Raw genomic sequence first — 72089 nt, forward strand, 5'->3', positions numbered from 1 at the left:
TTCACTCTAGAAATAGCACTTTTCATTTTCTTTGCCTGTTTGTTCTTATATTCAGTTTTGACCCTGTGGGATAGGCATGGTGCACTGAAGGAAGACCAGGCACAACCAATGATACTGAAATTAGAAGTAAGCAGTACAGTCAGCATGATAGAGGAGCTCTGCATGGCGCAGGGACATTCCCCATGCTCATGACATGACACTTACATGCCTTCCATTCGTGTTTATTGCATAAGCCTTTGGAGTATAGTCAACTAAAGGAATAAATCAAGAAGTGGGTCAGGAAGTCCCACTGAATACACATCTACAACATATCCCATATTGCTCTACTTCTCTTAGTCTTCACCAAAACCTCCTTAGTTCACTGCCATGTTCTTAATGTTTGTGTCACCCCAAAATTCACATGTTAAAATCCTAAACCCCCAGGTGATGGTATTAGGAGGTGGGGCCTTTGGGAGATGATTAGGTCGTGGAGGGCAGAGCCCTTATGAATTAAAATAGTGCCCTTATAAAAGAGGCCCCAGAGAGAGCCCAAGCCATTCCAACATTTGAAGTTAGAGTGGGAAGACAGCTGTTTATGAGGAAGGAGGCACCTAATCTGCAGGCACTGTGATCCTGGATTTCTCAGCCTCTAGAACTGTAAGAATAAATTTCTGTTGTTTGTAAGTCACTCGGTCTATGTATTTGTTATAGCAGCCTGAAAGGCTTAAGAAAGCCATAACGTGATTAATCTTCTGCATAGCTTCTAAAGTTGTCTTTCTGTTCTCTACCTCATTCAAATATTTTCTATATGGAAACTAAAGTAACCATTTAAAAAATAATTCAGGCTATGTGTCTTCCTTGCCTAAAATTTTCCGCTGTCACTAATTAACTCAGAATAACATCTGAACATTTTCCCGAGGGTACAAGGATCTATATAACTCGATTTCCATCGAACTTTTCAAGTTTATCTTGAACCCCTCTTCTCTTTGCTCATTACTCTGCAGTCATCTTGACCTTTTTCTTGTCTCCCAAGTATTCCAGTCTTCCTTACATACTGGGCCTTGAACTTGCTCTTCGTTCTGCCTGCAATATCAATGCCTAGACTGTTGCATGCCTGGCTCCCTCTCTTTTCAGGTGTCAGAACAGTTGTTCCACCCTCAGCAAGGCTTTCTCTGGAATAACTCAAACCTTAGACATTCTACCGTATCACCCTCTTCTTTTTTCCCAGAGTACTTACAAATCTCTAGTAATGATTCAATCATTTTTCATATAATTATGTCTTTATTATCCCAAGAGAGTATAAATTTCATCAGATGAGACTTTTTTTCTTTCTGACTACTAGTCAGAAAGAAATAGTAGTAGTCCTTAGCTTATTACAATGTCTATGACACAGTAGGTGGCTCAATAAATGTAGAATGAAATGTTAATGAAAACATAGAGTTATTTCTTTGTTTTGTTCTTGATTTTTTTTTTTTTTTTTTTGCCTCCATGTGGTAAGGGAACCAGTTACAAGGATCCTTTTCTTAGTGGTTTTATGCTTGTTCTTAACAATAGCTTAGCTATTTATTTGTGAATGTGGTGGTAGATTCTCCAGGAGAGACAGTGAGCTAATTCAATGACAAAAACCCAAGCATAGAAATAAGACCTACTTCCTGCCAATTTAGAAACAAAAATTGAGTCATCTGAGAAACTCAATGACACAATAGAGTATAGTGTTTAAGATAAAATAACTCCTCAGGATGTAAGAGTATATTAAATTGCTTTGTCCATGAGTTGACCAGAGATACAGATTTTAGTAAAGCAGATCATTTGGGATGTGCAGGGATTATCATCAAGGAAGGGGGAGTGATACAGGCAAGGGAAAGCAACCAATGGAGAGCAAACTTTTAAGCCAGCTAAAACAACAGGAAAACAGATTACTCTCACAGTGGACTCTGAAACTTTATGTAAAACATTTCAGAAATATCTTTCCAAGAGAGGTAAGGGAACTAGGGTATTTATTCTTATTGGCTAAAGGCTACTTCTGGGAAGTTGACTTTCAGGTATTAAAAGCTTTGCTATGTGGGAAGCACAGTTGTTTTACAGGGATCCTGGATTGGGGTGGGGGCAGAGAGAGGAGAAGACCCTAGATATAGATGCAGATAACATCCATAGTTGGAGGACACAGAAAGGTCTGAAGAATATGGGCAGAGTATGAATAGGTTTGTAAGAGGCACAAAGAACAGCATACGGAGTTAGAGCTGAGTTCACCTTGTGGTTGTTCCAAAGGCTGGCTAGGGGATAGTTCTGTTTCCAGTGACTTCATACCCCTGTGTCAATGATGAACTGGGGTGAGGATTTCTCTTCTCAGCCCTGGGGAAACCAGTCTCAGTCACCCTGAAAGGACTCCTTATGTCTTTGGAGAGTCGTAGTGCCCTAATAGGTACCATTTTTAAGAAATTACCATACCATTCACACATTTGGGAGCCAACACTTGTGACCTATGCACCCAAAGGAAATTACTAGCTTGATCGCATCAATAGTTGAAGAGACTTTGTCCAGTTTGTGACCATTTTATACCCTTCACACGGCAAGTGTGTTGTCGGTGTTGAAAATCTTACTATATATAAGCTGCTCATTTCGGTCCCATAGCAAGTAGTCAGGGGCAGTCCAAAGTAATCACCCTTTCCATTTTAGTCTATGCAAGACATTCTTATGCACAATTTCTGCAGCTCCAGCAGTTTGGTGAGTGGGAGGGAGTGGCGTCCAGCGGCTTTTTTGCTCCTGCAGTTCAGTGAGAGTGAGAAAGGATTACAGCTCTTTTACTCCCAGCCCCTGCGTCTCGGCAAGTTCTGGGTTCTTGTCCTACAACCAAGAGGAGTAAGATATTTGGACACTGGAGAGTGAGTGAGGCAGAAAAGAATTGTATTGAGCAACAGAAAAAAAGCTCTCAGCTGTAAGAGGGGACCCTGAAAGTGGGTAGCCATCTGTGAGGCTGAGTCCAGGGTTTCTACAAGCTTTGAATGGGATTGCTCCATGGGTGCTCTTGGAAAAAACACCATTCAACTGGTTAAAAAGCATCATTCTGAAGGAACCAATTGAGAAAGAAAGTGGGTAAGATGGGGATGGAAGTTCTCACTCTGGTCATGGACTCTGTCTGGAACTGGCATTTTAGTTTTCAGGCTTTAAACTGTCCTTGTCTTGAAGGTCAGCTTTCACCAGGAACCCATCTCTGTCTGCCTAGGAATTCGTCTTCTCCTGTCACTATTACAGTGATTGGGATAGATACATCGCTGTTCTAACTTCAATGTTTTCCTTTTATAACAACAGTTCCAAGTTTTTATCTAAATTGATTATTTTTTGATTACTATTTTTGTGTCATATATCTTTATTAACTTAGTTTAACATGTATTTATTGATTTATATAAAGATTTCTGTTTCATTTTCAGTGGCTTGAAACCAATAAATAGAACATTAATGAAGAATATGAGATGAAGCAAGTTCCAGCACCATCACAGGCAACCAAAATCCTCGTGTAGGAGTTTGATAGGTGGCAGATTCTGAAAGCTGAGATAATGTTTGTGCTGGAAGTATATCCCAAAGAACTGCAGAAAAGTAAAATTTATTTAAGGAAAGCCTAAAATACTACAAATTTTAGCAGTTTTGAGATAATTTGCCTATGTAAGCTGATACGAAATTAATCCATTATTCAAGGTTTGAAAGACTGCTTTTGTTTTTCCTTTTAACAACTATCACTAGATGTTTATTTGAAAGTGGAGAAACAATTCTTTCTCTTAGACTATCCTAAAAGGTTTGTAATTGTACTAGCAAATTGAATGTAAGATTATTTTTGCCAATTTGCATAGGCAGTGACATCCTTAAGGAAATCCCACTTCTTTTCACGAGTGGAAAAATGTATTTAAGTAGGTTTTTCTACTTTAGAGAATACTGCTGGTATTTTCTAAATATCTAACTAGATTAAAACAAAAACATAATTCTGTGTGATAGCAAACTTTTTGTTTGTTTAATAATTTCAGTTGTAAACAAATGAAATCACGGTCTGCTTTGGTGGGGTTTAAGGCATCATACATAAAGGAGACATATTTGGATATATATTTTGAACTGAATTGAGGAATTACTTCACACTCTGAAGAAATATTAATACTTCAAAATGTAACCTCAGCACTCCATTGAGCATTACGATTTTTCAGTCTCAGGAAAAAAATTCAACAAGGAAATTGTATATGCCTACAGCAAAATTTTGAAGTTCTCACTAGACACCTGCTTTTCAGGAAGTTTGCAGGTTGCTGAGTGGGAGGCTGAGAGATATAAATATCTTTTGGCCACTCGGATGCTCCCTTGCAGGCTCTGAACCTCTGGGATCCAACAATTGACTTACACATAGAGAAACTGAAGACTTGAGGTATAGTTATCGCCCTGGCCAGAGGCCCACCTCCCAAATCCTCCTGTTCCTCTAACCATCTCTATGATATAAAGGGACCATGTAGTGCCTCACATGCTTACTACTCTCTATAAGCACGGCAGACAAAGTACAGGAAGCTACACACATGTGCAGAAGGGGTGTAGAGTGAAGATTTAAAAAAAAAGAGGGACTGTAGAATAGTTGTTCACATTATTGTCATCCCTTGGTGATTTAGTGCGAAACTTTCTCATGTTTCAAAACATATATTAACTTCAGAAATTAACATATGGTTTTAATGAGAACCACAAGCTTGTTTTGATATTTTATACACAATTCACTTTCAGCCTTTCCCACTAATATAAGTGCTTACATATATGAAGGTAAAATCTCACATATACATGTCTCACATGTACATATATGTCTATATGAATATAGATATATAATATCTATATATTACACATAGACATGGCATTGTGAATTATTCTAATTTGGTATTTAGACAGCACACTTATAAATACATATATGAAGTGATTTTCTATATTAGTAAACTCTTATTAGTGAAAAATTACTTAACATAGGAAAGTAAATGTAAAGAACACAAAGGAAAACTGGGGAAATATCTTAAAAGCTTTCTTAGTAGATTATATATATATGTGTGTGTGTGTATATATATATGTAAACATAGGAAAGTCTCACTGAGGTATTAATTGATAGATGTAAAGTAGATGTGATTGATTCAACAAAAAATAACTTAATACTCTCTATGTTCCAGCCATCGTGTCATCATGTTGTAGTTTTAGTAGTTTGTCCTTTAATTGAAAAGGCAGATGATTAAATAATTAACTAAATTACTATAAAATTTGTACTATAGTAAATGTAGGAATTAAGTATACATATTTGAAACAACTCTATGGATGTCTTCACTGAAAAGGGGACATTTGACCATGGAGACACCTGGATATTTTCCAAACAAAACTCACAGATATCTGCATAGTCAAATTCCTGTTGTTTTCATGAAACATCAAGGAACCCTTGGGTAAAGGAGAAGGAAAGTAGTGGGAGAAGAAATAAGAGAAGGCCATGGAGTGAAGGACTCACACATATACAGACTTCTGTGCCATCAACACAACTAGGCACTTATTATACTTCCAGCATACGGGGGAGTTGAGGGCTTTTTCAGAAAAGTGGTCCGAAGTTCTCTTCTGCTAGCTTCTGTTTTCTCTGTAAAATGAAAGGAGATTTATTAGGTAAGGATGAGGATGGAGGTGCTAAAAGTTTAAGGAGAGAAGGAAAGGTATAAAGCAATTGTCTAGTAGTATGAGAAGTAAACTAGGGAAAGCTAATGGTGTTAATTGTAGCAATAAAGGGCTACCAGAAATGTTATTTAGTAATTTAAAGTAAATCCAGCCAGCGTGAATAAAGGGAAAAACCAGTCAGGTGCAGAGTAGAATGTTTAACTTAGATTGCTTTGTTTTCGGTCTTTATCGTCTCTCAGGCAAATATGATAAACCCAGAGGGGAGCAAAATATTGAGAAAGTGCAAATGGGTGACTATATTGATGGGCTGGGATCTAATCTGGTTAAGGAAGGAATGAGAACTTCAGTATTCTCTGGTTTGTATGAAAATACACTGATATTTTCTTCTAAACATAGCAACATGGAATAAATTTCCCATGCAATATATCTCACAAAGACTCAAGTATTATATAAGAATTACACTTTTGAAGAAATCCAAAAAATATTTATGTGTTTATACTTATTTTCAAGTGAAGTTATAAAACCAGCAGTTTGTTTGTCATACTGTAGAAAGCTTGTTGAGTATATCCAGTGATATAAAAGGAACTTTTATTAATCAATCTCTGAGTGAACAGATATATTTTTCTTGAGGATTCAGAGACATTTCATCAGCATGTTTCCCAACAAAAATTTGATCTGTAACACCTATATCAAAAAGTTGTTCTATCTGGTTTGACATTTCTTTTATGTTTCTGGTATTCTCCTGTATATTTATACTCTAGTTGTGTACAGAGAACCTATTTTATTAAAGTCTCTACTCAGATTCTCTCTTTGTTCCTTTCCACTATGGAGCCAAGTTAAGTTTGGAGTATCTACTGACATCGAGGCAAATAGCACTTGCCTAACTGCAAAAGCAGGCCTGAATCTGAAACAATAGGTTCTAGAATTGTGGTAAAACATAAAAAATCAGCAGAAATTTAAAAATTTTATACCAGATTTTGAGGCATTATTATCAATAGCTGAATATATGCTTTATTAAGAAGTTAGTAAAGTACCCCCAAAAGATTAGGAGCAGGAGTATTTATTATTGTTAAATATTTTGTTTCATTACTATAAGAGTTGATGGGCCCTTTTTTCCTCTTAAATTTCCTCCACTATCCTTTATTCACCATATACTTTCAAACCATATTCATATGCAGAAGGTAAAATAAGTACTTTGATATTACTCCATAATTTACCAATTGCAGGTTAACTTGGTTATCAGAAAGGTTTAACTTAGTGCTTTTACATTTACATTTTTTTCATACTGCAGATTGATCCATGGTGATTTTCTGTCTCATTTGCTTATTTCCATGTGTACTTTTTCAGTTTCAGTTTGAAACTGCATTTTGCCAACACATAAATGAGTGTATGCTTATTATATTTTTCATGGTGGCCCTTGACATTTCTTCTACCTCGCTTCCTTAGAATATTTTTGTTGTTGTCTTTCTGCTCAGAGAATCTCTATTTAAATGATGTAAAATATATTTTGGTCAATTACATACTCTCTTCTAGACTCATGACAAATCTTCCTCAAATCACAATACTCTTGGACCCTCTTTTTGTCCAAATATCCTCGCTTTCCTCTTTCCAAACTTACCAGTAGAATGACTTTTGCTTGTACATCGTATTTCCAATGATCAATTGATGGCTAGATTGTAGGCGTGGTGGGGGGAACCAAAATTATTAGTCTTCTATTTTATATAAAATATTTCAATACATAACAAATAATTGCCAATTAATTTTTCCAATTGCCAATTGTCAATACAAAACAAAGAAGTATTGCCTTAAAACTGAATTTATATTCACTAAAATAAGAAGCAAATTAAAAAGGCAAATTAAATATATTATCAGCTAGGAATTAAATATATAATCACTGCCTATTTTAACTTTAATAAATAGGCATACTTGAGTAATTTCCCTCCTTTCTTTCCTTCCTTCCTTCTCTCTACCTTTCTCCTTTCCCTCCCTCCCTCCCTCCCTCCCTCCCTTTCTTTCTTTCTTTCTTTCTTTCTTTCTTTCTTTCTTTCTCTTTCTTTCTTCTCTTTCTTTCTCCTTCCATCCTTCTCTTTCTCTCTCTCTTTCTCCCTTTCTGCCTTCCTTCTTTCCTTTTCTTTATCTTTCTCACTACCTTTCTATATCTTTTTCTCCTCAATATGTATGTATGTATGTATCTATCTATCTATTCCTATTCATAAATAATATATTTGTGTTTTGAAATATGTGAAAATATGTTATTGTTTGGCAAATCAGTTTGTGACAATTTTCTTACAAATTGTATCACTTTAACATAAATTTAGCTGATTTGAAGCCTAATTATTTTTTTCTAAATGTATGTGAGATTGTCAAATTTAATTTGCCCAGCTGAAAGAATAGAAAGATTTGTGTGTCATAATTTAAACACATAGGCTGCAATGAATAGCAAAATTGCCATAAAACTGCTTTCAATATTGTACATTTTTGCATGTCACATTGAGACCAAAAGAAAGGTTCCTTCTATCATGAACTAACCTAGGTACAAAATATGTAGTTTTACTTCCTTAAATATAAAAATCATAATAGTTATTGAGAGTATCAGGGTCATGGAAAAAAGTTATCTGTAGAAAACAAATTAAATAATTTTTAAATATTGATTGTTTAATTGCAATAGGCTAGTTGGGTGATTTATTTTCCTTCTTTGGTGTACTTTTGTTTCACTGCTCAGCCATTCAGTTAATGAGGCAATGAAGTAGTTTCAAAGTAAAGCAAACCTTGATGTGCTGCCATTAGTTTGCAGCTCTATGCAATTTCATTGGTACAATATTAAGCACTTGATTGATGTGCTCCTATGTCACTCTCTATTCCCTGTAGCTGCTTCAATCTTCCTGTCATGCTTGTCATCACTTGAGAGATGCATTTTTTGGTTCACTTTTCTGAGTGACACATGATATTAGAAGGTCCATGAGGAAAGATAATTTGTCTTTTTTGTTTACCATTGTATCCGCAGTGCCTATAGTGACTGGCATATAGTAGGTGCTCAAAAAATATTTGAGTAATTACCTGCATACTGAAAGAAACATGGCCAATTTTCAAGTCACAAAAGTTTTAAAATAGGTCATCAAAAGGATCACATCATCTTTACATTAATATTTCCAAAAAAGTTTTTGCCTTTTGGGTCATAAGTATTTAAAACCTCTTTGCAGAATAAATGTCTCCATTAATCCATGTTTTTCACGTATTTTCTATGCAATAATGATTTTTGTTAACTCAATAAATTGCATGTCAGTTCCATAATGAATTCACATTTGTAAGCTCTCAAGCTGCATAAGCCTGTATGAATTCCAAACTGCTGCCAATATGCTTTGCAAAGTCCTTTTTAGCGAGCTTTCTACTAGCTTTCTACTAGCTTTTTAGTGAGCTTTCTACTAGCAAGCTGTCTAATGCATTATTTTGTTATTTGAATTTGTGTGATCCCTAACTTTCCATAAATTTTGTACCAGTTGGCAATGAACTAAATTCCTATAAAATTATTTGTATATCAACTGGCATAATTGTATTATTATAACTTGATCCACTATTGCCATAAAATATAGTATTGGACTTGAGGCATAAGAGATATAATTATATTAAAATTAAATAAAGCATATGCACTTAAATTGTCATTAAAAAAAATAGCCATTCCCTGTGAAGCACTTTTGATTGTTAGACTGGCAAAAATAGCAATGCAGATAAAGGTATTTTAATGCAAATGAGATCTGCATATTCAAAGATTCAACTTTCTAAAGTAAAGAATTGCACAGAGTAATCTTCACAATGGAAGTGACTTTTGTATGTATAAAGGAAAAATGTCATTTTATTATAGCAAAAATTTCTTTTACTCAAACTTTTAGAAACTTAAGTTGTACATATGGTACATACATTTCTTAACATTAAATGCTTTGACAAAACTATTCAACCTTCCCATATATATTTCTTAACATTTGATTCCACATTTATAGCATGTGAAAAATGAAAGTTTTAATTTTATCACATACAGATACCACATGCCTCCTTCAACAATAAGCGGTAATTAGCACTGAAAGCACTTCCCACTCCATCCCACTAAACTATTTTATTAAATTATTGTATGGGTATGATTCAGATTTTGGGTGACATTTCCATTTAGAATTGAAAGTATCAAAAATTACTTCAATGCTTGTAGTTTTTGAAAATTTTTATGTGTTTTCTCGGCATTCTAAGCTTCTCCATATCTATTATCTCTTTTTTCCCAAACTCCATCCACACACCACATCCAGCAAATTACTTATTTTATTATTTGTTTTTGGTAAATTAAAATTCCTTATTTTCCTACCATCAAATCTAATTACACACATGGATCCGCATATACTTCTTGTTCTCCCTTCTCTTAAAATAAAGACAATTACCTTCTTCACAAAAGCCATTCACACACAGGTGATCATCATTCTAGATGTCATCCCTTCGTCTTTCCAAAGGAACTTGCTCCTCTATTAGTCCTGATATTTCCCACGTAATCAGTTCTCACAATTTATGAAGTAATTTCTTTTTTTAATTTTTTAAAATTTTATTTTTATTATATATTGACAAATGATAGTTACATATATTTATGGGGTTCAAAGTGGTGTTAAGATTTTTTAATAAAATGTGGAAAGATTAAGTTAAGCTAGTTAGCATATCCATCACCTCTATATTTAACATTTTTGTGACAAGAACATTAGAGATATACTGTTAGTGATATTGAAATATATATAACAATTTTTTTTATTATACTTTCAGTTATAGGGTACATGTGCACAACGTGCAGGTTTGTTACATATGTATGTGCCATGTTGGTGTGCTGCACCCATTAACCCGTCATTTACATTAAGTATATCTCCTAATGCTATCCCTCCCCCATCTCCCCACCCCATGAGAGGCCCCAGTGTGTGATGTTCCCCACCCTGTGTCCAAGTGTTCTCATTGTTCTATTCCCTCCTATGAGTGAGAACATGTGGTGTTTGGTTTTCTATCCTTGCGATAGTTTGCTGAGAATGATGGTTTCCAGCTTTATCCGTGTCCCTACAAAGGACATGAACTCATCCTTTTTTATGACTGTATAATATTCCATGGTGTATATGTGCTGCATTTTCTTAATCCAGTCTATCATTGATGGACATTTGGGTTGGTTCCAAGTCTTTGCTATTGTGAATAGTGCCGCAATAAACATACGTGTGCATGTGTCTTTATAGCAGCACGATTTATAATCCTTTGAGTATATACCCATTCATGGGATTGCTGGGTCAAGTGGTATTTCTCGTTCTAGATGCTTGAGGAATCACCACACTGTCTTCCACAATGGTTGAACTAGTATACAGTCCCACCAACAGTGTAAAAGTGTTCTTGATTCTCCACATCCTCTCCAGCACCTGTTTTTTCCTGACTGTTTAATGATTGCCATTCTAACTGATGTGAGATGACATCTCATTGTGGTTTTTATTTGCATTTCTCTGATGGCCAGTGATGATGAGCATTTTTTCATGTGTCTTGGCTGCATAAATGTCTTCTTTTGAGAAGTGTCTGTTCATGTACTTCGCCCACTTTTTGATGGGGTTGTTTGATTTTTTCTGGTAAATTTGTTTAAGTTCTTTGTAGATTCTGGATAATAGCACTTTGTCAGATGGGTAGATTGTAAAAATTTTCTCCCATTCTGTAGGTTGCCTGTTCACTCTGATGGTAGTTTCTTTTGCTGTGCAGAAACTCTTTAGTTTAATTAGATCCCATTTGTCAATTTTGGCTTTTGTTACCATTGCTTTTGGTGTTTTAGACATGAAGTCCTTGCACATGCCTATGTCCTGAATGGTATTGCCTAGATTTTCTTCTAGGGTTTTTGTGGTTTTAGGTCTAACATGTAAGTCTTTAATCCATCTTGAATTAATTTTTGTATAAGGTGTAAGGAAGGGATCCAGTTTCAGCTTTCTACATATGGCTAGCCAGTTTTCCCAGCATGATTTATTAAATAGGGAATCCTTTCCCCATTTCTTGTTTTTGTCTGGTTTATCAAAGATCAGATGGTTGTAGATGTGTGGTATTATTTATGAGGGCTCTGTTCTGTTCTATTGGTCTATATCTCTGTTTTGGTTCCAGTACCATGCTGTTTTGGTTACCGTAGCCTTGTAGTATAGTTTGAAGTCAGGTAGCATGATGCCTCCAGCTTTGTTCTTTTTGCTTAGGCTTGTCTTGGCATTGTGGGCTCTTTTTTGGTTCTGTGTGAACTTTAAAGCAGTTTTTTCCAGTTCTGTGACGAAAATCATTGGTAGCTTGATGAGGATGGCACTGAATCTATAAATTACCTTGGGCAGTATGGCCATTTTCACGATACTTATTCTTCCTATCCATGAGCGTGGAATGTTCTTACATTTGTTTGTGTCCTCTTTTATTTCGTTGAGCAGTGGTTTGTAGTTGTCCTTGAAAAGATCCTTCACATCCCTTGTAAGTTGGATTCCTAGGTATTTTATTCTCTTCGAAGCAATTGTGAATGGGAGTTCACTCATGATTTGGCTCTCTGTTTGCCTGTTATTGGTGTATAGGAATGCTTGTGATTTTTGCACATTGATTTTGTATCCTGAGACTTTGCTGAAGTTGCTTATCAGCTTAAGGAGATTTTGGGCTGAGATGATGGGGTTTTCTAAATATACAATCATGTCATCTGCAAACAGGGACAATTTGACTTCCTCTTTTCCTAGTTGAATACCCTTTATTTATTTCTCCTGCCTGATTGCCCTGGCTAGAACTTCCAACACTATGTTGAGTAGGAGTCATGAGAGAGGGCATCCCTGTCTTGTGCCATTTTTCAAAGAGAATTCTTCCAGTTTTTGCCCATTCAGTATGATATTGGCTGTGGGTTTGTCATAAATAGATCTTATTATTTTGAGATACATCCCATCAATACCTAGGTTATTGAAAGTTTTTAGCATGAAGAGCTGTTGAATTTTGTCAAAGGCCTTTTCTGCATCTATTGAGATAATCAGGTGCTTTTTGTCTTTGGCTCTGTTTATGTGATGGATTACGTTCATTGATTTGTATGTTGAACCAGCCTTGCATTCCTGTGATAAAGCCAACTTGATTGTGGTGTATCGGCTTTTTGATGTGCTGCTGGATTCGGTTTGCCAGTATTTTACTGAGGATTTTTGCATCGATGTTCATCAGGGATATTGGTCTAAAATTCTCTTTTTTTGTTGTATCTCTGCCAGACTTTGGTATCAGGATGATGCTGGCCACATAAAATGAGTTAGGGAGGATTCCCTCTTCTTCTATTGATTGGAATAGTTTCAGAAGGAACGATACTAGCTCCTCTTTGTACCTCTGGTAGAATTTGGCTGTGAATCCATCTGGTCCTGGACTTTTTTTGGTTGGTAGGCTATTAATTATTGCCTCAATTTCAGAGCCTGTTATTGGTCTACTCAGGGATTCAACTTCTTCCTGGTTTAGTCTTCAGAGGGTGTATGTGTCCAGGAATTTATCCATTTCTTCTAGATTTTCTAGTTTATTTGCGTAGAGGTGTTTATAGTGTTCTCTGATGGTAGTTTGTATTTCTACGGGATTGGTGGTGATATCCCCATTATTATTTTTTATTGCATCTATTTGATTCATCTCTCTTTTCTTCTTTATTAGTCTTGCTAGCAATCTATCAATTTTGTTGATCTTTTCAAAAAACCAGCTCCTGGTTTCATTGATTTTTTTGAAGGGTTTTTTGTGTCTCTATCTCCTTCAGTCCTGCTCTGATCTTAGTTATTTCTTGGCTTCTGTTAGCTTTTGAATGTGTTTGCTCTTGTTTCTCTAGTTCTTTTAATTGTGATGTTAGGGTGTCAATTTTAGATCTTTCCTGCTTTTTCTTGTGGATATTTAGTGCTGTAAATTTCCCTCTACACACTGCTTTAAATGTGTCCCTGAGATTCTGCTATGTTGTGTCTTTTTTCTTATTGGTTTCAAAGAACATCTTTATTTCTGCCTTCATTTCGTTATGTACCCAGTAGTCATTCAGGAGCAGGTTGTTTAATTTCCATGTAGTTGTGTGGTTTTGAGTGAGTTTCTTAATCCTGAGTTCTGGTTTGATTGCACTGTGGTCTGAGAGACAGTTTGTTATAATTTCTGTTCTTTTACATTTGCTAAGGAGTGCTTTACTTCCAAGTATGTGGTCAATTTTGGAATAAGTCCGATGTGGTGCTGAGAAGAATGTATATTTTGTTGATTTGGCATGTAGAGTTCTGTAGATGTCTATTAGGTCTGCTTGGTGCAGAGCTGTGTTCAATTCCTGGATATCCTTGTTAACTTTCTGTCTTATTCATCTGTCTAATGTTGACAGTGGGGTGTTAAAGTCTCCCATTAGTATGGTGTGGGAATCTAAGTCTCTTTGTAGGTCTCTAAGGACTTGCTTTATGAATCTGGGTGCTCCTGTATTGGGTGCATATATATTTAGGATAGTTAGCTCTTCTTGTTGAATTGATCCCTTTACCATTATGTAATGACCTTCTTTGTGTCTTTGATCTTTTTTGGTTTAAAGTCTGTTTTATCAGAGACTAGGATCACAACCCCTGACTTTTCTGTTTTCCATTTGCTTGGTAGATCTTCCTCCATCCCTTTATTTTGAGCCTATGTCTATCTCTGCACGTGAGATGAGTCTCCTGAATACAGCACACTAATGGGTCTTGACTCTATCCAATTTGCCAGTCTGTGCCTTTTAATTAGAGCATTAACCCATTTACATTTAAGGTTAATATTGTTATGTATGAATTTGATCCTGTCATTATGATGTTAGCTGGTTATTTTGCTCGTTAGTTGATGCAGTTTCTTCCTAGCCTCGATGGTCTTTACAACTTGGCATATTTTTGCAGTGGTTGGTACCGGTTGTTCCTTTCCATGTTTAGTGCTTCCTTCAGGAGCTCTTGTAGGGCAGGCCTGGTGGTGACAAAATCTCCTAGCATTTGCTTGTCTATAAAGGATTTTATTTCTCCTTCCCTTATGAAGCTTAGTTTGGCTGGATATGAAATTCTGGGTTGAAAATGCTTAAAGAATATTGAATATTGGCCCCCACTCTCTTCTGGGTTGTAGAGTTTCTGCTGAGAGATCCACTGTTTGTCCGATGGGCTTCCCTTTGTGGGTAACCCAACCTTTCTCTCTGGCTGCCCTTAACAATTTTTTCTTTAGAATAGCACTGAAACACTAATTTCGATTTTTTGGAAGTGATCAGAGGAAGAGCATAGATTTATTATCTACCCCTTATAACCTGAATATTGAGGAAGGTGGCCTGGGTGATAGAAATTTAGACTCAAATGGGTTCCATACCAGATGGGCAGGTGTCTGGACTATGGGACAATTTATGAGTAATAGATCTTGGGAAAGTATACACACTGGGTCAGTCCTCTAGCCCGTATAGGCTAGGGACAGTATCAAAAATCTGTACAGCTGGGAAAATACATTTTTTAAAAGGCCTTGTATATGATTATGTATATACATAGAGGTTAGTTATAGAGGTATACCCACACTTTAAATACAGGAAATGGCAATGGGAAGTTTCTTAAAAGTTAATGTAAGGTGTGAATCGGCAAGGAAGCTTAAATTAAATAAGAGCGATTAAGGCTTAGAATGTGGTAATCTATTAAAGATATATCATGTCTATTCAGAGGTGAAGAAAAACTATGGTTAAGCAGCTGTTGAAACAGGGACTCAATAGAACATATTAGCCAAATGTATAATGACAAAATATTTGTCAGTGGTTGATTGGATTGAGCTAGTAATTTTAATAATATTTCATATTGAGTTATGGAACCCTTAATGGATTCTATGAGCTACTGTGAGGCCCAATTTATTATTTATTTAATTTTAGGTTTCAGAACACAAAACATTGGGCTATCAAACAGAGAAGGTTTGGGGATAATCATTCATTTATTCATTTTAGATCTCATTAAGTTTTGATTTTTGAAGGCTTTATGTTAATTTATGTTAGGCCAAATTAACCATTTTTTTTCTTGGGGATTTATGAGATCTCATTTTGTTATGACCATTTGTAAGTGTCCAATATTTAATTTAATTTTAATTTATTATCCATTGTGTTAGTGTTTCTATGCCCAGTATAGGGTATTTTAGGGCAATGTGTACTATAGAAAATTTAGGCAGGTTATAGTTAAAGTAAGGTTTACATATTTTTCTTTATTTTATATTGAATTACTATCCCACGATTTTAGGGAGTTTAATGTTTAATTTAGTGTGATCTCAAGTATAACTATAATTAGAACCTCAGTATTGATTAAGTACCTGGTGCAATTTAGCAAATGTTAATTTGGACCTACATTATAGCACAAAAGCTAATCAGCACCTTTTTAATCTTTCCATTTATATAAATTGTTTTAACAAATTTTAGATTTCTAACTGGGCCAAATTATAAAACTTTGCTTTAATTTAAAAACAAGAATATATAAATAAGTATGTGTGCATTATTTATTTATTTACTATTTTATTTGCATCTGCATCTAGGTGTTTATAAAATTTTCTTTTTTTTTGGTCACTGGAAATATTTGGTTGAAGGCAGCATGAGTACATAGTTCTCTTCACCCTGGTCATACTTATATATGTTTTTTCTACATAGTCTTAAATCAATATTATTGGGATTAGATACTTCTCCCCTGACAATGATTGTATGCTTTAAGAACAACAGGTTTAAGTTGGATTAGAATTATCCCCTTCGCTGTGCCACAGGAAGGCTACTTGTGCATTTTCCCGTCTAACTGTGGGGTATGGCTTATGGGTTATACAGGGGCACAGAAGAAGATCATAGATCATTGGGCCCAGGAAGTTGGACATTGAACCCACTCTCTGCTACAGTCCCACCTTTCCCACCCTGAGGGCTTTCCCAACACCCACCCCACCTCCCTTTTTGGACTTCTGTCAGTCTAAAGCCACAATTTTTAATTTGTCTCCATTGCATAACTCATGCACAGTTAAAAAAGGGCATTGAACCCTTGTGGCCTGCCTTGTAAGCAGCTGTCTCCCACCCCAAGTCTTCCCAATCTACCCCTGAGAAATCAGGTTTGAACTTAGAGAGCTATAGCAGCCTTTCCTTGGGACAGTTGAGTGAGACCCCTTGTATGAACTTTCAGTTTCATAATGTATTATTATGCCGCAACACTTACTAAAGCCCAGGCACACTGGCCAGGGTTCTTGCATTATTTAAGCAATTTAGTGACTTCCATAGGCACTGGAGGAAGGGTGTGTATTCAAGGAGGAGGTATTCATTCCCTTGTCTCCTTGGGATTAAGCATTAGGATACTGGTCTTCAATGGTGCAAACCACAATTCCCAACAGAGTCTGGGAGAGAGTATTGAAGTTTGCTGGTGATCTCAGCAAGGTATTAGCAGATAGGAAGACAAGTTAAGATGTTACACCCACCTGAACAATGAGTACAAAGAGACTGGTGCTACTTTGCTACTGTGGGCGAGATAAAAAAAAAAAAAAAAAAAAAAAAAAAAGCTAAACTAAACAAACAAACAAAAAAACTCCCTCCAGAGGGATCTTTCAAAACACATGAACAAGCTAGAGTTCTCCCTCACATAATAAAAAAGAAACATCCACTCTGAAGATCTCACCTGGCCCATGGAATATGGGACCTGTCCAACACAGGCTTTGATTGGAAACACACCTGAGCGGAGTCTGGAGAAAGTGCAGCTAAAGGGGACAATCATTTGTATTGTCTTCTTCTGGGTCAATATCTAGCCACCAGAGGTTAGCTGGTTCTCATTGTTCACTTTGTGTATTCCAAAGTCAAGGATATTTGGTAAAGGAGAAATGTGGCAACCAAGGTGGACACAGCAGCAAACAGCAAGGCTTGGGCACAAGCTTACTAACAGGCACTAGTGTCTCCAGCTGCCCTCATGGTGGCCTGGACCCAATTAGTAAGCCAAGAGCAGTCCTCCACCAAGCTATACAAGAGTCAGTGGTCATGGCCAAGCTATCCTGTTCACATTGACAAATGGTTTAAAAGATTTAAAGATTCTTTTTAACGGTGGGACACAACCTATGCAATGAGATACATGAAAACTAGAACTCTTTGTTAGTTACAGCTCCTGAGGGAGAGAAGACGGCTACTCATTTACAAAGGGGGTTGCACCCTGGGGGCAGCTTATATATGGCAAGCCCAGTGGGGTTAAGTAGATTTCAAGGCCTCCCTGTGAACTGGCTAATTTGAATAATTATGATCCCCAGCATAGGGGTGATCTCTAGTTGTCAAATACCTGGCCCTGGAGCCATTAAGGCTGGTGCAGAGTGACATAGAGTATTATTATTATTTTTGTGTGTGTTTGTGAGAAAACTTAAAATCTACTTTTCTTGATTGTTAAATATGATACAATATTAATAACTATAGTAATCATATTGTACAATAATTCAGTTTGAATTTTTTTTTTCTACCTAACTGAATTTCTGTATCCTTTAACTAACATCTCTGCAATCCCCTACCTCTGACCCTGGTAAACATCTACTCTCCCAGATGTTTTATAGATTTTTTTTTTTTACTTTAATTTTGTAACTCATTACCATACCATTTTTGGTTCTCCCTAGTATAAAGAATTATTGAATAAAGAATTATTAATGGTTGATTTTATCAAGAATTTTGACATTATTTTTTTCTTTGAGACGTAGTCTCGCTCTGTTGCCCAGGCTGGAGTACAGTGGAGTCATCTCAGCTCGCTGCAACCTCTGCCTCCTGAGTTCAAGAGACTCTCCCGCCACAGCCCCCTGGAGTAGCTGGGACCACAGTCACGCTCCTCCACGCCCAACTACTTTTTTATATTTTCAGTAAAGACAGGTTTTCACCATGTTAGCCAGGCTGGTCTCAAACTCCTGACCTCAGATAAACTGCCTGCCTTGGCCTCCTAAAGTGCTGGGATTACAGGCATGAGCCACCACACCCAGGCGGCATGTTTATATGACTATGTGTATAAGTATGTTTACCATAATAGATTACTTTGTTGTTTCCAGGTACTAAGATATCTTGGACTTCTAGGATAAATACGCTTCATTCATTAAGGATCATTCTTTATATTCATTGATAGATCATATAGATTATATTTTATGTAAATGTTGTGTCAATATACATTAGTTGAATCAACCTAGTTTTTTTTTTCCTTTTATTCTCTTATACTGGTCTTGAAAATATTATTACCATGCTTACTTAAATCATGAATAGAGGAGGTTTTGATCCTTCCCTGTGATCAAGAAAAGTTTAATATTGGGACTATCTGCTTTTTATAATTAAGTGGAAACTAGAAAAATCATCTGTTCCTAGTACTAGTTTTAGTAGAAGTCTTCAATCCTTAAAAAAAAAAATAATTTTTATTGTCTTTTTTTCAAGTTCTCTCTATTGGGTATTTTTTGACAAGTTTTTATTTTTCTGGAAGATTATTATATCTAATTTTTAAAATATATTGTCCTTATATTGCTGCAGTATAGTATAATAAACAGTTTAAAACTTGTTGTATGTTTAGCTATGTCTTGTTTTCATGCCTAGATGTGCATATTTTTGTTCACTTATTCTATAAGCAGTCTCCAAAGAGATGTACCAATTTTGATGAACTTCTGAAATAATGTCTATATAAATTAACTATTGTTTTATAACATACTGTCCAAAAATTACTATCTCTCACAATCTCCTCAATTAAAACATCTGCATTTTTATTTTCTTTAATTCACAATATTAGTTTCATTGCAAATATAATTTTTTGTAATTAGTCTTTTTTTTATTTGCTCATGGTATGTCTTTTACATATAGTTTCAGGTCTAGGAAAAGTTATAGACTATGTCTGTTCTGTACATTATATACATCCAGTTTCTAGTACAGAATCAAACTATAGAAACTAATCAAACATTTGTTTAATAAATATATACATTTATATCATGTATCCATTGAGATAGCTTTTTAAAAAATCTTATATCTGAAAGTTCTCCAATCTTTGGAGATTCTTATTTGGTAAGAGAAGTTGGAATTATTTAATAATCAATTTAATGTGTTTTTAATGGTACTAATTATTTCACTTAAATATTTATTAATTCATTAATGTAAGTATGTTCATTGAATATCAATTATTTTTGTTGTAATTAGGTCAGTTCTGAGGAAACAAATAGAAACTTGTTGACCCTGTCCTCAAGAAACTTACAGAAAAAATTTTAAGAAATATTGATAGAGTTTACCTACCTAAACACTCAGAAACAAATTTGAAAAAAATAACAAGAATACATAGAATATAAACATTAGGCTTTTGCTGGTTAATAATAAAACAAACTTCTTCCTAAAGTTTAGTTAACATTAATGATCATGTTTTCTGAAAAGATAAAGTAGATAAGTTTTAAAATAATTAATAAGACACTGAAATATAATCCAGGTTATTTAAAAGTTAACATAATTAGAAAAATAATTAAGGTCAGTGATAACAGCTCCTATAATCTTTGTTTTACTCTCAAAATATAATTTTTGTTTCTTATTAAAAAAGAAATAGATGTTCATTGTCAGAAAATCAGAAAATACATAAAAATGTAAGTAAAATGTGAAAATTCTCTTTGATCCTAATATCTTAAAGATAATCATAGTTAACATTTTAGTTTAAACTTTTTATTGTTTGTGAATTCATACACAGGTAAAGGTATGTGTACATGTATGTCAGATATGTACATGTATGTTTAATACCATTATAATATAGGCTTTTACATTCAGAAGACATTTATAAATTTATTTTAATAGATTAAACAACAAATCATGACAAATACTAACATTATTTCTGCTTGTATCTTCATATTTCTAGGGAAGGATCTACAGTGATCATCACATTCTTAAAAGACATTCAAGAAAAGGCTGAGAAGGTGGCTCACGCCTGTAATCCCAGCACTTTGGGAGGCCGAGGCAGGTGGATCACGAAGGTCAGGAGATCGAGACCATCCTGGCTAACATGATGAAACCCTGTCTTTACTAAAAATACAAAAAAATTAGCCGAGCGTGGTAGCGGGCACCTGTAGTCTCAGCTACTCAGGAGGCTGAGGCAGGAGAATGGCGTGAACTCGGGAGGCGGAGCTTGCAGTGAGCTGAGATTGCGCAACTGCACTCCAGCCTGGGGGACAGAGCAAGACTCTGTCTCTAAAAAAAAAAAAAAAAAAAGCTGAGATTTTTTACTCCAAAGATTTTATTGTTTAACAATATATCATAAAAATTTATCCATGATTAAATATCACCAACAATTTTAACAATTTGTTTTATGTATTTGCTTTCTACTTATTTTTCTCTTGACAGTTATTCTCATGACCCTTAAAATATGAAAGATGTTCAGGATCACTCATAAAAGAAATTCAAATTAATATTGTAAAATAACATTTCTCACTTATAAGATTGTCACAAATCCAAAATTTAGACAACACACTCTGTTCAGGAACTTGTGCGAGTTAAAATCGTACAACTCCTTCAGAGATGAATTTGTTATCTAACAAGATTATCTTTCTATATATAACAATTTGTAATTTGACTCAGCAATCATATTTCCAGTTTGTTTTATAAAACAAAACATTGTAAACAACCTAATTGCCCACCAATAAGTGAAACGTTGAATACAATATGATATATCTACATAAGATAATATTGAAGCTATAACATATACATGACAACAAATAAAACCTATAAACCAATAGAAAGTGATTTCGAAGACGTAGTAGTAAAAAAATGGAAAAGGCACAGCTATATAGATATTTGTATTTATGTAAAATATATATTTGTTTATTTTTGCAACAAGAAACACTGTAATAATTAATGAAAAACTAATAAAAATTGTTTCTAATAAGAGCTAACTGGGTTAGGACTAAAAGGAAGAGGGAGAAATAAGAATTCCCAGAGAATACATTTTTATGGAGATTAAATTTCATAACTCATAAGTGTTTTATATATTTAATTTAGTAAAAATTTAAAATAATTAACTTTTGAATCAATTCAAAAATAGAATTGATTCTACATTTCTATTTAAATCAAACTGGAGGAAGAGAAATTTTTGGTTCAGTTAGGCAAATAGAAAAAAATATAATTATGGCTTCTCCTCCTGAGACTCCAAAAAATTATTGTAGAAGCAAAGTAAGAAAAAGTTTCTGAGAGTGCTGATGCCAACATGGAGCAAACCTGACTGTACAACTTCCAAAGTCCATTCTTTAAGAATGCATGTGTTATAGACGAAAAGAGGAACAAAGTGAAGTTGCAAATTAAGGATAAGATGAATATCTGTATTGTAGGATGGCTTGTAGCCAGATATTTAATCCCAAACCCAAAAACTAAACAATAACAACAACAAAAAATAAGATTATTGCCTTCAAAAAATGACTTAGTTATTTTAGTAGGACGATAGCAGCTCTTTTGAAACCTGTGGTACATTCCACCAGAGTGACTGAGGAAAGAGTAATGAAGGGACTATTTACAAAGGTACACACAGGATAGATGGAAATCATGTAAGGATACTGAAGTATCTGGGTCTAACAACAGTAGGGAACTATTATCACTTTGTCACTTGGGAACCTGAAGGAGTAAAGGCAGACAGGGGTATACCGGAACTTGCATGAGCTTAGGTAGAAATAGCAGCTGTAGGGTCTAGAGTTGGAAGAACAAACAAAAGATCTGGCACAGACGCCCAAAGAACAAAGTTTTGTGTTCTGCAATATATGCATCCTTCACTGTCATTGCTGGCACCTCATCTGCTCTTCTAAAGGCATAGACAGCTAGTTGACAAACTGATTATTTGTGTGTTTGTGGAAAATTTGTGGAGTTTCATTTACAAATATCTCTGGGTAAATCGGCATTACTGAACACTTGAAAAGTCTGCAATATGACAGAGAAAGATATATTTAAAAAAAGAAAGAGAAAAGAAAAATAAAACTTCAGTTTATTGTGATGATTTAGGGCATTTAGAAAATATTAACAACATGAGTAAAATAAATCAAAAGATAAATTTTAATTATTGTCCTTGAAGAGTTCTGAGTAGACTTTGAATTCAAAGAACAAGAAAACTGTGCTAGAACAGGCCAATTCAAATATTAATCAAAATTTTTAATTTTAGTAGGAAAAAAGACCAATTCCAGAAGAGAAAAAAGTAAAGGATAATAGTATTGTCAACAACAAAAATAAATCTGAAAATTTTAAATATAAAAATTAATGACAAAATAAACAACAAAAATAAAACAAATAGATTATAGATAAATGCCATAGAAAAATGATATACAAAATCCAACAATTAAATGTTAAGGGCTTCAGACAAATCGAGTGGAGAAATGGAGAGGAAGAAGCAATCAAACAAATAATAAAATAAAATGACATGTTGTTGAAATGAAGATGCCTTAAAATTGATATTTCTGAAAAATACTGTTCAGTATTAGTAAGAAAAAGCTCCAAAACATTGTGAGTCTTAAACCCCAAGACTCACAAGAAACTTGTCTTCCAGAGAAGAACCTAGCCACTTGCAAAGAAGAAAAATCGGTTTGTTATGAGACCTCTGGATGCTAAAAGAAGAGTGGATAGTACCCTTTCAGATCTTAAGAAAATAGTTTCCAACTTTGCATTCTCTATCTAGCCAACTTACCAATCAAGTATGACTACAGAAAAAAGATAGTTCAGATACAAAAAACTTCAGGAATATTATCTCTAAAGTTGGTTTTGTTGATGTTGTTTGTTTTTTATTTTTCCTTCAGGATATTCTATTAGAGATTAGGCAAGTCAAATGAAGAACAAAGCCCAAAAGGAGAAAGACATAGATCCAGGAACCAGCAGAACTATGAAGGTTCTGAGGGAACCTCACAGAGGGATGTTCCAGAGGAGCAACAGAGAATTTCTGGATAAGCAGCTAGAGGGAAATCCTAGAATATAAAAAGGTGACTTTGGACCAGAACAATGGTGACCTGAGGAAGAAGACTTCAAGGAAAAAGAAAATGTGGATATGATAAAGATGTAGGATTATGAGTTGTAAAGGTGTAGAATGAATGAAAAAGTTTCTAGAAGCTCAAAACCATGCAAAGTAAGACATGTTTCTTATATAAGCAAAAATCACAGCATGATTTTGAATGCTAGAAAATTAATTTTTAAAAGAATAAATTTCACCTTGATGTTAGCAAAACTTTCCTTTGAGCGAATTAGTGGACTGGATCAGATATAAAATGTCATAAGAAACTACCTGATGAAGCATTAAACAATATTTGCATTATCGAAATTATTTGATGCTGCTTATTGGTTTATAACTTTTGTAAATTTACAGATAAATCACAAAATACTTAAGTTTTATCATTAGTAGATGTAAATAGGTCCCCATTGACAATATAAACTTTTTTTTTCTTAACTGATAGAGGTTTAAATGTGAGAGATAAAAGAAATGGAAGGGCAGCAGTACTTTTATTTTTATTCTATAAAATGGGGAAAAATTATATGTTTCTGTTATTGACAATGTGAGTATGGAACTTTTGGTATGTGGTCTTACATTCCAGAAGTAATCATTACAAAAATAGTGATATCATAAAAATAGAAGTGACATGAAAAAAAGTCTACATCTGATAAATTTTTAAAAATGGAATTTGCATATTATTTAGAAATGATGTGACAACCAAAAGTATTAAGAATTGAAATATATAATTAAATATGATTGTTTCTGAACAATGAGACTAAAAGTAAAGATGGGTAAAGAGAGGGGACTTTTCCTAATGCATGCAGGGCTTAAAACCTGGATGACCGGTAGATAGGTGCAGCAAACCACCGTGGCAAATATATACCTATGTAATAAACCTACAGGATCTGCACATGTATCCCAGAACTTAAAATAAAAATAAAAATAGCCTGGGCAGGTGGCTCACACCTGTAATCCCATCACTTTGGGAGGCCGAGGTGGGCAAATCACGAGGTCAGGAGTTTGAGATCAGCCTGGCCAACATGGTGAAACCCCATTTCTACTAAAAATACAAAAAGTTAGCTGGATGTAGTGGCAGGTGCCTGTAATCCCAGCTACTTGGGAGGCTGAGGCAGGAGAATCACTTGAACTTGGGAGGTAGAGGTTTCAGTGAGCCAAGATCCTGCCACTGCACTCCAGCCCTGGTGACAGAGTGAGACTCCATCTCAAAATAAAATTAAATAATAAAAAATAAAATAAAATAAAAATAAGAGAGTAGACTTTTGTCTTTCTGATCTAAATGTTTAATTCTATTAGCATACTACTTTCATAATTTGTTTAAAAATGCATATAAAGAAAAATAAATAATATGAAAACCTATTTGTAATAGTCAATTTAAACAAATAAACCTTATTTTTATTACATACCAAATTTAAAATTAATTTTATTAAATATATTTCTAATTAGATTTATGGACATTTGAACATCTATGCAAATACATATACCATCACCATGTGATTTTAAAAAGAAATAATATTTTATTATTTACCACTAAGATATATTATCAAAGATTAATATCATTTAAGAAATAAATGGCAATTTCTAGCGTATCAGTGGACATTTTATTATCTTGTCTTACTATTATGTTTTATTCCATTTTAAATTCTAAGAGTGCCTGATTCTCCACATGCCTTTTCTCCACTTAGTCTTATTCTTCAGTAACATAGAAAACAAGTTGCTAGCAGGGTGCATTTGTACTTTGAGAATGTCTAAGTCTTTACTGCCCTTCTATTATTTACATTTCCTGGGATGCCGATGTATACCAATAAAGGGCGTGAGAAGATGACTTCTGCAGAGACATTTATGTTTTCAGCATTGCCTGTGTGTTAAAAACTCATGGCACTTAAAAAAAAAGAAAGTTGCTCTTTTATAGTATCAGTTCAAAAAAGAAATAATCACTTGGGAAATTTTACTCTGTATCTGCTGCAAAGAAACCCAGCAGAGAAGAAAGGCTTACAAAACCATAGAAGGCAGTAAATGTCAGAAAAGGTGGGTTATTCTTGCTTGTAACCATAAGGGCATTCCACTTATACTCAAGCTCATTGTTATGCTTAGTCAACTATAGCCTTATGTCAAGCTGATCTTTGGTCTGTGGAAGTCTAGAAGTAACTATAGGTAACAAATTTTGAAAAAATACACTCTCCCAATTTGGACTAGAATTTTGCAGGCATTTAACATTGACTAAAATTTAATTGCAGTTAACACACAACAATAAAATTACTTCTTCCAGTTCCTAAATTTCTAAGCTTCATTATGGGTGAGTTTTTCAAATGCAATTTTCACTTTTATCAATTATTTAACTACATTTTTCAAATTCAAGAATTGATACATATTCTGATGTGCTAAGAAAATCAAAGTAACTCTCTTAAATATAACATTGTTTTTGTCTGTGCACCCTCAAAGTGTTTTTAACTATCAAACAACATATAGAAAAAAATGGGAAATTGTGGACTTCCAATATGAACCAGAAAATGTATTTATTTATTTTAAAATATATGTTTGTTTGATTTTTTAGTTCCACGGAATGACTAACATTTAATAAAATCAATAGTTTAAGTGAAGTAACAAACATAGTTGAAATATGTGAACATTTTCATCTTGTTTTATCAAACTAATAATCATAAGGCAAATTGCATTCAGTTTAAATCCCCAGAATGCTCACAGAATAAAGATTCCAGGACCTCTCTAGAATGTGAAACCAAAGTAAATGTGTGTGCCCATATACATACTATTAAGAAGATCATTTTGATTTGTTTTACTTTTGAAAGTTTTTCAGAAATTAACTGTGTAGATGAAATTTTCTGCTATAAATATGGCAGCAAATGAAGTAATGATGACACTGTTGAGAAAATTTGGTTATGAAATAGTCACATGCTTGTTCTGACATTCTACAAATGTTCCATGAGGTAAAGGCATATGGATGTTTACTTTGGAATTGATGTACACAGCTATGTAATTATGGATTTAGTTTATGCTACTTATTCAATGATAAGTAAATATAATTTAAGAAAATTCAGGAATATATACTAAAGTTTCCTGTTATAATTTTCCTCATTTCTGAGTAAATCCTTTCAGCTAACATAAAACAGGGATGTTAGACTGGGCTTTTAAAAAACAAAATAAAAGCAATCATTGCACCAGGTGCAGTAGTTCATGCCTGTAATCTCAGAACTTTGGGAGACTGAGGTGGGAGGGTCACTTGAGTCCAAGAGTTCAAGACCAGCCTGGGCCACATATTGAGATCCCTGTCTCTACAAAAAAAAAAAAATTAAAACTTAGCCAAGCATGGTGGTGTGCACCTGCAGTCCCAGATACTCAGGAGGCTGAGGTAGGAGGATTTCTTGAGCCTGGGAGGTTGAGGCTGCAGTGAGCCATGAAGCTGCCACTGCCCTCTAGCCTGAGCAACAGAGTAAGACCCTGTCTCAAACAAACAAAAAAAGAAAACAAAACAAACCCAATTGTTATTAGCATAGAAGGGAGCATGGGATAACCTGCCATCACATGTGCCTTCTTTTCAATATAACAATGTCCTGAAGGCAAGCCACTAACTACTTTCATTTATTCATTACATCAAAAATATTTCTTGAATATGTACAAGGTACCACAAACTCTTCTGCAAGATAAAGTATGAAAATAAACAAAACACACATAACTCTTTGTCCTCATGAGATTTATATGTTATTTGTAGAAGGTAAAAAATAATACAAAGTCTAACTTAAAAAACAAACTTTGAAGGTCAAGGATATGGAAGGCGCAGTGAAGAGAATAAGAAGCAATTATTGAAGTAGAAAGAAAATGAGAACACTCGATTTATTTATAACTGTGATTGACTGCTGGATTTATCAACTGGTGACTTAAAATCAACTTGTAGAATTAGGTGAATCAAATGAGAATTTTCACAGGTGTAAAAAAATATTGAAAGAGAGGAAGTGGGCAGTAGCTGGATGGCGTATCTGTATACATATCCTAATACAGAAAACATTGTATCCTAGCAATATGACAAAAAAAGATAAAGCAATTGGTTTGAAATGATTCCCTTATTTATAACAGCCTCAGTTTTGGACCAAGTAAACAGAAAAAAAAAATAAAGTGGAGATTTGAGTATGAAAAAACTATTTAAGCATATAATTTAATAAAATTGGTAATCACAGCAGATTGTATACAAAATGGCATTTTTCTTAGATTAACTCTCAAACCATTAATGCATTCTGAAAGTCACAAATTTATTTCCACTAAAAATCACATGTGTGGAGGAAATATGTCTATTTTTTTCCTGTAAATTACTTTATCTTTTTCAAAAACCAGCACCTTCTTGGTGGAATCTCCAATACTATATGGTGTGGCATGTAAGCCTTTAACACTATGAGCTTTCTATGCAACAACTGAAATTCAATTTCTAGGAAAATCTTCAGTGTCCCTGATATCTGATCTCTAGCATAAAGTGCCCTTCCTTTCAAGATAGTATCTGGTTATGGGGTGAGAGTTCAGTATGTGACTTAATGTGTCTTGTGAGAATGTCCTGCTGTCTAAGAGTTACACCTCTCCTAGATGGGGTCTTTGGAATAAACAACTATATTGTCGTTGTACTATGGGAATATTACTTGTTTTACTGACAGCTGCTTAACCTATTGATGACACTGACTGAAGTTTATGGCCCGTATAAGCATTAATCCGCTCTATCTCACAATTGGGTCAGATGCTGGTAGGCACTGTGTGACTAACTTAAATTCACTAATCAAGATCTGCCTGTGGACATAGACACTTGAATTTTGCCATTCACTCTCTAAACCTTGGTTTGGGAGTTTGGAAGAGCCGTCACCAGAGTGTACTCTACTGTAAACATCCTCATTTGTAAAGCCTCTTCTCTTGCATGCATAGCATTCATTTGGAGATATTTAAATGGTAGACTGAAAATATCTGGGGTTGACTTTTCTATCACTGTTTATTCTATCTATTCTATCTATTTACCTATTTCTATCTATTTATTCTATCTATTCTATCACTGTCCTCAGGTAAGAAGGACATCAAATTCTGTACAGTCTCTCTATGCTGGTTTTTGCATACCCCTCCATATTTGCTTTTTCATTCGCATAGTGTATTATTTTATCACCTCATGCGTTATATGCCCATGTTGCACTTTCAAAGACCGGTCTCCAGTCTGTGCTGACTACCATGCTTATAATACCGGTAAAGCCGATACTTCACAGTATGACTTTTCTCATTACTGTTGTTCCTAATATTTACCTATGCGACATCTAAACCTCCACCCAAACATTTACAATTCTGGTGTCATGACTCTTATATTCTAGTAATTTTGCCAGCCATGGGAAGATGAGATAATTTCGTTATTCATAGAGAATTGGGAAGTGCTATTTAAAAAATATTTCCATGGTATTTGCCATCACCAAAATCACGTGCAGCTTGTGAAGCATTCACCTTTGAGACTCATTGTTTCCTCTTATTTTCTATGTCTGCAATTTAGGGCTAGTTTCCAGGTGGACATGTTGCTTCATATTATATAGGAAAAGTCAGAAGATTAGTCTCAGCCCCTCAAAATAATCACGTCATATAGTCTACTGGTATGAACAGTTGCTTTTTATTATGCTTCTGCACACTTGAAAAGTTAGTGTCCAAACCCTTTGTGTTTCTGGACTTAGGTTATTAGAAATTCCCAGTATGTTTTAAAAGAGAGAAGCACAAATATGTTATACTCTATCATTTCATCTCTTAAAAATTAATATTTTCTCTGAAATCATATTTTAAAGCAGTATGATTTCCTAAAATATTCTCATTGCCTTAAGGGTTTCACAGATTTTGCAAATAAAAGATTTAATCATGAGCACAGCATCCTTAACCAAGTTCCACCTTAGAGAATCAAGCAAAGCACAAAGTACCTTATTATAACTCAAAACTAATTGAATAGATACTTAAATGACAATTTAAGTAATTTGAGCAAAGGAAAAAAGACCTAATCATTCTTCAAACTCCTGTTTTTAATGGTTAAGGCACAAATTCATTAAAAAAAAAGTACATTTTATTTTTACAGAACAGGTAGACATGTAAAAGGCAAAAACATAGTAAACTCACCTTGTATCTTCTGATATTTAAATGTCAAAAAACTTCTTAACATTATATATAAAAATCCAGTTTATTTTCTATTTCATTACTTTTGCTTTTTTCATAAAATTCCAAACACTTTATATACTTGTTGAATATATTGATTTTGAAATACTTGTAAGATTTTTTTTAACTTTCTAAGTACTTATTTTTGAAAAACTGAACTTACGAAGTAATAGTCTGGCAATGTTTTAATCTTATTTTATGAACATTACATGAAGACTGACTTTTTTCTAATTTATATTTGTATCAAAAACCATTATACCCATTGGGGGCAATCTGTATTTCGTTTCATTTATTATATTCTTTACTTAAAAATCAAAGAGCCCATAATAATTCTGTATAATGTTTATTGAAACAGGTGTATAACATTTTAAGTTTAATCACAGGATAATTACTAATTATAATTAAGCCCTCAATATCTCCTTAGGCTTTTTTGTTATACTCCTGAATTTAAAGTACCGAATATTTTTTTCTGCACACGTAAAACACAAAATATTATCTATCTTGAATTGGCTAAATACTTTAAGACAAAAGTCTGATAAAATCATAAATCACTCTGGATCTAGCTTTGCATGACGTGGAGGCATGCACATTTTTAAGATTCTCAGAATGCCATTGGCTGGCTTTTTGCATGCGTGTGCCAGGAGAGGGGCTCTGACAGTCATTTCGAGTGTTTGTAATTTTCATCTCTGCTGGTAGTTGATGGGCTTCAGAGAGAAGCTGGAACCACTGAATCAGTTCACAATGAACACATTGAATACAATGAACACAATGAACACTTTGAGGATTAAATACAGCCTTAATTCCCCAGGGTTTATTCTGAGGAAGGCAGTATTGTTTTACTTGTGTTAGGTAATCAAAATTTTATATGAACATTAATAAAAGACATAAACGTGCTTTTTAAAACTCTAAAAAATGTGCTTAGATTGCTAATGTTATATACAGTTAATTCATTTTGAATTTAAAACAAAATGAAACAAAATATCAATAGTTTTCAACTACCAATAGAGTCTCAGTACAGTCCTTAAATAAGCTAACAGATGTGTGGATTTTTTTTCTAATTATTTATGAAGAACACACAATAATGCAGAGATGAACTTTTTAAATAATGTATTTTATTTCTCATAATTCCTTCTTTGTTACTGTTTAAAACATTTACCTTTTTATTTAAACGACTGTAAATCAAGGAACTAATTTTTTATTGCCATAATTATTGTGGCACTTTTCAGCTTCTAATAACTCTAATAATCATTGTGTCATAAATACACATGGTCTACAATTGCTTCTCATGGCATATAGTAGAAATGTTTGTACCATTTAATGAAATAAATACATAAAATGTGAACAGTCACGAGACCAAAATTTACAATGTTGGACACTTTCATCTATTTTAAGCAATTACTTTGGACATCGTTAACTACAGAAGGTGTGGCATTTACTTTTTTTTCAGGTTGTTTTCCATATTGGCTCCCTGGAAAGCCTTAGAAATTCTCAATGTAGAAGTCTTGGCTACTGATTCCAGATATCCGTGTCAAGGTGGAGCAAAGTGTACATCTGCTTTATCATTCAAATGGCTCATTTTATAAGTGAATTTATTATTTGGTTTCTTTTCTGTTAAAACACACACACACACAAACATACACATGCAAAGATACGTAAACAGATTATGTTGTGCTTTTGGTGATTATTTTATCATTTTAATGGGCAATAAGACATATTAGCAAGTAACAGAACTATTTAAGAATAAAATTTTCCCACCCTATTTTATGAAAACAACCTAGCATGACATTCATATTATCGAAAGATACTATAATTGCCCCTGAGAACCAAAGTAAAATATATCTTATCATTCTCAAAAAAAGTATTAATAGTGTTAGAGTGGGATATAGATAACATAAAACTCCAAACATTGATTAGGTGCTCTTATCTTGTAATTTCAATCTTGTAATTGCAGCTCTTCCTCTCATTGACTGGAATATAGACAATTACTATCATCTGCACCACCCCCACCCTACCTTTATCTGTAAAATAATTGTTATATTTTTATGATGCCATTGTAATCAACCAACTGTATTACTTTTTAAAATTGTATCTGAGGCTAAATATAATTTACTGCCTAAAATTGTAAATATATTAATAAATTTACAAGTCTAAGCAATTTCTCTCTCACTCAAAATGACCCAAAAGCCTTACATCAAACAGTTTTTGTTTTTGTTATCCTGATATTGAATTTTGTTATTGTGATATCGAAGTTAAAACATGGTCTGGTCTTGTATTCAGAAGTTCTAGGTATAAATCTTGGTGTCAAAAATTATAAATTACTAACCTTGAGCATATAACTTAAAATTTTATCTTAGTTATATCATTTTTAACATGGTATAAAAACTATCAACCTAACAGGGGCTTGAGGTAAGAATTTAATTAACGTTTTCTAAGTTCTTGCTATTATATTCATCATATATTATTTGCTTAATAAATGATATTTATTATTTTGTTTGATTTTCTAGAAAATTCAAAAGCCAAGCTCAAAACGTTGACAATGAAAACAACATAAATGTATCGGAAATATGAAGAGTGGTTTCTAAGATCTAATATGGCAGGATATTCTAGAACCAATTTATGTATCTCCCTCTATGCATTCAGTTCCAATTACTCACCCAGGTTTCAGCCCCCTATGGGTGTTTTCTAGATGATAAAGTTGCCTGACCTGTGGTTGTGAAATCTTGGCTGCCACCTGTGTTACTCACTACCACACATTGCCACAAGGCTGGTTTTTTAACCTTCCCCAGAGATGTGGACGGGGCTTAGACCTGGCATCCGCTGGGCCTGTTGCAATGGGAGGCCATAGCTCTCAGCCTAAGTCTGACACATCTAGAAAAAAACAAAAATCTGGCTATGCCAAAGTCTGTCTAGAAGGTCCCAGTAACATCATTGTATTGATGGGTTAATGCCCCCTGGGACAAATTTAAGAGATGGGAGACTGGAAAGAGCCAGAAAAAAATGTTCTCATTCACCTCTCTTCCATCAACTTTTCTAAACTGTCCTGGGTTCTTACGGTCTTTCCGAGAATGTTTTTGCTCCTTTCAAAGAGTTGGAAGGCCACTTCTGTGCCATCTTGCTCTTGAGTTCCTCATTCCTCTGCCTCATTTTTCTCCCTCTTGTAATTTTTCTTCCTGGGGTTGTGCTGCTTCTCCAAATATAGTAGTACCTCATAAAATTTTCCTCAGGCATTTTTGTTTGTTTGAATTGTTTTAGTTAACCTGGATTAAGACTGAAAATATTATAATTATTAGAAAATATTAGAAATCTGGCTGAAATAAACTCAAGTCCTAACCAAGAGACTCATTGATTTTTCCTTTATTTCATGCATTTTGCCCTCTGTAACTGGCTCTGGGTCCACAAAACAGAATTAATTAAATGATTCTTTCATTTGACACTCATTAATTTATTCGTTCTTCATATATTTTCCAATTTGTATTATATTACAGGCATTAAGTAACCAGAGATCTTGTGAAACCTTATGCAACCCATTGCTTAAGGACTAGGCAAAATGTCAAAATTACCTCATTTAACCCTGTATATCAATAATTTCTAAAGTTGTAACTGAATCAATATTATTCATTATACTCTTCATGAAAACTCTTCCAGGCTGAGTATATTCATTAAAACTCTTCCAGGCTGAGTGCAGTGTCTCACGTCTGTAATACGAGTGCTTTGGGAAGTCAAGGGGAAAGGATCACTTGAGGCCAGGAGTTCAAGCCCAGCCTAGACAACATAGTGGGAACCCGTATCTACAAAAAATTTAAAAATAATTAGTCAAGCATAGTGATGTGTGCCTGTAGTCCTAGCTACTCAGGAGGCTGAGGTGAGAGAATCACTTGAACCCAGGAGTACCAGGATGTAGTGAGCTATCATCTGCCACTGCACTATAGCCTGGGTGACAGAGAAAGACATTGTCTCTAAAAATTAAAAAATATGTGAAGCCCTTTGAGACAATAGAAAAGGTGGCATGTATTTTAGCATAATTTTAGTAAAAACTAATAATATTTTGACTGACAATTCAAAAATAAAATTATTGTTAAAGATTACCTCTTGGCTGGGCGCAGTGGCTCACGCCTGTAATGCCAGCACTTTGGGAGGCCAAGGCAGGGGAATCATGAGGTCAGGAGATCAAGACCAGCCTGGCCAACATGGTGACACCCTGTCTCAACCAAAAATACAAAAAAAAAAAAAATTAGCTGGGCATAGTGGCATGCGCCTGTAGTCCCAGCTACTCAGGAGGCTGAGGCAGGAGAATCATTGGAACCTGGGAGGCGGAGGTTGCGGTGAGCCAAGATTGCATCACTGCACTCCAGCTTGGGTGACAGAGCAGGAATTCATCTCAAAAAAAAAAAAAAAATACTGCTTAATGTTATGGTCTTTTTTTTCTAAAAAAAAGTTAAGGATGTGAATTGCACAATAATAATATATAAGAGATACATGTTTATTTTTAACAGACAAATATCAAATTAAAAACTATCATGTTTCAGATGTATGTAATTCTAATATGTAAACTTCTGAATGCATTTCCACATCAATATGATATGCATAATAAATAAGCCACCAGATGGTCCAAATTAAAAACAAAATTATTTCTATGGGTAATTTTATTGTAGAAGTCAATCTGAGATAGCAGGAAATTTTTTTTCATTTCAGATTGCAATTAACAGGGCAAAACTTCTCTTACTGTGATTTGTTCAACTGCCAGGCAGTAGATCATAAATTTCTCACGATTTTATAGATCATAGCTATGGTAGATGAGGCCAGTGACCTGTGCATGATATTCTATTCAATTGGCATAAAAATGTAGTAGAATATTTTTCTTTCTAAAGTGTCTAGTTTTTGATAATGCATAAGTTATATAATAACATATATTAAGTACAATGTATGTATATTAGGTACATAAATAATGTGTAATAGCGTATGTGTTGTACCATCAATAGAATAATTATATATTCTATTTATATTTATCCTCTCTGATAGAATAAACATGTTTATTCTATAAATATATCCAGATATATATTTATATCTACTTATTCTATAGATGCTACCAACACATAAAATCAATTCTATAGATTGTAAAAATATATATATTTACAATATTGCAAAGGCCTAATCTTTTCTGTTTTGTTTTGTTTGTGCATAGCATTGCAAATTTTTTTAAGAGAAATTTATACACTCTTGGATTAAGAGATCATAGGGCAGTCATATTGCTAATAGCTAGAGTGTTTATGACAATGGTTAACATTGGGCTTAGGTCAAAAACCATAGTAGGACTCCCGCTGTTTAAGTGCAACAACATGGTTGGCTTTGGCATTTATCAATGTTTTTTGTTTGTTGCTTGGTTTGGTTTTAATGGAAGAAAGGGTTGCGTAGGAATATATAGTAGAAAAATAGAACACATGGAAGATGCATTGAAGTTAATAGCATGAGTGTAGCAAACCACAAGATTTGGGATTATAGGATAACATCCCACCTAATATCTGCTTTTTAAATATTTGATTCAGGGAAAAGAAAGAGAAAAAGTTAATTACATGTTTACTACTCTCTTCTCTGTGCTAAGAAAATGGACACAGTTACTGGTCCCAAGAACACATACTGAAAACCAGACCGTCAAGTAATATATGTGTGCATTACTACAAAGTCTCCATCACACATATTGTCCTTGATATTTGGATTTTAAAGAAGAAAAAACAAGTTTTTTTTGTCAGGCCACTACAGGTATTGATTGGAGCCACTAGATAAGCTCTTAAGCTACTCTAAATTTAGGCTGACAGGTATTTAAAGCTGTTTGGGGACCATTTACTGAAGAACATGTTAGGAGAAAATATCTGATGCAGGCTATATATTCAGTTTATGACTACATAGTTGCATATTCTGACTCTCTGAGCAAAGTGAATTAAAATATTTAAGCTACTTTGCATTTCCATCTCATCCACCAGGTGTTTCGGCATCCTGCAGGAGCTTGAGGACTCTCTTTGTATGTACTATAAAGTTTAAGTATTATACAGCTGCGGATACACTTGTTTTCTTCTTACTCATTCAGCTAGGTTTGTATCCTTTCCCTAAATGCCGTAATTGCATCAGGCATAAGGGATGTAAGAAATAAAACATTAAATGAAGCAGTATTCTGTATATTTGTAAATGTAAAACAGATGTGCAGTAAATATTGTAGGCTTGAATCAATGGGGCACCATAAAAATACAAAGAAATGAAAGAAGAGATATAATTTGTCAGTGATTTTTGCTAAATATCTCATTAGTATGGAGAAGCTACAGATTCCTTACAGGATTTAATGAATAGCTTTTCACACGTGGTTTTCCTAGTACTCCTGAGCAGCAGCTAGTCAGCACACTATAAATACAAGCAAAAGTTAGCCAATAAGAGATAAACGCATTCATAAAACATTTCAAAATATTTAAAATATTCTTAAAAATTCTAAGGAAGTTTAAAGTAAAAGTAGGAAAGTATTTTTAAGAAAAGAAATTTCATAATTTTCAAAAAATATTACTCTCAAACCATTAAAATAATATAACTTACATTTCAAGTTATTATATACAGATAACTTCAGGATAGGAAACATATTAAGACAAAAAGTTTGTTATATTTTAGAGAAAAAAATAAGTTAAGTATTTTGTATTTCCCCAAACTGTCTTTTGTCTTTTGCTTTTCAAAATCTCATAATGGCATGTCCTTTTCTTGAATAACTCAGGTTCAATGCCCTTTTTTCTCTCATTACCTTCATTCAGTCACTTTGACCTATTGAAGCTAGACCCAAACAACTCACTTCAAAAGCTTCTGACGTTCCATTTCCATTGGTTGAAATATTTTTAATCAATTGCCTGGCTTATTGTAATAATTTCTTAATTATTTCCCTTCCCTATTTGTTTTCTTACCACACAAAATTACACTAATGATCATCATCTGATTAATATTCTTAAACATATACTGACCAATGTTTCTTTGCTCAAAAATCTTTAATTGCTCTCCATTTTTATATGAGTATTAACTCTTTCCCCCTACATTAACATACATTCTCTAGCTACCACAAATGTTTCCAATATGACAACAGAATTTATAGATTAGACACTGTGAAAAATTAAGTAATTATTATTTCCTGAATTAAGTCTATTTTTATGGACTTAAAATATTTCTCAACCAAATTTCTATTAAATTTCAACCAAATTTCTATTAAATATCCTATTAAATCATCACTACTTAATTTTTTACTTATTCATTTGTTTACGCCTTATTTTTTCAAATTTATATTTTAAGTTTATCAGGCTTTTACTATAGTTTTAAAATTAGGTGTAAGATTGATGTATTAAGTTTTACTAGGTTTGTGCAAAAGTAATTGCGTTTTTTCCCATTACTTTTAACATATAGTTTGGGTAATATATATAGTATTACATATTATATGTGCTATAAGTGCAGTTAAAAATTTTAAAAGAAGTACAGGATTTTTATATCCTAAGCTGTAGTGATTCCCAATATCTAGAGGTTCACCTACCTTAAAATTGGGTGCGTTAAAAGAACCATTTTATTATATGTCACAATTTGAATTTATGAGCCAGGAATATGGGCAGGGCCTTACCTGAGTACATTGTTCAATGTGGCACCACAGAAAGTCACACAGTGGAACTTAGCTACCTGATGGTCCAATCTGAAAGTTCTAAGCATGTTTTCCTCATATATATAGTGTCTTGTTGAGGATGACTATAAGGCTTAAATCAGATCGAACTGTTAGCCAATGTACCTAACCATGCCCTTTCCCACGTGTCTCAGGGTAATTTGACATCTTATATTGTAATTTAAGTATGAATGAGAGTGCCAAGAAGCCTATATGGAATATGCTAAGCTTCTTATTACCTAGCCTTTGAAGTTCAAAATATTACCCCTGCAACATTTTATTGATAAAGCCAGTCGCTTAGGCCTAATGAGATTGAAGGGTGGGGGGAGAAGAATTAGACTCCACCTCTCAGTAAAAATTGTACCAGAAATTTTGTGTTACCATTAAAGTACCTCTGGGAACAAAGTATTAATATTTACCTTTCTCCTGCATGCAATATTTCCCTTTTATAAGTCTCTAGAATCTTTCATCCTATTACAACATTTCCTCAAAGTCCAGTATCTCAGCCTCTAAATTCTCTGATTTAAAGAGAATCACTGAGTATAATTCCATAAATATAATTATTCTCAATCTTCAGAGACAAGTTACCTACACTCTTTTCGTGGGTGCATACCTGACCTCACCATATAATGATTTCTAATAAGCATAACTTTCATTAATATCAGATTAAAAATTAAGAGGATAGTAGGCAGTGATTGATCTGCAGCAATTCTAAAATCCTGTGGGGCACATGTTGCCAGTTAAAGGAAACTCTAGGAATGGTTCTTCAAGTTATTTGATTCCACTATAGACTCTTTGTCCTTTTTCCTGAGACCTTCTTATTATTTTTCTGAAGAAAATAACCCATGTTTCCAATCAAGTAAACTTCTTAGGTTACTTTCCGCCCATAGATGTTTGGGGCCCCCAATGCTTGTTTTAAATTTGAAATTTATTTATCTCAATAAAAGCTGGTGTTACTTTTGTCAATATGATTCTCTTAAAAACTCATGGGGTTCCTCTGAAACTTACTGGGATTCACTCTGTTAGAGGATGACATGTCCACAAATCCCTTTGAGACACGACTCTCTGGCGTAGTGTAAGAATTAGATTATTGTGAGACAATTATCTTAAAAAAACTTCTTAAAAATATTTTTTTGCTTTATTTATAGTGTTTATTGCCATAAAAATGTTTGTTAAGGCTTAATACAGAATTGCCCAGCAACACTCTTAATATGGTCTTAGCCTGAGTCCATTTCTTATTTTGAGAGCCTATTGCCATCTAAAAAAATTGGAAATAATTTTTTTCTTATAAAATCAAAGTTTTTTTATCTTTCTTCTACATTTCTCTTGAAAACTGAACTGTTTAATTTTCGATCTCTTCTCTCTTTCTTCACATATTTTACACAGCTAAAACAAACCAGTTGGTATTTTAAACCAACTGCTTGGATATCTCCATAGCCAAATCTAGTTATTCATTATTTACATTTTCTATTTACCACATTACTGCAAGTGACAGAATTGCTATAAATGGTCCCACTACCTAACAAGGTTCAACTTTATTTCTTTCTTTTCTACCAGCAACTGTTGTCTTCTTTCCTTGTCAGCATTTCCCATAGTGTCTCATAATTTTTCTTCTTCCAGTAACAGTCTCCTTAAGATACCCATTTTTACTTACAATTCACTTAAGACTTTCCAGAATCCATACCTCAACACAACAAATCATAAAAATTTGCTGCCATATTTACTCTACAATGTAAACTATGAGTTCAAAAAATTGCAGACTCCTTAATTGTTCTTCAAATATTCTGTCACTGGATAGGACCCCCAGGAATCAGACTCTGAGGTGAAGGCAGAAGGATTATTGAGTGTTTTTGAAATAAACATCTGTGGAAGGGAAAAGAAGGAAGCAAAAATTAGTGGAGGGAGAAGTTGAACTGTGATACAATATCAACCAATGTGTCAGATAACACTTCAGAGTTCAGAAAATGGTTTGAATCTTGATATGGTTTGGCTCTGTGTCCCTACCCAAATCTCATCTCGAATTGTAATCCCCCTGTGTCAAGGGAGGGACCTAGTGGGAGGTGAGTGGATCGTGCTGGTGGTTTCCCCTATGCTGTTCTCATATGGTGAGTGAGTTCTCACAAGACCTGATCGTTTAAAAGAGTGTGGCAGTTCCCCCACACCCCTCTCCTGCCATCTTGTGAAGAAGTTGCTTGCTTTCCCTTCACCTTCCGCCATGATTGTAAGTTTCCTGAAGCCTCGCCAGCCATGCAGAACTCTGAGTCAATTAAACCCTCTTTCTTTATAAATTACCCAGCCTCAGGTAGTTCTTTATAGCAGTGTGAAGATGGACTAATACAAACATTTTGTGCTACTGCTAGTTGAGAAATAAAGCCAAGGGTTATCTGCCAGAAACACTACCATCAACTGTGGTAATAAGTTATTTACTCCTGAAATAGGTACTTGCAGCCCACCACATGTACACCATTCAGAACATACCTACTACATAATTTTTCTGAAGAGACAAAGGTGCTACTCTATAAAATACTCAGCAATCATGATTGAAAAAGTAATAAACTAAGGCAACAGGTATTAAAAGTGCAACATCTTTTTTCAGAATACATATAATTCAAAATATAAAGTAGGATTTATAGGTTCAAAAATAAATTTTTCTCAATCTATCATACTAATTGTGGTATCAATTATTATAATGTACCTACCTAATCTATTTAAAAATCCTTTATTTGGCCGGGCGCTGTGGCTCACGCCTGTAATCCCAGCACTTTGGGAGGCCAAGGCGGGTGGATCACGAGGTCAGGAGATCAAGACCATCCTGGCTAACACAGTGAAACCCCGTCTCTACTAAAAATACAAAAAATTAGCCAGGCTTGGTGGTGGGTGCCTGTAGTCCCAGCTAATCGGGAGGCTGAGGCAGGAGAATGGCGTGAACCTGGGAGGCGGAGCCTGCAGTGAGCTGAGATTGTGCCACTGCACTCCAACCTGGGCGACAGAGCGAGATTCCTTCTCAAAAAAAAAAAAAAAAAAAAAAAAAATCCTTTATTCATGAACTCCAGTTAAGTGAGACGGTGAGGAAGATCAGATTTTTTTCCTTATTGGTGTTAAAAGACTGCCTTAAGAATTGCTATATATTACTTTTGCTAATTTATCTTTTTAAAAAGTATAAAGATAGTGATGAGTACACAAATACAAAAAACATTCTTAATATGTTATTTTGTTTCCTTCTGTTTTCTTTTCATCAAGTCTAAGGTGCCTAAGTAGAGAGTTGCTAAACAATAAACAACTGAGGTGGTTTGTAAATTGACTAGATGAACTGTGATATTAGTCAATTTATATAATATATGAAGGAAAAAATTTTAAAAGTTACAATCTGGGAATGGCATTATTTTTGTTCAGAGAAGTGGTCAAATATTTTTTAAGAAAGCACTTGCATAATTTCACATGTAACTCTACTATAGCCAAAGATTCTTATTACAAATTTGTGTAACTACTGAAATATCTTTTGGGCAAGAAGTCTGTTAAAATAAATCAATATGATACTTCAGCTTGTTAGAGGTAAAAAAAAAAAAAACATGCTAAAGAATAAAAGCTAACTTTGTATATACTATCAAATTATAACTTTCTTTTTTATAAATACACGTGTGTGTGTTTTAAAATTAGAAAGTAAGGTTATTTTAAAATACTGGAAGTGATATAACCAATTAACTAGGTGCTCTTTACAGTGTAATTTTTTGTTTTCCATCTTCAGTTGCAATTAATGTTTTTAATGTCATTATAGATGTTAATTTTCAGTATGATGAGTGGTTTAATTTTGAAAATATATAAAATACTTTGCAGTTAAATCCAGAGAATAATATATCAAGAATCCAACTATATCTGTCTCACAGTCTAGTGAGAGAGAAATACAGAAGTAGTAGTGGACTTTGTTTTTCACTCAACTAGCATACTACTAGGGCCCTGTGCACTCCTCCACCTTTCCTTCTCTAGGCAGCTTGTTCTGTTTCCTGGCAGAATGGCTCATTTCCATAGCTGTGAGGACCCAGCCACCAATGCCACAATGGTTCTACAGGCCTAGGAGTCTTACCTATGTTCAATTACAAGGAAACTCAGTGTGTACTCTTCTGCAGGAGGGGTGCGTTGAGGATGGATGCATTGGCTTCCCTAATGGCTGCCAGGAAGGGTCAGATCAAGAACCTAGAAATTCAGGGAAGTTAAGACCCCCTAGGAGAGAGTGACTAGTGAGATGCTGCATTCCAGAAAGATCTGAAAGTTAAACTGATTGCCCCTCCTCTCTTGTGTTTGGAGATGCAGGGATTCCATGTGGTCTCATTGGAGATGTCCCACATGATCTATCATGAGCAGGGTTTTGTGAAGCTATGACCAGCTCATTAGTGTGTCACCTTTTATTTGTTTGTTGTTGTTTTATTCCTTTCCCTAGTTCACTTTCCTCTCACTCTTACCTGTTTTCTTAGGAACTCAGACTAACAAAGGTAGATAATCAGAATATTTCTACGTTTCTTAAAAATGACTGTTTTGAAGTAAAATGCTGCCTTACATTTTAAAATTCTTGACTTTCGTATTTTAAAAAAGCACCCATACTTTGTAGCCACACACACACCCCTATATAATTGTATCAAACAACAATTGCATATTTCAAGCAGCTTTTCTAGTTTTCAGAAAACATCAATAATAAGTGTATGATAATTCTTGTGGGAAGTAGTAAAATAAATAATATTCACTGTAGGCAAGAATCTTTAAATATTCAAATGAATAATATGGACGTTTCTTTTATGATCATAACCTACATGTATAAAGTTGTAACCTACGTGAGATGAGGGAAGCTGCTAACCTTAATAACTTTTTTTTTGAGACAATACATTAAATAAATAAATAAAGCAGCTTAAAGATGTGGTGTCATATCAATGACTTCAATTCTCATTCACTGATTGTTTCCATTAGTCAAGCTTTGTTTGGAAAAGTCAAAACAAATGATATATCAGTAATTCTAATTTGGTTATTTGGGTATTTGGTTAATTTACATTGAGGTTAATACAATGTGAGCAGTATTACAGAGAGTAATCACTACCTTCTTATCATATTCCTAAAAATACTGATTTTATAAATCTTAGTATTAATGACTTCCATAAAATTAGTTCTTTCTGTGCTGAGAAATGACATTTCTAAGTCTGTTTCTTTCTTGAATTTCTGTCCATAGATTCTAAGACTTCTACTCAATCCTGAATATGTGACTTTTAGGCAAACTAGGTCACAAAAACTTTTGAGACTTACCACCATGCACAACAATGTTCAGCTATTTCTCAAATTCAAAATTAATGTAACAGGGTTAAATGCAAATATGCTTTAGGAAAAAAACATTTTTAATTAACAGTTTAATAGTGAATGACAAAATGACACTTATTTTTTATTTCCCTGAATAACACACTGGCACTACTGTGTTTCAAATCTAAAAATCTTGTCATTTGATAAAAGCATTCAATTCCTTAATTGAATTTGTGTCACTTCACTGAAAGGAGATAACTGTAAATTAGAGAGCAATATTAAAAAAAAGCATGATGATTATGTTGAAATTTCAAAACTTAATATTCATTCAGAGTTTGAAATATAGTTCATTTTTTATAAAGGAATGCTATTAAGCTTTATTCCTTAAATGTTTTATTTCCACAAATAAATTGAATTGTTATATGGAAATATACACTCAGGTATCTAAATTAATACGTGTTCTTTTTTTGTGTTCAATTTTTTTTTATTATTATTATACTTTAAGTTTTAGGGTACATGTACACAATGTGCAGGTTTGTTACATATATATACATATGCCATATTGGTGTGCTGCACCCATTAGCTCATCATTTACATTAGGTATATCTCCTAATGCAATGCTCTCACTCCCCTCTCCCCTCACCCCACAACAGGCCCCAGTGTGTGATGTTCCTCTTCCTGTGTCCAAGTGTTCTCATTGTTCAGTTCCCACCTATGAGTGAGAACATGCGGTGTTTGGTTTTTTGTCCTTGCGATAGTTTGCTGAGAATGATGGCTTCCAGCTTCATCCATGTCCCTGAAAGAACATGAACTCATCCTTTTTTATGGCTACATAGTATTCCATGGTGTATATTTGCCACATTTTCTTAATCCAGTCTATCATTGTTGGACATTTGGGTTGGTTCCAAGTCTTTGCTATTGTGAATAGTGCCGCAATAAACATTCGTATGCATGTGTCTCTATAGCAGCATAATTTATAATCCTTTGGGTATATACCCAGTAATGGGATGGCTGGGTCAAATGGTATTTCTAGTTCTAGATCCCTGAGGGATTGCCACACTGACTTCCACAATGGTTGAACTAGTTTACAGTCCCACCAACAGTGTAAAAGTGTTTCTATTTCTCCACATCCTCTCCAGCACCTGTTGTTTCCTGACTTTTTAATTAGTGGTTTTGATTTGCATTTCTCTGATGGCATGTGATAATGAGAATTTGTTCATGTGTCTGTTGGCTGCATAAATGTCTTCTTTTGAGAAGTGTCTGTTCATACCCTTCGCCCACTTTTTGATGGGGTTGTTTGATTTTTTCTTGTAAATTTCTTTCAGTTCTTTGTAGGTTCTGGATATTAGCCCTTTGTCAGATGAGTAGATTGCAAAAATTTTCTCCCACTCTGTAGGTTGCCTGTTCACTCTGATGGTAGTTTCTTTTGCTGTGCAGAAGCTCTTTAGTTTAATTAGATCCCATTTGTCAATTTTGGCTTTTGTTACCATTGCTTATGGTGTTTTAGACATGAAGTCCTTGCCCATGCCTATGTCCTGAATGGTATTTCCTAGGTTTTCTTCTAGGGTTTTTATGGTTTTAGGTCTAACATTTAAGTCTTTAATCCATCTTGAATTAATTTTTGTATAAGGTGTAAGGAAGGGATCCAGTTTCAGCTTTCTACATATGGCTAGCCAGTTTTCCCAGCATCACTTATTAAATAGGGAATCCTTTCCCCATTTCTTGTTTTTGTCAGGTTTGTCAAAGATCAGATAGTTGTAGATGTGTGGTATTATTTCTGAGGGCTCTGTTCTGTTCCATTGGTCTATATCTCTGTTTTGCTTCCAGTACCATGCTGTTTTCATTACTGTAGCCTTGTAGTATAGTTTGAAGTCAGGTAGCGTGATGCCTCCAGCTTTGTTCTTTTGGCTTAGGATTGACTTGGCGATGCCGGCTCTTTTTTGGTTCCATATGAACTTTAAATTAGTTTTTTCCAATTCTGTGAAGAAAGTCATTGGTAGCTTGATGGGGATGGCATTGAATCTATAAATTACATTGGGCAATATGGACATTTTCACAATATTGATTCTTCCTACCCATGAGCATGAAATGTTCTTCCATTTGTTTGTATCCTCTTTTATTTCGTTGAGCAGTGGTTTGTAGTTGGCCTTGAAGAGGTCCTTCACATCCCTTGTAAGTTGGATTCCTAGGTATTTTATTCTCTTTCAAGCAACTGTGAATGGGAGTTCACTCATGATTTGGTTCTCTGTTTACCTGTTATTGTTGTATAAGAATGCTTGTGATTTTTGCCCATTGATTTTGTATGCTGAGACTTTGCTGCAGTTGCTTAGCAGCTTAAGGATATTTGGGGCTGAGATGATGAGGTTTTCTAGATATACAATCATGTCATCTGCAAACAGGGACAATTTGACTTCCTCTTTTCCTAATTGAATACCCTTTATTTCCTTCTCCTGCCTGATTGCTCTGGCCAGAACTTCCAACACTATGTTGAATAGGAGTGGTGAGAGAGGGCATCCCTGTCTTGTGCCAGTTTTCAAAGGGAATGCTTCCAGTTTTTGCCCATTCAGTATGATATTGGCTGTGGGTTTGTCATAAATAGCTCTTATTATTTTGAGATACGTCCCATCAATACCTAATTTTTTGAGAGTTTTTTGCATGAAGGGCTGTTGAATTTTTTCGAAGAACTTTTCTGCATCTATTGAGATAATCATGTGGTTTTTGTCTTTGGTTGTGTTTATATGCTGGATTACGTTTATTGATTTGCATATGTTGAACCAGCCTTGCATCCCAGGGATGAAACCCACTTTATCATGGTAGATAAACTTTTTGATGTGTTGCTGGATTCCATTTGCCAATATTTTATTGAGGATTTTTGCATCGATGTTCATCATGGATATTGGTCTAAAATTCTCTTTTTTTGTTGTGTCTGTGCCAGGCTTTGGTATCAGGAGGATGCTGGCCTCATAAAATGAGTTAAGAAGGATTCCCTCTTTTTCTATTGATTGGAATAGTTTCAGAAGGAATGGTACCAGCTCCTCCTTGTACCTCTGGTAGAATTTGGCTGTGAATCCATCTGTTCCTGGACTCTTTTTGGTTGGTAGGCTATTAATTATTGCCTCAATTTCAGACCCTGTTATTGGTCTAATCAGAGATGCAACTTCTTCCTGGTTTAGTCTTGGGAGGGTGTATGTGTGGAGGAATTTATCCATTTCTTCTAGATTTCCTAGTTTATTTGCATAGAGGTGTTTATAGTATTCTCTGATGGTAGTTTGTATTTTTATGGGATCAGTGGTGATATCCCCTTTATCATTTTTTATTGCATCTATTTGATTCATCTCTCTTTTCTTCTTTATTAGTCTTGCTAGGGGTCTATCAATTTTGTTGATCTTTCAAAGAACCAGCTCTTGGATTAATTAATTTTTTGAAGGGATTTTTGTGTCTCTATTTCCTTCGGTTCTGCTCTGATCTTAGTTATTTCTTGCCCTCTGATAGCTTTTGAATGTGTTTTCTCTTGCTTCTCTAGTTCTTTTGATTGTGATGTTAGGGTGTCAATTTTAGACCTTTCCTGCTTTCTCTTGTGGGCATTTAGTGCTGTAAATTTCCCTCTACACACTGCTTTAAATGTGTCCCAGAGATTCTGGTATGTTGTGTCTTTGTTCTCATTGGTTTCTAAGAATATCTTTATTTCTGCCTTCATTTCATTATGTACCCAGTAGTCATTCAAGAGCAGGTTGTTCAGTTTCCATGTAGTTGAGCGGTTTTGAGTGAGTTTCTTAATCCTGAGTTCTAGTTTGATTGCACTAGGGTCTGAGAGACAGTTTGTCATAATTTCTGTTCTTTTACATTTGCTGAGAGGTGCTTTACTTCCAACTATGTGTTCAGTTTTGGAATAGGTGTGGTATGGTGCTGAGAAGAATGTATATTCTGTTGATTTGGGGTGGAAAGTTCTGTAGATGTCTACTAGGTCTGCTTGGTGCAGAGCTGAGTTCAATTCCTAGATATCCTTGTTAACTTTCGGTCTCATTGATCTGTCTAATGTTGACAGTGGGATGTTAAAGTCTTCCATTATTATTGTGTGGGTGTCTAAGTCTCTTTGTTGGTCACTCAGGACTTGCTTTATGAATCTGGGTGCTCCTGTATTGGGTGCATATATATTTAGGATAGTTAGCTCTTCTTGTTGAATTAATCCCTTTACCATTATGTAATGGCCTCCTTTGTGTCTTTTGATCTTTGTTGGTTTAAAGTCTGTTTTATCAGAGACTAGGATTGCAACCCCTGCCTTTTTTTTGTTTTCCATTTGCTTGGTAGATCTTCCTTCATCCCTTTATTTTGAGCCTATGTGTGTCTCTGCATGTGAAATGGGTTTCCTGAATATAGCACACTGATGGGTCTTGACTCTTTATCCAATTTGCCAGTCTGTGTCTTTTAATTGCAGCATTTAGCCCATTTACATTTAAGGTTAATATTGTTATGTGTGAATTTGATCCTGTCATTATGATTTTAGCTGGTTATTTTGCTCATTAGTTGTTGCAGTTTCTTCCTAGCCCCGATGGTCTTTACAATTTGGCATGTTTTTGCAGTGGTTGGTACCGGTTGTTCCTTTCCATATTTAGTGCTTCCTTCAGGAGCTCTTGTAGGGCAGGCCTGGTGGTGACAAAATCTCTCAGCATTTGCTTGTCTGTAAAGGATTTTATTTCTCCTTCACTTATGAATCTTAGTTTGGCTGGATATGAGATTCTGGATTGAAAATTCTTTTCTTTAAGAATGTTGAATATTGGCCCCCACTCTCTTCTGGCTTGTAGAGTTTCTGCTGAGAGATCCTCTCTTAGTCTGATGGGCTTCCCTTTGTTTGTTACCTGACCTCTCTCTCTGGCTGCCCTTAACATTTTTTCCTTCATTTCAACTTTGGTGAATCTGACAGTTATGTGTCTTTGAGTTGCTCTTCTTGAGGAGTATCTTTGAGGCATTCTCTGTATTTCCTGAATTTGAATGTTGGCCTGCCTTGCTAGGTTGGGGAAGTTCTCCTGGATAGTATCCTGCAGAGTGTTTTCCAGCTTGGTTCTATTCTCCCCGTCACTTTCAGGTACACCAATCAGATGTAGATTTGGTCTGTTCACATAGTCCTATATTTGTTGGAGTCTTTGTTCATTTCTTTTTATTCTTTTTTCTCTAAACTTCTCTTCTTGCTTCATTTCATTCATTTGATCTTCCATCACTAATACCCTTTCTTCCAGTTGATCGAATCGGCTACTGAGGCTTGTGCATTTGCCACGTAGTTCTCGTGCCATGGTTTTCAGCTCCATCAGGTCCTTTAAGGACTTCTCTGCATTGGTTATTCTAGCTAGCCATTTGTCTAATCTTTTTTCAAGGTTTTTAACTTCTTTGCATGTGTTTGAACTTCCTCCTGTAGCTCGGAGAAGTTTGATCGTCTGAAGCCTTCTTCTCTCGGCTCATCAAAGTCATTCTCCATCCAGCTTTGTTCCACTGCTGGTGAGGAGCTGCATTCCTTTGGAGGAGGAGAGGTGCTCTGATTTTTAGATTTTTCAGTTTTTCTGTTCTGTTTTTTCCCCATCTTTGTGGTTTTATCTACCTTTGGTCTTTGATGATGGTGACGTACAGATGGGTTTTTGGTGTGGATGTCCTTTCTGTTTGTTAGTTTTCCTTCTAACAGTCAGGATCCTCAGCTGCAGGTCTGTTGGAGTTTGCCAGAGGTCCACTCCAGACCCTGTTTTCCTGGGTATCAGCAGCAGAGGCTGCAGAACAGTGAATATTGGTGAACAGCAAATGTTGCTGCCTGATCGTTCCGCTGGAAGTTTTGTCTCAGAGGAGTACCTGGCCATGTGAGGTGTCAGTCTGCCCCTACTGGAGGGGGTGCCTCCCAGTTAGGCTACTTGGGGGTCAGGGACACACTTGAGGAGGCAGTCTGCCTGTTCTCAGATCCCAAGCTGCGTGCTGGGAGAACAATTACTGTCTTCCAGTCTGTCAGACAGGGACATTTAAGTCTGCAGAGGTTTCTGCTGCCTTTTGTTTGGCTATGCCCTGTCCCCAGAGGTAGAGTCTACAGAGGCAGGCAGTCCTCTTTGAGCTGCAGTGGGCTCCACCCAGTTTGAGCTTCCCGGCCACCTTGTTTACCTGCTCAAGCCTCAGGAATGACGGGCGCCCCTCCCCCAGCCTCGCTGTCACCTTGCAGTTTGATCTCAGACTGCTGTGCTAGCAATGAGCGAGGTTCCATGGGCATAGGACCCTCCAAGCCAGGCACGGGATATAATCTCCTGGTGCGCCATTTGCTAAGACCATTGGAAATGCGCAGTATTAGGGTGGGAGTGATCCGATTTTCCAGGTGCTGTCTTTCACCCCTTTCCTTGGCTAGGAAAGGGAATTCCCTGGCCCTTGCACTTCCCGGGTGAGGCAAGGCCTTGCCCTGCTTCGGCTCACGCTAGGTGCACTGCCCCCACTGTCCTGCACCCACTGTCCGACAATCCCCAGTGAGATGAACCCAGTACCTCAGTTGGAAATGCAGAAATCATCTGTCTTCTGCGTCACTCACACTGGGAGCTGTAGACTGGAGCTGTTCCTATTTGGCCATCTTGGAACCCCTAAATTAATACATGTTCTTAAGTCAGTATACACAAAATTGTTTTTAACTGTACACATAAAATCTTTCACATAAGCTCTAGATCATTTATAAGGCATATGAAAATCTTTCCACAAGTAATCATTTTTAAGTGCAAATCACAATCATTATGCCAAAGGAAATAATATCATCCGAATACATTATTTTCTTACAATTTATCATGATGCTGTTTTTAATCATTGATTTAAAAGTTCAAGGAACAGAGCACATTGACAACCTTTATTTATGACACTTTCCAAACATCATTGAAATAAAAGTAAGGGGATTTTTATCTTTAAAAAACCAAGGGAAGGAGAGCATAAACCCATAGGAATAAAGCGAATGAAAAAGGACACACGTGCAAATAATAAATGTTAATACATTTTGGGGAAGATGGACGTCAGCTAGAGGAATTATGACTTTCTTAGCAGACTGAAAAGACCTACAACACAATGGGCTGAAGGGATAGTTGCTTTAGAGAGAATTGTTTGCTCATTGGATTCCTGAAAAGTACAAACAGAGCTTGAAGTTACCATTTGATAGGTATTGTGGAAACTGGTAGTGAGGCTGAATTTTTAGCGATTTAGTCAAAGTAATTTTGTAGTCTGGCTAGAAAAGCTGGTATCTCTCAATTTCTATTTTGTAGGCAAGGAGCAGTGAACTGACACTTTCTGCAGAAGAAAGGGGCTGGACTCATCATTTGATGAAACTATGTAACGTTGTGTGAGTGAAGTGTTGGACTATTAAGGAGACAAGTAGAAATTGCTATACTCCTTGGTGGGTTCACCTCTGTCTCCTTTATTCTTTCTATTCCCAGAACATTAAAAGGCAGAGGGATTTCTTCTTTTCTTGTGAGAGATATTAAGTAGCACCTGTAAAAAGATATTCCAATACTTACATTTGAGGAGAATGGGACACACACAACAAAATTACCTGATTGCTATCTGATCATTCTTCCATTCAGGGGTTGTAAATATAACTCCATGATTATGTAGAGATTATTCTACTTGCATATTAATATTTAAAGTTTTCATTTATAAATTATAATACATATTAAATAAGCATCCTCTTTTCTCATCTCTGTTGACCCACAGTATCTTGCTTTATGCTTTTTAAAGTTCACACAGAAATCTGAAATTATTCTCTTCATGCATATGCTTACTAGCTTATTGTCTCTACCAAATATGATAAAAACTCCATGAGTTATGGAGTTCTGCCTGCCTTGTTCATTGCCATAATACTAAATAGAGTGCATCTAGGGTGAGAAGAGGGGTGACAGTTTTTTGTGGATTTCCTAGATGAATTAAAGATTTCTGGATGAGACTTGCATAAAGAGAAGAGACTGGTTTTGTAAGTATATGGGTAGCAGAGAGTTTAAAAATAAATAATGAAGAAACTAAAAAAGTCCTGGGACATGATCAAACAGATAAAAGGCTTGTATATCTACAGTAGAGTGAACAAACTGGCAAAGGGCTTGAAACATGTAGGAAACAAATACAACAGCTCATTTGGGCAGAAATTTCACAATAACAAAAGTCTTCAAGATTGGCCTGAGTTTATTGCCTTTTCTTTAAAATACTGTTATATCACATTATTACATTTATTACCTTATTGCATTTGTTTTGGTACACTGCACTAGAATGTTTTGCTTATCAAAGATCTAGACAATCCAGACAATCGTGTTCCTTCCATTTTAAGAAGGTAAACACAAATATTTCACCATAATCTATGCCTTTTCCACCAATGTATTATTGTCGTGTATTCTATCCCCTTTTATAATACCTACTGGCACAAGATAATTTGGCAGTGACAACATACAGTCATAATTTCACTTTCACATTTGAGTCAGTGTTAATAACAGGCATGCCCATCTCTAATTTTTAGTAGCAACATAAAATTGCAAGCTGGCACAGATTGTCAACAAAAAGTATCACTGTGACTTACCAAGAGATACATGTTTCATGTGTTGCAGCAATGTGAAATTTATGTTCTAAGGAAGAGGCACACAGAGGTATCCAGATGGGATTAATTTAAGAACATAGAAAATTTGTATTTGGATTTTTAAAAGAGATAATATAAATTAAATGTATTCTGGTTGTTCAGGAATCTTCAAGGCTATAAAGGGGAATACAGGCAATGACTATCTTGACCAATACTTTGGAATGGTCTGCTGCATGATGACTTGTGGTGGTCCTCATAATAAATAACACTTCTTGTTCTGTATTGAACCACAACTTGTGATAAAAGTGAATCTACAGAGCATGCTGTGAACTTTACCTGACACTAGAAATTCCAGAAATACCACCCTAGGAGAAAGCTCCTCTGTCCATCCCCCATGCTGTGAGTCCCATCATTATTGTGATATACAGCATGTTGATCTCCAAAGCAGAATCTATCCTGGAGGCAATTAGCATAATAGTTTAATTTTGCTGCAAATTTCTGGAGCCAAATTTTAGCCATTCCCAATGTCCAATTTTACAGACTCAGGTACTGAAAACGTTGACAAAGTGAAGAGAAATAAAACAGCTCACATCAAAGTCCATATCTAATGATACAAGCTTTGCCCTGAGGACTTGCTTGCCTTCTAGGGATAACATCAGAGCAATTGGAAGATTTTTAAGGTTTGGTATACTATCATGAAAATAAGAGACTCATCTATATCAATGTAATGCTGGGGCTTTCTACTTGGTGCAGCCTTTTCATAACAGACCATACTAATAAAGAATTGTCCTGAGTGCACTTGGTTCCATGCAAATATTTGTACTAGATGAAAATTTATAACTCTCGGAGTTTGACTTGTAAAGGTAGATTCTGTTAATGCAAATTGTGATTCTAAAATTCAGTCAAAGGAAAAAAACTTGCCCTAGAGGCTGAGCTATCCAATTCCAATGATAAAATTCTTAGTTATTCTGTCCATTTTAGACTTTATAGTTTTCAGTATTCTTACCTTGAATGGAGTCTTTCAATAGTATAATACTAGGGAGGCAAAGTAGAAGAGTTCCATATTGAAGAGTAAAATTTCAATCAGCGAAAAATAACAAATATTTTATGACACTATAACATTCATTTATTCATTTAAAAAAATTAAACTCGTAAAACGAGTAAGTTGTATACTCTTGAAAACCTAAAAGCAGTAGAATAAAAACAACTTAAGATTTATTTAAATAATTTTAAAACACAGTGGAAAAGGACAACAGTAACATATATACAAATGCAAATCTATTGCATTCCAGTATATGTATACTTTTTTTGGCTGAAGAATCTGTGACAACTTCTAAAAGATGTAGTCACTGAATTAATTATTTAAGCAAATGCCTAATCATACCTAATGCTTGAAGACCAACACATTTTGCAAATATGCCTATGAAGCTCATATAAAACTAGTATAATTCACACTGAGTACATCTTTCCCCATCTCTATTGAAAATTGCATTGTAACAAGAGTTACTGTTACTTCTGCAGTCCCTTTCTCTTTCTCTCTAAGATTTCACATCTGCACCAATTAATCACCTTCACAAGTAGAATAAAATCCATGCACAGGCTTTTTTATCTGTTGGATCATGCTTCAGGATTTTTGTGTTTGCTTTCCGATTTATCTTTGAATTCTGGGCTTCACATTTATTTGCAAAACCAGCTTCTTCTCTTCATTCAGCTCCCAGTTCTAGTCACCTCATCTTAGAGATCTCCCTTAACAAACCACCACAAATTATCACCCATTCCTTCTACCCAGTTGCACTCTATACTATTATTCTTTTTTAAAAAAAAATCAGAACATTAGAAATTATTTTTCATATTCAGTTGTTACTTGTTTATTATATCTATCACCAAAGAATTAAAGTTTCATTTCCTGTTTGTTCCTATTCATGACAACAGCATATAATACACGACTACTCATTAAAAAGTGTTTAATGTCTATATATCTGCACACTCTCTCTATCATTTATTTTTCTTGCATTCTCCACTTCCCAGCCCTGTGAACACATTAAAAATTTCCTACTTTCCAAAATACACGTTTGGTAAGAGTATCAGCTTGAATACAGTTTTGTAGGAAACAAATCTAAGAAGGCAAATAAACCAAATATGAAACTGATGAACTCATTCTGTACCTTTTCTTGAACAAAGTGAGGTATTACACAACAGAAAAGGGGATAGCCTTTGACATCAATCATACTAAGTTTGAACTTCACTTTTGCCTGCTGGGTAATTTGAAAAAGTTGTCCCATTTGAAACTCTGTCTTTCATTTAAAAAATGAAAAGTATATAACAATACCTTTTTCAGCTGTGAAAATCAAATGAATTTGTTTACATGAAAGCATACATAAAAAACTTTCTGATATATAGTTGATATTCAATAAAGATTTCCTTCTCTCCTCTTTTGCCTTATTCCCTCAGGCTAATCAAAATTCCAAACTAGACTAGAGTCAGAATTCTAATTTGCATTAGGCCTGCAGAGTGATGCCTAATAGGCCTGAAAGTAAACTATTTTTGCCTTGGGACTCCCAGGCAAGTATCATTTTAGATGACTGCCTCAGAAATGTTAGTTATAAATGTAGCTACGAGAGGGAATGTTCCATTAAATTAATGCCTAAATCTTAATTTAAGAAAGCTAATTGAATTGTGAAGAAAAAACTACTGCTTAAATGCCTTTGGTTTTTGGAGATATAATGCAAGTGTAAAAATGTTTTGTGAAATCATCAACATCCTTGAAATTTCCAAGTGTATTTTTCCACAGTAAAAAGCTACACTTCCTTTTAATTATTTTATAGTCTTCCATATATTTGAATGTTACCTTTCTTAATTGAAACTAATGTTTGTTTGTTTTTCTTACTCAATCTCAAAAGACATTTATCTATAGTATTCTTCACATCAAATAAAATAAGCTTTCGGATTGTATTTGTCTTTCAAATGAGTTTACTGGTTTTCTATTTTATTAATTTCAAATTTTATTTTCGTTTTCCCCTTTTCTTACTTTTTGGTTTTCTTTGTTGTTATATTTTTCTTTTTAGTCAAGTTTATTAAGAAAAACTCAGGCATTTCTTCTTTAATAATGATCTGTATTAGCTGATTGTCTAATTAGCTTTATCTAAAAGAAAAATAAATTTCTTATGTATCTTATATTTTATATATTATGACAAAAGGTAGTTTTGCGACTTGGAGGAAGGTGCCGATGGAATTTAGGCTCCTACCCTTCTGTAGAAACTAGGAGATAGAGGCTTCATTTTCCTTGATCATTACATTAAAAAGAAAAAAATTCCTTGAGAAAGAAATTCCTATGTGTAAATTTGGAAAGTTGATTATTTAGCTTTTATGAAAATTTCCATGCATTTCAAGGAGAAAAAGTAAAGGAATTGTAATTACAAAAGTTTTCTAAATAAATGCTGTAAGAAAATTAAGTAAGGTGGAGTCTCCTCTACTATTTTCAGTCAACAGAATTAATCCTCTTTTTTTAAATTTGTTTTTGCAATTACGAAAGAAAGAGTTTCTAGGTGAAAAGCTTCTTCAGGGACACAGCTTTGCCAGGAGGCTAGCTATCTGCCTCCAAACTTCAAGCATTTAAAGCCTCTGGTGAGACATTAATTGAATTTGATCTAAGGAGCAAAGAAGCATGGATTCACTGGAGCTTCCATCTTTCCAGCATTATTGAAACTGACCCCAGGAAAAGAGGAAATGTGTTACACATATTGCTGTGGTTAAACCCAAGAGAAAAGTATGTAAAAAGGTATCACTAAAAGGGGGCAGGAGGATATGTCCCTTAGTCTAATAGGTTAGATAAAGGACAGAGCCTGATACCTGATTATTATTTATTTTTTATTTATTTTTTACAAGCACTACAGCTTGGAGGATTCTGACACAAGTGTGCTGGGAGGTACATTTTGAGAAACACTCCACTAAGGCATTGAGAACTTCAGGAAGATAGAATGTGTGAAATTTTCTCTCAGAAACAACAACCTATTGGCCAAACATACAAGGGAGGACAGAAATGAGAAGGTAAACATGAAGCTCAGGTAAGGAAAATCTAGACTTAGAAGCTGGCAAAATATGAACATGTCCATGCGATAATAGATTCAAAAATGTACAAAAATGATCTATAGAAACTTTTAGTCCTCTTCTTTATCTCCGTAGCATTTAATAGTGCTTAATATCATTATCTTTTCAAACACTACCTCTCCACTTTGAAAACTTTAACAATGTACATGCTTTTTACCATTTCTTTTTGATATTTCTGCTCCTTTTTCTTATTGTTTTTTAAATATTCCTTGCCCCTAAACATAGGCATCATCAAGGCTAACTTTCTAGATATCTTAAACTTCTTCCTCAAAATAATGATATCCAATAAGAAATTAATTTCTGTTAATAAGTTTCATGGTGATTTTCATCAATGGTATTGTCATTAGCCATGGCAACCATCTGTTTCTTTGACTCTTTGATGGATAACACACAATGTAGGTTCAAAAAAAATGTCCAGGGAGCCAAACATGTGATTAATATGTAAGTTATGTACTCTGATGTTGCGGAAAGGAAGAAATTTAAGAAAAAATGAATGTGGGTAGTAGATTTCAAAAAAGTTTTCAAGTGTCAAGGAAGAAGACATGTGCACAAAGACTAGGAATCCAAGATAAAAGTGTTAAATGATGAGCTTCTATAAAAGAGTTGAGAATATTGCTTGGAGGTTGGGAGTGGCATCTATAATGAAAGGAATGTGAATAATTTTTTATTAATTGTTAAATTATTAACATTAACAACTATTTTTTATTATTTTTAAAGTTATTATTTTAGAACCAATTATTATGTTCTGTTATTATGTAAATTTCTTTTGTATTCATAATCTCATTTATATCTCACCTTTGTAGAAGAACTAATACTATTTTCACTTTACACATGAAAAAACTGTGACTGGGGGGACAGTCCCAGCCCCTGTAAGAATACTTTGCTAGGTGCTTATTCTCTCTCTCTCTCTCTTTGTTTTTTTCTAGTTGTTAAATGCTTTGTGGATAATTATTTTTAAAAGCAAGAACTAGATGGTCAAGTATCAGAGCCTTTCAAGTCTCAGACTGCCAAAGATGTGATCTGTAATGTGCCATCTATTAAGAGTTAAACCAAATTTTTACAAGATTGTGCCTAGATTAAAAATTCTATGAATCCATAATTTTTTAAAAGCAAAATTACTTAAAGGCTTTATATTTATTTGATTTATTTGCTTAAGGCAGTGTACATCCTAATATTGTTTAGTACTTTCACACAGAAATGCTGTATTGTGTATATTCTGAATTTGATTCTGCCCAACTATGCCCACACAGTACTAATTTGAAATGATTCTATGGATGTGGTGGGATAGTAATGTTTCAGGACCTGGTTTGAAAAGTAAGTCTCTAGGAATCAAAGCCCCAAATTAAAATCTAGTAGCACCTTCTACCCTTTAGTTTTCCCATAAAATATTCATTATGATTCTCACACCTCAGAAATAGAGAATCAAGCATTTAGGAAAGTCAAGAGTCACCAAAGTTTTTGTTTTTAACTTTTGTACTGACTTTAATGTATAACTATTACACTGGTAGGCTTGAAGAAACCCAGTCCATTTTTCTATTTTAGTCATCATATGATCAATAAATGATCCTAGGGTTAATTAACTGTCTGCTTGGTTATTTATGTATTTATTTTTGATCTATAGATGCTCTTCAACTTCCCATGGAGTTATGAATGGATAAACCCATCGTAAACTGAAAATATCATTAAGTTGAAAATTCATTTAAAGCATCTAACCTACTGAAAGTCACAGCTTAGCCTAACCTACCTTAAATGTGCTTAGAACACTTACATTAGCCCACATTTGTGAAAAATCGTCTAATAGAAAGCCAATTTCATAATAAAGCATTGAATATCTCATAGACTTTCTTGATACACTGCACTGTAGAGTACAGTATCAGTTATTTAGCCTCATGAACTGCAGCTCACTACCACTGCCCAACATCACTAGAAAGAATTGCATTGCATATCACTAGCCTGGGAAAAGATCCAAATTCCAAGTATAATTTCTGTGAAATGCCTTTAACTTTCACATCCCACTGTTAGAAAACTGTAAGTCAAGCCATCATAAGTCAGGGACTGTCTGTATTTGTTCTTTTTCTTCTCTCTCTACTATGCATTTATGCTGTTTTTATCTTTTAAATTACTGAAACTTGTTTACAAACTGATAGATGTCGGGCCACTCTACTGATAAGGCTTTCTAGTTTTAAATATGCTTTCAGCACGCACACAAAAAAATGACATGAAAGTTTCCTTTCTATTCCAGAAATGGACACCAGTCCTGGAGAAAAATTATTATATGATATATACTATACAAGATTTTTAAGATAATTAATATGTTATATTGTGAAGAAAGATGGACAACAACTTGAGCTATGGAAGATAATAAACCATGGAGTTTGCATTTGTTTGTTCTTGAGGTAATTTGTATACTGCTGTGATGCCCAGAGCCCAAACCACAATTACTGTAAGAAACATAAGTGGATATTGGTCTTATACAATAATTGCTAGTTATGTATGAGAAAACTGAGAATGTGAAAAAAATGAGTATTTAAATGGGAAACAGTAGATATGATGGTTTAATTTTTATGATTACAAATAATTACCAGTAACTGTTAAGTCAATGGCAAGCTGCAGATACATTTGAAATGTGAAACCTTACAAACAATTGTCCTGGTGTGGTTTTAGATTGTGCTTTTCTGTTTTTATTCTCTATTAAAGAAGAGATCCAGCTGGGCGTGGTGGCTCACACTTGTAATCCCAGCATTTTGGGAGGCCGAGTCAGGTGGATTATCTGACTTCAGGAGTTTGAGACCAGCCTGGTCAACATGACGAAACCCCATCTCTTCTAAAAATACAAAAATTAGCCAGGCATGGTGGCGGGTGCCTGTAGTCTCAGATACTCAGGGAAGCTGAGGCAGGAGAATTGCTTGAATTCGGGAGGCAGATGTTGAAGTGAGCCGAGATTGTGCCATTACACTCCAGCCTGGCGACAGAGCGAGACTCTGTCTAAAAAAAAAAAAAAAAAAAAGAGGGAGAGAAGAAGAAAAACAAGAGGGGTCCAAGTCATTTTATGAACTGGTTAGTAGAAGCATTTGATTCTCTTTTCATTTTGGTAACTTCAGTCACCAGCATTTTGGGTCTCAGGACTCAATCCTTTATTTTCCCCATTCTGGTTACCCCATAATGCTTGCTTACCCTGTTTTCTTATTTTCATGCTTAAATTATTGCTCTCTCCAGTAGAAAGCATTCTGATATCTCATTCTGCCTTAAGTCAGCATCAGAAACTCATTTATTTTTGTTATTTTTGTTTTTGTTTTTGTTTTGTTTTGTTTTGTTTTCTTTTGAGAAGGAGTCCCACTCTGTCGTCCAGGCTGGAGTGCAATGGCACAATCTCAGCTCACTGCAACCTCTGACTCCCAGGTTCAAGTGATTCTTTTGCCTCAGCCTCCTGAATACCTGGGATTACAGGCACCCACTACCGTGCTCGGCTAAATTTTTGGTATTTTTAAGAGAGATGTGGTTTCGCCATGTTGGCCAGGTTGGTCTGGAACTCCTGACCTCATGTGATCCACCCACCTCGGCCTACCAAAGTGCTGGGATTACAGGCATGAGCCACTGCACCCAGCCCTCATTTATTCTTTCACAAATATTTATTCCACTTCTCTGCATCAGTTCCTGTGCTGAGAAGTGAGGATACATATTGAACAAGACTTCCATGATCCCTTTTCTTATAGAGTTTAGAGTTCATTGGAGAAAAAAGTAACGTTAAGCTAGTAATATTCATAAAGCGTGATAAGGGGTAGAGTAAGGGATGTACAAACGTAACATATAATGTGTGGAACTCATCTTGTTAAAGTCAAATAATGCCTCTTAAAGAAATAAATGTTTAGGGTGAGATGTGAGGGATATGTTGGAAAGAAGATGTAGTAAAATGTAATAGGTATTGAAAACCTATGAAAATACTTTCAAATGAGGGTTAGTTTAGTATATTTAGAGAATTATGTTGGGATTCACTCAGGATGGTGGCGGAAATATTAGGGGAAGTTATAGGGAATAGTCACAGACTTTTCAGAAGGCTCAAAGGTTACATAGCTTGTAATAATTGAACAGGCTGAAGGCAGCCAGTTCTTACCTTAGAGCATTAGGTCATAGGGTAACTACTAGGGACAACAGAGGCTTCCCCAGTTAAGTCTGTTTACCCTACCTCCATTAACTAACCTTTGAGGCAGATGGCCCTCTCGGGGGGAGGTCAACCAAGGATATTGCTCCCTAATGGTATTTTCCTTAGACTGTGGTACCTGAGCTTTAATCATTCCTAGAACTACCCTCCTAACCTTTTTAATTATCCACAAGTGTGTTTACTCAAAGCTTTTGTTGTTAATTGTATACTAAATAAATGCCTGGAGTGCCAGCTGCTCAGGACCAGTGCAGTGACAAACCTCTCTTGGTGTGCAGGCAGTCGGACACTCAGCAGGACTGGCAAAGCAGAATATCTGTGTGTTAGTGTATGTTTTATTCACCCGTTGTTTGGGTCAGGGTCTGCAGGCAATACCTCAGAATTAAAATAGAGTGATTGTACTTTATTCTAAAACAAATGATAAATAGTTAAAAATGTTAGGAAGTAAAATTATTGATCAAGACTGAATGTGTATGGAAATGGTTTGGAGTCAGAGTGATAAGATAACACATGCAGAGGCCCAGCGCAGTGGTTCGTGCCTGTAATCCCAGCACTTTGGGAGGCCAAGGCAGGCAGATCACCTGAGGTCGGGAGTTTGAGGCCAGCTTGACCAACATAGAGAAACCCCGTCTCTACTAAAAATACAAAAATTAGCTGGCATGGTGGCACATACACGTAATCCCAGCTACTCGGGAGGCCGGGGCAGAAGAATCACTTGAACCCGGGAGGCCGAGGTTGCAGTGAGGCAAGATCATGCCATTGCACTCCAGCCTGGGCAACAAGAGTGAAATTCCATCTCAAAAAACAAAAACCAAAAAAAAAAAAAAAAAACAAGAAAGAAAGAAAACACATGAAGCTACTTAAGTAGCATTGATGGATACGTCTCAAGGTCTTGCTCCTACTGCTGCTTGCAGACCGCTCCTCTCCCATCCTCTTGAGCCTCTGGAAAAATTTTTTTTTGAGGCTTAAGCCATGGGCTACCCATCATATAGCCCTTGTCGTCTGTATTCTTCACCTACTTTCAGACTTTCAGCCCCTTACAATCATGGAAGACTAAATATTTGTCACAGTCTTCCCCATTTACAAATTCTGCTATTTTTCTCAGCATTTAAAGTTGTGTAAGTTTTACCTGGGTAAGAAGACAGGAAGAGTTGCTTGTACTGAAACAGGGATTGCAAGCTTCTTGTAATTTGTGCATTGGCATGAGGTTGCATCAGCTCAGAGCAAGGTCTGCTTTTTTGCCAAGTGGAGAAGCATTTTATAATTCATACTTCCAGAAGGAATAACTCTCCTCTAAGCCATACAAAGATGTTTTAGGTTTTGGTTATACTGGCACATTAACTACAGATTTCAATATCTGCATTAGTTGTCAATTGTGTAACAATCATCTACTAACTTGGTGCTTTAATATAATGGTTTATTATTTTTTCAGATTTTTGTGGATTCGCTTAGGTTCAGCTGGGTAATTCTTCTGTAGATTTTGCTGGAGGCCAGTCCCTTATGCAGCTCCATTCAGCTGGCAACTCAGCTAGGGTGAAATTATGCAAGATGGCCTTCATCTTCCAGGATCCCACATATATGGCTTCTAATCATTCAATGTCTAGCCTGGTTTTCCTTATACAAGGGAGACTGAACTCAAAAGAGAGAAGCAAAATCCACTACATTCTGGGCTCAAGAAGCCCAAGTATGTCATTTGTACCACATTTAATATAAAAACAAGTCACAAGAATAACTCATATTCAAGAGAACAGGAAATAGAATTTATCTCTTGATGTGAGGAACGATATGCTCACATGGCCATAGAAGGAATTAGTGGTTATATTTGGAGATTACTTACCACTTTCTCTTTTCTCCTACGCTCTATGTCTCAGAGATTTGTGCCAAGTTGCTTAAACATTTTGTATCTCACCATCTTCCTACATGAAAAAAGGATGTTAGAAAGCTATTTATTTCATAGTGCTTTTGGGTCCAATTTGGTCCTTGTATATCACTTAAAACAAGATTTGACACATGGCTTATTAATAATTGTAACAATTATTAACTATTATTACTATTACTATCTTTTTCATTGTAATCACTATCATTTTGATTCTTCCTCCATTTATAGCAGGTCTACAATATGTATTATTTGCTTACTTAGCAACTTAACCACTTAGTTACTTAGCAACTTAAGTATTATAAGTTAATTATTTGCTACAAATAATTAAAATATTTCTCTAATATCTGATATAAACTTTGAAAGCATAGTAAGAACTATTGTCCAGGCTAACAAGATTAAGCAATCACCGTCTGTAAATATTACATTTAGATCAATCATTTCAAATTCAGTAGGTGTTTGCCTTTCTGCACTGCAGACTATACACATAATAAGTTGTAATGGCTACTGCAGTACCCAGAAAGAGATCGTGAAAATCAAAATGTATTGAAGTGCCCTTTTCAAAAACCTTTAGGCTAGATGGGATCCTACTAACATTGATATCATTTTAAGGTAATAAATAACTTGAAATTGGTTGTGTTATAGAAAACATAACACCATGTTCTTTCGCCACTTACAAAACCAAACAGATAAAGAATTCCAGGCTGGGGGCGGTGGCTCATGCCTCTAATCCCAGCACTTTGGGAGGCCAAGGTGGGCGGATCATGAGGTCAGGAGATTAAGACCATCCTGGCCAATATGGTGAAACCCCGTTTCTACTAAGAATACAAAAATTAGCTGGGCATGGTGGTGCGCTCCTGTTAGTCTCAGCTACTTGGTAGGCTGAGGCAGGAGCATCATTTGAACCCGGGAGGCAGAGGATGCAGTGAGCCGAGATTGCACCGCTGCACTCCAGCCTGGTGACAGAGCGGGACTCCGTCTCAAAAAAAAAAAAAAAGAAAGAAAAAATAATTCCAGTGCACTTGATTTTACAGACCATATTGAAATATGCTTTAATGTAAATCAATATTTTGCTGCTCCAGCATCTCCATTCTTTGTCCGTTTTTACTGATGAATGATTCTTTGTCACTCACTCTGGGCTCCTTTTCTAACCTCCCATCAGACTTCCAGATGCCTCATGTTATTTTCCCTCATACATATACGTTTTATATATAATATATATGGTGCTAATTAATTTTATAATATTAATATCTCAAAAATAATTAGCAATTAGAAACTGGTAAAAGTATAGCAATTATATATTGAAAAATATAATCATATCAGCATTACATCATTTAATTCCAATAAACAGCAAAATAAATAGGCATATTTTTGTCTTCATATGAGAAAAATAATTTTAGAGTAATTTTTCTAAGTTTATATAACCAGATCATAACAAAATTTGAATTTTGAGCCCAAGTTGACCAGACTCTATGGTTCAATTTCTTACAATAAAGACAAAATATAAAAAGAAATCCTTAACTATGTATTGTAAGTCAGTAAAGTTATCCTCAGATGGTACTCATTTTGATATAGGATAAACTTTCTACTACAATAAAACAAAAAATTCCTTATGATAGAAATTAAAAGAAAACACATATTATTTATAATTTGGTAGTAGCACAGTCTGAAGGTCAAAAGTGAACCGATACTGACTTCTTGAACATATTTACTACTTTTATTTTTTACTCTAATTAACCACTGTTCTTTCTACTGTCTACAGAAGATAATGTTTTTTGTAGTTGCAATTGCTCTGTCTTCAAAACTATGGACCTCTCTGCAGCATTTATCAATCCCTTCCTTCTTGAAACTTTCTTCCTTCGTTTATATTCAGTGTTAATGGATTGTTTTAAATATTTTAACTCTCTGATTATAATTTCTCTGGTTCTACAGGCTCACCCCTGTAATCCCAGCACTTTGGGAGGCCAAGGCAGGTGGATCATCTGAGGTCAGGGATTTGAGACCAGACTGGCCAACGTGGTGAAACCCTGTCTCTACTAAAAATATAAAAAATTAGCCGGGTGTGGGGATGCCTGTGGTCCCAGTTACTTGGGAGGCTGAGGCTGGAGAATCGCTTGAACCTGGGAGGCGGAAGTTGCAGTGAGCCGAGATTGCTCACTGCACTCTAGCCTGGGCTACGAGAGTGAAACTCTGTCTCCAAAAAAAAAAAAAAAAAAAAAAAAAAAAAAATTCTATCTGTCTATCTATCTATCTATCTATCTGTCTATAGATATTCACAATATACTCTCTTCAAAGATTTATTTCATTCTATTCATTGTACTCTAATTGATTTTAATTTTTATGGGGATATATATCAGTATCATTAGCTGATAAAATTTATGGCTCTATTTATCTGAATAATGTACATATGATTATTTTTACAAATGTTACCTAACAGTTCTGGAGCCCATATATAGAATCAAGACTATTTTGATCCTTAAGAGGGCAGGCATCCTAGATTAAAAACACTAAATTTCTTATGCTTACCTCAAAATTAGTTTGGTTTCACTGAATGTGATCTTCCCACACTGGGCACTGCAAGAACTAGGGTAATGACTGGTTCATCTCCATCTCCAGTGTAGTGCCTGTAGCACAAAAAGCATTTATTAAAGTTGGTCAACTTAAAAAGCAAATGATTTAAGACAGAAACAAAACAAAACAAAATGAAACAAAACAAACCAAAATAAAAACCCAAAAAACTCATGTGAGCCAGGTGTGGTAGCTCACACTTGTAATCCTAGCAATTTGCAAAGCCAAGGTAGGAAAATCACTCGAGGCCAGGAGTTTGAGATCAGCCTGGCCAACATAGCAAGACCCCATCTTTATTAAAAAAAATTCAATTAAAAATAAAATTAAAGAATCATGTTTGCCTCAATTATCTTCTTTGCTCTAGTTATGCATCACACTTTTATTTCTAGGAAGTGATGAGATTTTTGTTTGAGACAGGGTCTCACTCTTTCACCCAGGCTGAAGTGCCATGGCAAGATCTTGGCTTACTGCAGCCTTGACCTCCCAGGATCAAGCGATCCTCCTGTCTCAGCCTCCCAAGTCTAGGACCACAGGTGCACACCACCATGATGAGTTAATTTTTTAATTTTTTTTTGTAGAGATGGTGTTTCACCATGTTGCCCAGTCTGGTCTCAAATTCTTGGACTCAAGTGATCCACCCACCTTGGCCTCCCAGAGTGCTCAGTGCTCAGATTACAGGTGTGTGCCACTGGTCTGCTGATGGGATTTTGAAACTGATTGTTCATAACTGAATTAATGATAGGAGCATAGAATTCTAGAATTTTTTTTTCTTCAAGTAATCTAGATCTGACAATTCAGTCATCTGTAATCCTCTCTTCTTTATTTTCTTACTATTCCAGTCCCAGCCCTTCTTATATTTCCTTAGAAACATTCTACCTAGCTAACCTATTGACATGTTTGAATCTCACCCTGATAAATATTTTATAGTTCATATCTACATTAGTAACTTTAAAGTATGAATGTGATTACATTTCTCACATTCAAAAAATCTTGATGAGCTCATAATTGGTTACAGAATAAGTAAAAGGTATTTAAACTCCTCTTGAAGATCCTTTAATCTAGCCATACATATTCAAGAATATCCAAATAATTGTTCAGCACCTCTCTATGCTCTAAGATCTGAATATTCCTCTGTGTTTTGCTTTTGCTTTCCCCACTACTTGGGATTGTCTCCCTATCTCACCTCTGCATGTTTAAATATTGCTTATCTTTTCAGACAGCACTCAAATGTTGCCTTATTCATGATTCTCAAAGCCAGCAAATAACAACCTGATAAAATTAAATTGGTAAGAAAAAAAGGAATAATTACATGCAAAGCAAGGAAAACAAATTCTTCAAGAAATCACTGAAAAGCATGAATATAGATATTAATAAGTGAAAAACAACAGAAACAGAGACTAATGTGGATGCACTTATATTTCCTGTTTTCAGCATATCTGTCCTTGATTCTAAGAACAAAATAATATCTTCAATAAATGTATATCTAAGCAACTAATAACAATTAGATTAATAGACACACAAAATTAAAACATTCAGTCTGAATAATATAGAATTATCAGAAACATGCAGTTGTGCTTATATGTGTTATTTCTAATATATCCCAAATAAGAAAAAAAAAGAAAGAATTGCACCTAACATTTACAACTGTGAAAGCAACAGAGAAGAAAAAAGGAAACAATGTTTATTTAAATAGACAGAAAAACATAATGGAGAAAATGAAGAGAACCTTTAAAAAGTTAAAGGATGCAAGACAAACCACAAATACTAACCATAATGATATTTAATTCATTTTTGTTGGAAAATCAGAGTCACTGTTATCAGGTTCTGAACTTTCAGTGGTGCCAGGATGTCTTGAAGTTGATCTTTAGTCCAGTAAATCATTTATTTTGGCCAAGTCAGAATGCTTTCCTGAATTTCCGCAAAAGGCATTAGCAGTTCTGAAAAACTATGTGTTTGTGTGTGTATGCATAAATGTGTATATATATATTAATTATACTAATATAAAACTACATATATATGCACACAAATACACACATGCACATACACTTTTTCTTCATTAAATTCAAATTTTCATATTTTTTAAAGTGTGAATACATCTTAAATATAAGAAAATAGGTAGCAAGATAAATTCATATGTTTTTGGTTTTGATTATGATAAAGTCACTATTTGGTTTTTAAAAAATAAATCACAATTTTGAAAATAATAGTAATATAATTTTTAAAATACTCACTTTAAAAAATGTGTTCTCTTGGCCATTTTAGGTTTTATGTTGCATTAAATAACACATCAGAGATGTTCAAAGATAATGTAACTTACATATTTTTCTATTAAAAATACTAAAATATAATAGAGAAATATTCTTTCTAGAAAGACTTTAGCAGGTAAGTATAATGAAATAATTTACAGAAATGGGATATTTTCTGGAAAATATATCTGGAGAGTCTTTCAACTTTATATATTTGTTCCACTGCCTTTTGGGGTTAAGTGTTTAATTTTGAAGGCTATGAGCGGTTCAAAACACTTAAAAACTTAAACATGAGAATTCACAATGTAATCATGGTTACTTAAGAGCTCATACAATTAGGCTGTCAATCATCACAACAAATACTCATTTCAGAATATTTCACTATCAGTAGCATTGGGGTAAGAATCAGTTCAATTTTCCTCTTTGCAACCAGATATAAATAATAACCCATACAAATCTAGGAGGAAGAAGAAATCTTAAGAACTTCCTCTTAGATAGTCTCTTGAGATAGATTTTTTTTCTGGCAATGATTCCAAGAAAAGAAAAAGATTCTGCCTATAGACGAAAAGCATAATCATCAGTTTCGTAATATTTTAGTAGATTTTGGTATACAAATTGTTAATGGAAAGCATTTTTAAATAAATAAATGAAATAATGAGTCATACATGTTGCACTGGAATTTTTATGTGGGTTGCAACTTTCCCAAAGTGGAATTTATTTGATCAAGCATATTTTTTAACATTACTTTTCACAAATCAGTAGTGTTAGTTGTTCAGATCTAATAAATGTATAAATGACAACATAGATTTATAACAAACAGAATGAAAGTGCAATCAATCTAGTATAAAGATGTATATGTCAATAAACAAATGTTTATCGAACAGTAGTTATCAGCCAGGTACTGTATTATGTGCTGAGAAAAATTTAAACAATTACTGTTAACATGTGTATGTGAAACATATATATATATTATATATATGGTATGCATGTGCATGTGTGTTGTATTTATTTCTGGGTAAAATATCTAAAAAATTTTATAAATAGGCTCTAGAATTCTCAAAGTTATGGTAATTTTCAATTCCATTTTTTATAATTATGACATATGCACACACACACTCACACACCCACACATACACTCCTCAAATTGGTAATGAAGAATGACATGATTGTTTATTTTTAAGTAAAAATGTGATTGGAGTGTTTGTTTATCAACACTACTATTCACAACAATCCTACAAACTAACAATAATAATAAAAATAAAAATGAAATGATAGCATGGCCTGACCAGTATCTATCTTCGCTTCTAGTGTATTTCCATGTAAGCAAAATTAAATAAATTTCTAATTTTATAACAATTATAAGTTTAGCAAAAACTCGTGGCACTAGAATGCCCTCTTACCTCACATCCGTTTCCCCCGATATTAATATGTTACATGGTCTGGTATCATTGTTGTAATTAATAAGCTAATATTGATAAATTATTAACTAAAATGCATGCTGAAATCCATTCATACTTCCCTAGTTTTAACTAATATTATTTTTCTGTTCCAGGATATAGTCCAGAAAAACATAGTGCGGTTCATATTTATGCCTTCTTAGGTTGCCCTTGACTGTGTCGGTTTCTTAGATTTTCCTTGTTTTTTATGATCTTGAGAGTTTTGAGGAGTATTGTTCAGGTATTTTGTAAAATGTGCCTCGATTGTTTTTTTTTAATGTTTTTGTATGATTAGACTGGGTATTTAGTTTTTGGGAGGAACATCATGGAAGTAAATTGCCTTTGTCGTCACCTCATATGGATAGTACAAATTATTAATGTGACCTGTTACTGCTGATGCTATCCGTGATCATCTGACTGAGGTGGTATTTCTCAGGTTAATCCACAGTAAAAACAGTGTTTTTCTCCCTGCTTTCCTTCTCTCTGGAAGGAAGTCATTATGTGCAGCCAACATTAAAGAGTAGGGGGTTACACTCCCTTGCTGAGATTAGAATAATTACCTAAATATTTTGGAACTTTTCTGCACGGGAGCATTTGTCTCTTCTCTCCCATTTATGTACTTATTTAATTATTTGTTTATATTAATGGACTAATGAATACTTATTTTATACTTTTTGTTATAGCCCAATATTACTTTATTTTCTTGCTCAAATTGTTACTACTTTAGACATTTGGAGCTCTGTCAGTTGGCTATGTCCTTTCCACATAAAACCATTATGTGGAGTTTTGGTGGGCTAAAGGGGTATTGCCTTACATTTTGGGATAAAAGATACTCTGGAATCATCTAGTGTATTTTCTTCTCCAGTCCTAGAATCAGCCACTTCTCCAAGGAATCCTGGTTTCTTTTATTGGTGACTAGTATTATCAACCAAGATCTAGGTGTACTTGACGCTACTGAGGTGTCATTCTTTTAGGCCCTCTCAGCTGACAGAGCAAGGAAATATATGTGTATACTAACTAATGTATATACATACATCTGTAAATATTTTTATATGTAACCATCCATGTCTATATTGAGCTAGAACAAGCTAAATGTGAGATAACTGATGTCTCTGACTCTAATTCATTACTATGTGGATCATTCTATTCTCTCTTTGCTCATCTGCAACTTTTCATGCTAACAGTGAGAAAATTGGCTCTCACACTACACCATGAATTTACAGTTTTTATTTTTATTTTTTGCTTTTAGTCTTACAGACTATACTCATTTCCAGAATGATTTATGTCAGCGACTTCCTGCCACACGTTTTAATGAGATTGATCCATACGTGTGTAATAAAGTGAAGCTGATTTGTAGTAGTCTGCATCTGTACTAGGATCTCCTGATCTCCTAAAGGCTGTTGTCAAAATTTGCATACCTTAAGGTTCACTCTTTATACTGTGAAATTCTATGGGTTTTGATAAATATACACTATCATGTAACTACCATTTCAGTAACAAAAAGAATACTTTCACTGCTGTAAAATAATCTCTTTGTTTCCTTTATTCAGCCTTCCTCCCCTCTCTTGAAACCCTGGCAAACACTGTTTTCTTTCTTGCTTGCTTGCTTGCTTGCTTGCTTGCTTGCTTTCTCTCTCTCTTCCTTCCTCGCTTGCTTGCTTGCTTTCTCTCTCTCTTCCTTCCTTCCTCCCTTCCTTCCATCCCTCCTTCCCTCCCTTCCTTCCTTCCTTCTCTTTCTCTCTTTCTTTCTCTTTCCCTCTCTCTCTCTCTTTCCTTTCTTTCTTTCTTTTTCTTTCTTTCTTTCTTTTTCTTTCTTTCCTTTCTCTCTTTCTCTTTCTTTTTTGAGATGGAGATTCACTCTTGTTGCCCAGGCTGGAGTGTAATGGCGTGATCTCAGCTCACTGCAACCTCCACTCCCCTGGTTCAAGCAATTCTCCTGCCTCAGCCTCCGGAGTAGCTGGGATTACAGACACGCACCACCACACCCAGCTAATTTTGTATTTTTAGTAGAGACAGAGTTTCTCCATGTTGGTCCTCCTGATCTCAGGTGTTCCTCCTGATCAGGCTGTTCCTCCTGATCTCAGGTGATCCACCTGCCTTGGTCTCCCAAAGTGCTGGGATTACAGGAGTGAGCCATCACGTCCAGCATGGGCAAACACTGTTTTCTATAGTTTTGCCTTTTCTAGAATATTTATAATTGAACTCAAACAACATGTAGCCTTTGAAACTTATTTCACTATCAATAAGCATTTTAGACTTATCCATGTCATTTGTTGTCTTGAGAGCTCATTTATTTTTGTCGCTGAACTGTATCTCCTTGTATGGAAGGATCATAGTTGTTTATTTATTTACCTATTGAAGGACATGTTGACTGCCTCCAATTTGGAGCAATTATGAATAAAGCTGATAAATCATGCTTGTAAAGTTTTTGACATAAATTTTCAAATCCTTTGGGCAAATATGTAGGAATGTAATTACTATATCATATGATAAGATGATGTTTAGCTTCGTAAGAAACTGCCAAACTGTGTTCCAAAGTGGCTGTACCATTTTGTATTCCCACCAACAATACATGAGAGTTTTTTTTATTTTGCATCATCACCAGCATTGGTATTTACAGATTTTTAGCTTTTAACCATTCTAATAGTTGTGTATTGGTATCTCTTAATTTGGTATTTGTTAATAGTAAATGCCGTTGAACATCTTTTTTATGTCTCATTCCCATTTATATCCCTTCTTGGGTGAGATATCTGTTCATATCTTTTGCCTATTTTTATTGGGGTTATTTGCTTGTCATTGAGTTTTAAGAGTTATAAATTTTAGGTACAAGTTTTGTGTTAAATATGTGTTTTGCAAATATTATTTTTAAATTCTGGATCTTTTCATTCTTCTAACACTGTCTTTCACTGAGGAGGCACTTTAAATTTTAATATGGTCAGACTTACCAAACTTTTTCCCATGGGTAACACTTTTCACATTGTATTAATATCTAAAAAGTTACTACTAATCCCAAGGATGCATGGCATTTCTTCTGTTTTTTTAAATGTATTTTATCATTTTGCATTTTAAATTTAGTCTATGCTGTATTTTGAGTACTCCTTCTTTTCTCAAAATTGTATAATCTGTGTTTAGGTTGATTTGATTTTGAATATGGATGTGCAATTTTTGTGTCTTCATTTCAGCATGCATTCTAGGCATCATATACTCCAAAAATAAATATTAAAATGCTGCTTTAGCTGGTAAATCTATATATTCCATTATTTTTCAAATTTTCTTTAGAATTCATATGATCTAAGCAGATTTTTTTGTTAGAGCTCATTATCTGAGAATTTTTGTTAATTCTTTGGACCTTCCTACAAAGACAATTATGTAATCTGCCAACAAAGACCATCATTTTATATCTTCTTTCCCAATCTGTAAACTTTTATTTCCTTTTCTTATCTCCCTAGCTAGGGCTTCCAGTATAACGTTGAATAAGAGTGATGAGAGTGGACCTACTTCACCAGTTCCGAAAGGCATCTAGAAAAAGACAGCTAGTTTATCACGATTAAGTATGATGTTAATTGTAGATTTGGGGTGATTTTTTTTATCAGTGAAGTGTTATTATTTGGTACCCAAACAATACAAATCTTTCAAGAACTTATAAAGTGAACAATTTTTAAATCAATAATATTTGTTCAACAAAAGATATCAAATAAGATTTAAAAGCAAGCCCAGACAGTTGGATAAAATATTTGTAAAACATATCCAGAGTATGAATATTCTCCTATAGATCATAGAAAAAGAAGAATGACAGAATAGAAAACATGCACAACAAACTTGAACAAGATTTTCACATGAGGCTGTCTAAATTACAATGATTACATTAAAAATTATCAATCTCATAAGTCAACAGAAAATCAAAACCTTAATAAGATAAATTCACTCTTTACAATGACAAACATTTTAAAAGACTTTAAATTATAAAATTCTATTTTAAAAATTATAAAATTTACATTTTACATTTTATTATCCAATCTTGTTTTACTTAATAATATGCAAATAATTTTATTTCACATTATTTTCTGCATTGTAGAAAACATAATGTGTTATATTCTTCTTGTGAATAGCTACCAGTATCAAGTATATTAAATAATATGTAAAAGCCATTCATGTTTCCTTCTCCAAAATACTCCTATGTCTAACAACTCTCAATAGTTTGAATTTACCTTTGGAATATACTTTCAATCTACATTTAAAGACATATACCTATATAGAATATGTTCTCCATATAGGACTCTGATTTTATTGACATAAAATGATAATGTATGTTGCTAGTGAGTTTAAGATTAAGTAATAATAAAAGGCACACAACCAAAGCAAGATATAATGCAGAATATTCTGACAGGTGTACAGCCTCCCCACATTTCCAGGATTTCAGAGGCAGATGTGTGTGTGAATTTTCTTTCAGTGG

This window comes from Pongo abelii, chromosome 3, assembly GCF_028885655.2.
Source record: "Pongo abelii isolate AG06213 chromosome 3, NHGRI_mPonAbe1-v2.0_pri, whole genome shotgun sequence".
Lineage (NCBI taxonomy): Eukaryota > Metazoa > Chordata > Mammalia > Primates > Hominidae > Pongo > Pongo abelii.